Source organism: Pelophylax lessonae (genome assembly GCF_965119305.1).
Source record: "Pelophylax lessonae genome assembly, chromosome: 8".
Taxonomy (NCBI): Eukaryota; Metazoa; Chordata; class Amphibia; order Anura; family Ranidae; genus Pelophylax; species Pelophylax lessonae.
This window is the reverse complement of record NC_138775.1, coordinates 35455460-35527548: the sequence shown is the minus strand read 5'-3', so window position 1 is coordinate 35527548 and position 72089 is coordinate 35455460. Positions and strand designations below refer to the sequence as shown.

The 72089-nt window shown below is 42.6% G+C and overlaps 1 protein-coding gene across 1 annotated transcript; it reads left to right on the top strand.

Annotated features, from left to right (window-relative positions):
• The first annotated feature begins 32149 nt into the window (after positions 1 to 32149).
• LOC309561764 (coiled-coil domain-containing protein 3-like) lies at positions 32150 to 67559 on the top strand. Its single transcript, XM_082265776.1, has 3 exons — positions 32150 to 33157; positions 63330 to 63504; positions 66803 to 67559. The coding sequence occupies exons 1-3, from the start codon at positions 32805 to 32807 to the stop codon at positions 67088 to 67090; spliced, it is 816 nt and encodes a 271-aa protein (XP_082121902.1). The 5' UTR covers positions 32150 to 32804; the 3' UTR covers positions 67091 to 67559.
• Positions 67560 to 72089: the final 4530 nt, after the last annotated feature.

Genomic DNA, 72089 nt, shown 5'->3' with positions numbered 1-72089 from the left:
AACTAAACCCCTGTTCTTTATATCATGAGACAGGTCTACTTGGTTGGTGGCAGACTGGAGGGTGAGTACATCAGACTGGGGGCTGGCTGGCTTCCATTCACCTCTTTTAATCCTTCAACTTTCATTTTTTTCTGATACAGGGATGGAGACGCTGGGCATTACCTGCTGGGTCTCACTCAAAGTCCCACATAGCCCACATTTTTTAAGTATAGGTAAACTAGCCCTTTAATATTACCTCAATAAAACAGTCCTATTCTTCCATTAAAAAGTTCTTTTAAATTCTCTTTTAAATTCTCACCACATCTTGTGACCCTTAATGACTGAGGGTCAAATAAAGCTTTTTATCATAATCCAGGTGCCCGTGTTTTCTTCCTTTTATGCTGTGCTCTTCCCCAAACTGTTGCCCTAAGGTCCAGGACAAAATCCTGCATATCCCAACTCTCTCTCAAATCTTCCCTTTAGACTCCAGTTTTCATCGCTTCCATTTTTTCCACAGGTACCACACAAAAAATAACACTTTATACTGTAGTTTACTAAACCCAAACTATATAAATAAACAATTGTGCTCACATTTATTTGTGATCTTCAAGTACAACAATCCAACAAACACCATGTACAACATCCCCCATATCTTACCAAAAATATTCGCCCTCACTTGCTAGGGCTAGAAATCTCATGAATCCATTCTTCCCTTTTTTCAAATTCCCCCCAGTCTCCACGGTATGGTTTACAGCATCCCCGTATGCAAAAGATATATTAAAGCAAAGACCATAATGCAGCAGATTCAATAACTAATTTAATTTTTTAAGCTATATTATAAAGCAATGTAAAATTGCTAAAACCGGAATCTACGATGGCAGAATAGACACTTCCAATTACGGTCTGATATCACTGGCTGACGCATTTCGTCATGTGACCTTATCAAAGAATCTTATTTGTAATTGAGGCAAAAAGGCTGATCACTTTGCATGGGAAGTTGCAACTTACTTTTTTTTTCTTTAACGCACCTCATTGTTTTAAAAAGAGTAATTTCTATTGATACTATTCTTTTTATTATTTTTACTTAATACAATTTTTATTGAAAAATATGGCACTGGGACAGTAGTAATAACACCTGTTAATATTTTCATGGGTAAAAAATAAAACAAAAATAGATAGTGACAACATACAATCCTTCATCAATTATATAGGATACAATTAAAACGTCATTCATTGAAATAGTGTTTACTATCAAGGCCTTCTTTTCCAACAATTAGAGAAAATCAAAAACAGAGGAAAAGAAAGAGAAAAAAAAAGGAAAGTAACGGGAGGAAAGAAGACGAAAGGTAAAAATAGCACTTGACAGGGAGGGCCACCCTAAGATATCCATATCTGTTGTCCTGTGGCGTTTGACCACAGGGGCGCCAGTATCTATTTATCTCATAAAGAGCAATAACACAGAAGAAAATAATAATTTCCAACTATGGGGTCCATACCTTACTAAACTTGGTATCATTTTCATGGTATAAAACTACTATGGCCTCCTTACACATGGTATAAATAATTTCCGCTACCTGTAGCGGAATGTGGTGAAATTTCACTTTGAATACCCGCGTGCAAGGAAAATAAAAAAACAGTATTTGTGATTGAATTATGCAAATCAGTAGAGCTTTGCTGCATTCACTAAGTTGTGGGGAAATTTCCCTTACAAAATGAACAGTCTATTCGCCTTTAGGCTAATATTTCAAGGAGAACACTGCTATAAGAACTTGTGTTCACTAGCATTTTAATAGCAATAGTGTTTATATTGTTGTATAATAGTCTTCTTTATAAATGATTGTTCTGATGTTGTGTAGGTCACAGAACCTTTGACTGGCCCAGATGGGCAGACAGCCCTTCCCTGTATGCTGTAAAGGGGCTGATAGGATCTCTGCATTGTGGACAGGGTTGGGCCCAGTAAAATGAGATATCACTAACAGTACAGTCTGTGCTATAAGATCGGAGCAGCACTGATCGTACTGTATACACAAGGATGGAAGTTTGCACAAAACTTAAAGAAATACTTCTTTGTTCGCCATCATTAACCACTTTACCACTGGAGGATTTTGCTGTCTTACGTCTGGGCCACTTTTTGCGATTCGGCGCTGTGCGAATTTAACTGACAATTGCGCGGTTGTGCGACGCTGTACCCAAACAAAATTTACGTCCTTTTTTTCCCACAAACAGAGCTTTCTTTTGGTGGTATTTGATCACCTATGCGATTTTTTAATTTTTTGCGCTATAAACAAAAAAAGAGCGTTTATTTTGAAAAAATAACAATATTTTTAACATTTTTTTTATATGAAATTCCCCCCAAAAAAAATGTAAAATCAAAATTTTTTTAAATTTTTGGCCAATTTGTTTTCTGCTACCTATGTTTGGTAAAAAAAATCGCAATATTTTGATTGGTTTGCGCAAAAGTTATTGCGTTTACTAACAAAGGGAAAGATTTTTGTCATTTTTGGTGTTTTTTTTTTTTAACGAGTAATGGCGGCGATCTGCGATTTTTTTTTTGCGGGACTGCGACATTGCGGCGGACAGATCGGACCCTTGACTGACATTTTTGACACTTTTGGGGGTACCAGTGACATTACTACAGTAATCAGTGCTATAAATATGCACTGTTACTGTAAAAATGACACTGGCAGGGAAGGGGTTAATTTTATTGGAGAGGGAGGGGTTAATGTATGCCTGGTGCTTACTGACGTGTGTAGGGGGAGGTGACTGAGTGATTCAGGGACAGATCGCAGGTTCAGCTATGCTGAACCCGGCAATCTGTCACTGTCTGTCACTTAGGAGATACGCCCGCTCTGTTTACACAGGCGGGCGGATCTCCAAACTAGATTCCCCGATGATCGGGGAAGAGCAGCGGCACCCTCCCCTGGCCCGACTCCCACTGTGACTGAAAACAGCGGGAGCGCGCCTCCGGCGGAGCGCGAGCGCCGCCTACAGGGGGAGTACTAGTACTAGGGTCTAGTACTACGTCACTAGACGATAACGAGCCACATTGCTGCAGTAGCAGCAATGTGAGCAGACGGCAAGTGGTTAAGGTACACATAAAAAGAAACATGGTGCACTTGTAAAGGAGCAGATTTACAAATATTTACTTACAAAAACATTAGAGTAGTGATCGACCGATATCGGTTTTTCGTTGCTGATACCGATATTTTGGCCAATGCATAACGGTATCGGCCGATATTGGCTGATATTTTCGTACATTTAAAAATGTTTTATTTTTTTATTTTTAGCACTTGACAGGTACTCTAGTGGAGGTATCTGGGGGTCTAAAACGCCCCAAACCCCTCCTCTGCACTTAAAAGCATTCAAAACGCCAAGTTTGGCTGTTTTGAATGCTGTAATTTTTTTTAATCTGGCGCAGAGTACCCGGAAGTGATGTCATGACATCACTTTTTACATGGAGACCCGATAAGAGCCGAATGCGGCTTTGAATGGGTCTTCGGCTGCCATGCAGGCTGGTTGTCTGGAAGGCGACGGGAGGGGGGGGGCGTCCCCTCCCGCTCCTTGTAATGACAGCCGAGCGGCTTCTCAGCCGCATCAGTTGTCATTACAAGACAGCCGACCCTTGGCTATGGATGCCGGTACCGGGGTGATGCCTCTAGCTGCAGGCATCACTCCGGTACAAGCACTTTCCCTAAATATCGGCAATATCAGTAACCTCAGGGGCCGATTCCAATATATCGGGGAAAGTGCATACCGGCCTCCGATATATCAGCTTTGCCGATAATCGGTCGATCCCTACATTAGAGTGTAAGCTCCTGGGGACAAGGCTTTCTCACTCTGCGATTATTATTTTCTATTTCCACTGACTGGAACTATCTATGTAATATAATGATCTATGAATAGAAATATCTCGACATGTTTTGAAGTTCGCACATTACCTATTTGTTTCATGTTTTGTATACTGTTAATTTTGTTGATTTCAGACTGTGTAATTACTTATTTTTCAATAAAGTTTTTTATTGTGAAAAAAAAAAAAAGAAATATTGGATAGAGGAAGAATCGGCGCTAAAATTTCTCAATGGGCAGAGTGATAATATCAATAAAATAATATTAAATGTAAAATATTGACGCTAATATCTCAATAAGTGAAGACTCATTGTAATAAATAAATAATAAATATTCAATGTGTTGGAATAATGTAAATGCCAAAATGAATAATAAATGTGTGGAAAATATCCCAAAGTAAAGGAAGGGTGGCAAAAATGCAGCTGGTATATATGGAGTGGACAGATTCTTAAAACATCATCATATAACATAGAACAATATTCTTAATATTGTACAAAATTGCATCAAATAAATAAAAAACTTGATAGATGTGCAAATAACACAAAAGTGCTGATCATATACGGACATAAAAATAAATAAATGAATAAATAAATAATGGCATTCATGCATACATAATGCAAAAGGCAGTAAAGTGCTTAGGTGCGTGATAAAATGTAAATAAATAATGCACTAGGATAAAAGTGAGTAAAATAATTAATAAGATAATATGTCCATGTGCAAAAAAAAAGGCGCTGCAGGCAATGTGCTTCAAAGGATAAACTGTGACTTTTCTTCAATAATCAAGTGACTCTTGTGATTCTCCAATGTAGTTGGTGGAAACAATGTGTTATCAAAGTGAGCTAATCCTCAACCAAGTGTAATGGCCGCTCACCCCCATTAACACTCATATGAGCGTTTTAGTGATAAGTATCACCAGATTGGAGCACCAGGTCTTCCTCCACAGCTGGGGCTTTACTGGGATCGGTGGGGGGTCCCTCTCTCCTTTGGGATGCACTAACAGTAGTGTGGTACTGAGCCGCCTCTGGTGGTCATCACTGTCAAAAGTGTTTTAGACTTTCTTGTTTCTGTTAGCTGAGTAGTTAGTGGCAGCCACAGCAGCACAGACACAGAGGGGAGAGAGCACCATTCAGCTGGGCTGTAGGGCTGGAGAGGAGGGGGTCACATAAAGGTGACACATAAAAAAAAACACTAGTGCCTCCCCCAAACTGACCCCCACTTCTGCCGCCACTAGCTGGCCTGACCCACCCCGCATAGCCGGGCTCACACCGCCATCCCTGACTGGAGCCTTCCTGACAGCGGAACCCCTCCCGCTCCCTGCACACACCTGGGATCCGCCCACTGCGCAGTCCTCTTCTGCATCCTTGGATCTGATCTGACAGTGGGGCCTCACTGTGCTCTCCTACTCTCCCAGCAGCCTGCTAAGCAGCAGGCAAACTAAAACCTAAAACGTAAAGTCCAGATCACCAGCCACTTGCTAGGGATTTGATTGTTTAAAAGACCCATCCCCCCAGGTGGCAAACTAAAACTTCTATGCTGCGCCCAGTAAGAGGGATAGTACAGCAGGGAAGTTTTAGTATGGCTGCTTGGGGGACAGGTATTGTAAACATTCAAATCCCTAGCAAGTGGCTGGTGATTGGAATTGTACCGCTCTTCCCATCCCGCCACCCTAAGGCAGCTGCCTAGGCAGCCCTATGGTGGTGCCAGCACTATGTAAGGATAAAGCCTCTGAGAAATTCTATAAAACACATATTGTGTGAAACACATGTGCTTAAAGCAGGGTTCCACGGAGTTCCACCCTCAAAAAATGAAAAAGTCAGCAGCTACACATACTGTACCTGCTGACTTTTAATATTAGGACACTTACCTGTCCTGGAGTCCAGCGATGTCGGCACCACAGTCGATGTTTCCATCGGTTGTCGGGTGCTGCCGCCACCATTGCCGGTAAGGGAACCCGGCAGTGAAGCCTTGCGGCTTCACGGTCGGGTCCCTACTGTGCATGCGCAAAGCGCGCTGAGCATTCCTAGTTGCTCGGCGGCGGGGGATAAAGGAGGGGACCAAACATCCGAGGGACGGCGCCGTATCCCGGAAGTGGAGAAGGGTACCTGTTCCCCCCCCCCTCCCCCTGAAAGGTGCAAAATGTGGCACCGGAGCAGGGGAGGAAACAAATGAGCGGAAGTTCCCCTTTGAGAAACTGGTCCTGAATCACCTTACTGCGGGCCTACCACCTACACTGGACCCACACCAGTATGCCTATCGCCCGAATAGGTCAACTGAGGATGCAGTTTCCACAGCTCTTCATTCTGCTCTCACCCACCTGGATAAGAGCAATACATACATTAGAATGCTGTTCATTGATTTTAGCTCTGCTTTCAATACAGTCCTCCCCACTGTACTGATCACTAAGCTCAGGGAACTGGGTATCTGCACCTCCATTTGCAGATGGATTCTGGACTTTCTCACCAACAGACCCCAATCTGTCAGGTTGGGAAACCAGGTATCCTCAACCCTCATTCTGAACACTGGCATACCGCAGGGCTGTGTTCTGAGCCCACTGCTCTACTCCCTGTTCACCCACGATTGTGCTCCTCTGTATAAATCCAACATCTTTATCAAGTATGCGGATGACACCACCGTGGTCGGCCAGATTGAAAACAATGAGGAATCGGCCTACAGGGAAGAGATCTGTAATCTGGCAGTATGGTGTGCCACCAATAATCTGACTCTCAATGCCACAAAGACCAAAGAGCTCATTGTGGACTTCCGGAAATCCAACAGCAGGAGACATCTACCAGTCAACATCAATGGAACCGAGGTAGAGCGAGTCTCCAGCTTTAAGTTCCTGGGAGTTCACATCTCTGAGGATCTGTCCTGGCAGCTGAACACGTCAGCTCTGGTAAAAAAAGCACAACAACGTCTGTATTTCTTGAGAAGTCTCAAGAAATCTCATTTGTCCCCGGGGATTTTAACGAGCTTCTACCGCTGCATCATTGAGAGCATCCTGACCAACTCCATCACTGTATGGTACGGATGCTCCACTGTGAGTGAACGTAAAGCACTGCAAAGGGTGGTCAAAACTGCTCAACGCATCACTGGCACCCAATTACCTGCCATTGAGCACCTTCACCACAGCAGATGTTTGTGCAGAGCTCACAACATCATCAAGGATTCTTCGCATCCCAGTCATAAACTGTTTAACCTCCTTCCATCAGGAAGGAGATACAGAAACTTGCGCACTAGAACCAGCAGGTTCAGGGACAGCTTTTTTCCATCCACCATCATATTACTGAACTCAACATTACACCGCTAATCATTACAAAACAAACACAAACAAAAGACTGTATATAACCTCTGTACTATACATGTACATACTACATAGTATATCTTTTCACTCCTTAGTACATCTGCACTATTTATATCTGTATGTATCTTTATCATTACAGTACATTTTGCCCAATATTTCACATTCATTTGTGTATATATATTTTTTAATTATGCTAGATGGTTATCTGCACTGTAAATATGCTAGATATTATCTGCACTTTTGCACGATTGCTACATTTTGCACTTCTGGTAGATGCCAAACTGCATCTCGTTGCTGTGTACCTGTACTATGCAATGACAATAAAGTTGTATCTATCTATCTATCTATCTATGTGGAACTCCGCTTTAATCAAGCCAAGAGCGAGGCAGGGCCAGGCGACGCCAACAGAGATACACGGGAGCTGCGATGGCAAACAATAATTCTGCACCATAACCCAAACGCCAAAAACATAAGGTGACAGTGTTGCCAACCATCAGTATTTTTACTGGCAGCCAGTAAAAAATGGGCACATTGTTCCTTCCAGTAAATGCCAGTGAGAGAAAAAGGTTGCCAGTAAAAAAAATGGCTGTAACATTTGGGTATGGCAGTTCTGGTCCGGAGTCATTTGAGACCATCTGAGTGTCTACTACAGTTCGCGTGGCGCCGTTAGGGGGGTAGGTCTGGGGGGAGGTCTCAGGGCCCTGTTCACACATGAGCGTTTTTCATCTCGTAAAACGCTCATCTCTACAGTCTCAAAGCGCCCAACAAGCAAAATCCTATTCATTTCAATGGCCCCTGTTCTGATATGAGCGATTTGTCGCCTGAAGCAAAACGCCTGAAGCTCAAAAAAGTACTTTTTTGGCGAATTAGAACGTTTTTGTTAGATGCCAATGCCTTCCTCCAAACACCTGCAAAAAAACACCTGATAAAAGACTAAAAAAACACCTGAAATCAATACGCTCAGGTGTGAATGGAGCCTTACAAGATGGAGTTGAACTGTGCATGGACTGAGGCCTAAAATGTCATGTGCATCGGGGGTATTGCTACATCACTATACATCTCGTGTTTTGGCTGAGAAAAATGACAGTTATTTTTGAACATGTCAGTAAAATTTAGTAGCAAACAGCCAGCATGTGACTGAGTGACAGATGGCGGCTTTTGTTTCAGCTCAGGGTATAATGAACCCGCTTATTTAAATGTCAAGGTGTAATCATCAGGTTTACATAGCGTATCGGCCTGTGTGACATTCCGATTACGAATTGGTTACATGTAATTATGGAGGCTTTTGTTTATGTTTCAGCCAATGTCAACAAGTTTATCTTGTTACCTGCAGACTGTTACTGTATGACACCGAGGAGTGTTGATATGATGGAGGCGTCACCTAGGAGATGATAATCGTCTGATCCGTCTAGTCTGCTCTCCAAGACTGCTATTAGACCAAAGGTTTTTTTTTCAAGGCATAAATAAGGGATCATTTTATGGTGACCCAAATATAAAAGAAGCCATGAACTGATAGTGTAGAATGGGATGGGCGACTTTAGCAAATCGCATGCGATAGTTTGCAGTAGCGGATGCTAAACTTCTCTTGTGAGTCACAGAAGTGCACTTACTTTTTGTACTCCTGTGACCCAGAGTCAGCCAACTCCTGATCTCTTGATCTGGATGACTCAGCAAAATGTCATCCTTGTGGGGATACAAGCGTGTTAGACCTCATTTCCAGGGTCATTCACCCCCAAATATTATATATATATTTTGAGCAGAGACCCTAGAGAATAAAATGGAAGTCATTGCAATATTTTATATGTAAAAACTAATTATAAAAAAAAAAAAAATATGTATGTATTTTGCGCCTTTTTTTTGGCAGGCACACAGAGATCAGTGTTTTAGCTTAGCCGAGACACGCAATCTCATTGTGCCTGTCTAACAGGTTGTAAACAAGGCGGGTGGCTCTCCTGTCAGTTTCCCTGAAGATTGCGGGAGGCCGGCGGCAATCGCGCCCGCTCCTCCCACGGTCTGGCTGATTAGACACAGTGGGAGCGCGGCTCCGGTGGCGCACGCACGCCGCGGAGACCACATGCACTTAATCACATAGATCTACGTGATTATGTGCAGCCGAGCCGCCCTGCTGCAGTAAATCTGCATGGGGTGGTCAGCAAGTGGTTAAGGCACTGTCCCATATTTGGAACAAAGTCCCTCTTTTATCCTCACTTGTCCCCCATTTTGGTCTGTTTTATATAATTGTATATAAAATGCACTACTTATCTATCAAAAAGTGTTTCCCAGTGCTAAACGTTTCATCCAATTTCTAAATTGCTGAATGTATAAATTCCAATTCCAAAAGCCAATATAAAGGTAAGCAGTGGTAAAAAAGCACTTGTGGGTTTAAGTATTCATTTTTTTCCCCCAATTCTCCTTTAAGGGGGCGTGGCAGGGGGTGTCCTATGCCTACATATTTTTGTTAATAGGTGTCCCTCATTCCATAGTTGCCAACATTTGGAAAAAAATTCCAGGGACATAATTCTCCCATTCAGCTGCATTACTTCTGCCTAAAGTTTAAAATTCTCATCACAATTCCCTGCAATTCTAAAGTGTGAAATGTGCTCAGGTGTGACCATACAAAAAATGTAATATGTAAATATAAATGAAGTACAAGGTGCAAATAAGTACATTAAGTAAGTGCAAAGTGTAAATAAGTACATTGGCAAGACAATGTAAATTACCCGGGACAGGCTCCTATTTGCCAGGACTGTCCCGGCAAAAATGGGACATTTGGCAAGTATGTCATTCCCATCTCAGAAAGTTGGGAGGTATGGACACATGGAAGGCTTGCCCAGGGGCAATCAGGCCCCCCCTAAGCTTTGATCACTTCCTCAGGAACCCGACATTTCTGTTCCAGGTCTCAGACTATTTATACACCTTCCCAGCAACCAACTGTGCATTTCCACAGGGTTTGGCTGAGACAGTATAAATATTCATGCTGCCCAATTGGCTTACACTACACCTATGTTCCAGAACCACCCAGAAAGTTCTGGATTGTGGCACGCTGCCACACAGATTACAGTGAGCCCATAACTAAATTTACCTAATTTAGCATCTGTCTAGGAGGGTGCAACACATGAAAAACCTTCACTCAAGCATATGCAATTTTGCCCCATTTCTTTGGGAAATTCTAAAGACAGGAAGTTTAATGTTCACATAAAAAAAATAAATCCGATAGGAAATACATTAGTCATGGAACTAGGGATCGACCGATTATCGGCAATGCCGATATGCACTTTCCCTGATATATCGGAATCGGCCCCTGAGGTTACCGATATTGCCGATATTCCAGGAAAGTGCATGTACCTGTAAGTGATGCCTGCAGCTAGAGGCATCACCCCGATACCGGCGTCCATAGCTGATGGTCAGCTGTCTTGTAATGACAACCGATGCGGCTGAGAAGCCGCTCGACTGTCATTATAGGGAGCGGGAGGGCACGTCCCCCCCACCCCGCCGCCTTTCGCGGCTCGCCCGGGTCTCCCATCCCACTGGGAGACCCAGGTATCCTACCTCCACAGCTGCCGAAGAGAAGACCCGATCAAAGCCACATCCGGCTCTGATCGGGTCTCCATGTAAAAACCTGGAAGTGATGTCATGACATCACTTCCGGGTATTTGGCGCCAGATTCAAAAAAATGACAGCATTCAAAACAGCCAAACTTGGCTGTTTTTAATGCTTTTAAGTGCACATCCCTCCACAACTGTACCTGTGAAAAATAAAAAGAATTTTTTTTTTAAATGTCCGAAAATATCGGCCGATACCGATATCCGATGACCAAAATATTGGTATGGCACTAAAAAAACGGTATCGACCAATCACTACATGGAACTTTACATGAGGCAAATCACAAAACGTAACATGGTAGGTACATATGATTACAAGTTTTATTGCTCAATAGATTGACATGATGCCAGTCTTTATACACGTAGTTACAGGTTCCATTTTTTAATAAATAGACACAATAAAATTCCAACTAAAAAAGATAATAATGAGCTGATTAATGATATGTAGACATTGTAACACCATAAGTTCATAGCTGATCAGAGTGTTAATAAACAACGTTATTAGCAGATACAGGTGCATAATTATATGAAATATTTCGACCAGAAAATTCATTGCATCCCAGAACGCAACATGTTTCGTGAATCACTGTCCCTTTTCTCAGGAGTAGATGCAAAATAAATGTCTATAAAAATAAACACAATGATAATATCATGTAAAAAGGTAGATGGCTCCCAAAAAGAAAATGGTGGGTAGCCCTAATACCTACAAATCAGCTCAAAATAGGGCAGAGCAGCTTAAGGCAAAAGGCGCTAGAGGATGTCTAAACCCGGGGGTTGTGGCGGTTAACCCACATGGACCAAAGGGACAAATGGAGGGCAGACTGAGTTTTCATTAAAAAAAATTCCGTGAAGTGTATGAATTCATAATGGCACCAAAAACGAATGGCAACACTTATCTGTGAAAAGTATTAGAATATTTAGAATAGAAAAGTGCACTTTATCCATGTCCATAGGATGTTACACATGATACAAGTGTACATACAAGAATATTTCAACAAAAATGTATAAATAATTTAAAAGAGGATTAAAAAAGGAGAAAGAAAAAGCAATAAAGAACGAGGTGTGCATGAAAAGAGGACTAGATTGAAGGCAAAAATAGAAATCGGAAAAAGGGGCAAACGTGAGACTGACCCCAAGGAAAAACCACCAGATAAAATATTGATCTAATAAAAAGTCAATCAAAAAAGAAATAATTTTAAACATAAGAAGATACATACAGTATATATATATATATATATATATATATATATATATATATATATATATATATATATATATTTATTAAGGAAATATGCTGCCATAATGATCTTACACATAAAGACTAATCCAAAGGGTTGTCCACAATAGCCCACAAGCGAGAAAAAGCAAAAGAAAAGATCACTCTATCTGCTACTGCCATTTATCACAAATGGCCAAACGTGGGTCCCTCCCAACGCCATGTGGAAGCCGCCCGTGGGGGGTGAGGCATCCTCATTGGCCGGTGTGCAACGCCCGAACAGGAGACGCCACAATTACTCATCCCCAACGTGGCCGCATCAGATGAATGAACGCACATGGGTGCCAAACGATGATGTCACACGTGGCGCCGACACAAGGGGGTGCTGGTTTGCTCATTATTATCTTTTTTTGTTGGAATTTTATTGTGTCTATTTATTAAAAAAATGGAGCCTGTAAGTATGCATATAAAGACTTGCATCATGTCAATCTATTGAACAATAAAACTTGTAATAGTGTGTACCCACCATGTTACGTTTTGTGATTTGCCTCATGTAGGGTCCCATGACCATGTTTTTTGTATTGTACATATTTAGGGATGGAGGCATTTCACTTATGGTGCTCCAGACCACAACTTTAATTTATAAACCAAGAAATCCTTGTACACGACAGCAATGGAAGCTCTCTCTTCAATACATCCAGTATTGATCATTTTGTGACATGTTTGCTAATGTGCTAATCAAGGTAATTCAACACTCTGTTATGTTTGCTGATTTTTGCGATATTTGGTTTAAAAAGGTAACCAGATAACATTTAAATATCAACAACGCAATGTACAGGAAACAAGCTGCTTGGATAAATACAGTAATATCTCTCCAGGTACCTACTGCAAACAAGAGGTAAATTATTTAATCATCACTAGCTGACAATTAAGCCATGAGGCTGAAGTGATCTGTTTGTGTTCTCGGCAAGAAATTCTATACCCTTGGGCCAAGTTGATAATTTGTAGTAAGTAAATGGGACACTGAACTTCTTATTGTTTTTGGTCATGAAAGTGAGCTATTTTTAGAAGGACAGATTATTCACTTTGACAGCCATTGATTATTGCCTTTCAACTGTTTTCAAATACCAACCCACAGATTACAAAACGTAAGACTGCATTAGGTATATATAGCCAGCCTGAGTGGTGGAGCTTTCAGAGTTGTGAGCAGTCCTTTGTTGTTGAAAAGGTTAGCTTTCTGACCTAAGCCAAGTTACAACTTGTGGATATGGTGAATGAGAGACGGACTGAGCGGTTCGCCATGGCTGGAAAAAAAGCAACTGGCTTTGCTCCCAAGCAATCAGGCAGCCTCGTTGACCAGTTGGAGTTCAGAAAAATATCAAGCCAACTGAAGCAGACCGGTGGTGGAACAATTCAGCCTAGTGCAAAAATGTCCACCAAAGCACCAACCACAATGGCCAAGGATCACAAAAAAAACTCTTTAATGGGTGAAGCTACTTCACAAAACAAGACCCTGTTTCCATCAATACCAACCATGAGTTCATACACTCCAAGAAAGGCAAAGGTGTCGTTTCTACCGTCCAGCCAAGAAGTGATGCAACGGAGACGTCGGTCCGTCCCAGAAGATTCTTTAAACAGACTTCCCAAGTCTTCTATCATAAAGAAAAGACATTCAGTGTCCGTTGAATACAAGGCACCGACTCCTCAAAGTGACCAATTAGACATGTCGATTCTTTGGTCTCTACCGTGGGAGAGGGAGCTCTACTTACCACCGATATCATCCAATGGTACACTGGTCTACCTTGAGGAGGACGGATCTCTTTCTCCGATGCTCCGAAGGCTCAGCAATGCTGATACGTACAATTACAGCCAAGAATTTCTACATGTGCTTGATGACATGAAGAATCGACCTCCAACTTCCAAACGTCGGGACGATGATACAACGCACAGATAAAAGCTACAAAACGCATCAGGTCCAAAACAAAATTAGACATTTCTTTAACCTTGACGTTGAGAAACCCAAATTTGATCATTAACAGCTCTGGGACTCCCCTAAATGCCCCAAAGGGATCTTTTATTGTGCTGCCCCAATGAACACAGATCTTTTTTTACAACAAAAGTCATTTTTATATGTACATTCCATATGTTTTTTTTTTTTTTTAATCATGCAACAGAGTACCCCCATAATGTTACTACTTCAGGCTTCAACCTAAACACCCATTCTGCAGACCAAGTCTGATTATGTGATAAATCCTGGATAAAGACTTTTTTTAATTAATATTTCTATATTTTAGACTAATTGTTTTTCTGTCGTAATTTGTGCATGTCTGTGATTTCAGTTCTTGGAAAAGCTGGCTACACACATTGCAATATGATTGTGCAATCTTCCTAATATTTACTATCAACTTTGGGCATTGTGTTTGAAGATCTTTCAAAAATGCTTAAATAGCAACCAACCAGCTGATCCCTTTGTGCTGCCAGTGCTTGTAAAAAAATAAAATAAAGGGAGCCGCTGATTGGTTGGGTTTTGGCTTATTTTTCAGACATCTTTGGTGGCATAGTCATGATTACTTGGGGGTAGAGAAAACATGCATGTGTCTAATTTCTAATTCCTGTCTCGTCCTGTCTGCAAGACTTTTTTTTTAGCTTGCAGCACAAATTCTAGCAGATGTTTTTATAGCCATGTGTAAAACAGGAATGTTGTTGGTGATTTTTGTCTAGCGTTTAATCCACCTGTGAGTAACCGAAAACATAGTTGTTAATCGTCCTGATTTCTAGACTGTCCTCCGTTTTGCAGTTTCTGTGTCCTCCCACCCAAGTCCGAAGAAATATCCAACCAGGCACCACCATTTTCTCCAAAAAGCACTCTTTCAGTTTGTACCAGAATTTTATTTAATGAAAAGCTGCACTACTTACAAATCATTTTTGGAGCTTTGTAGATGATCCCGAAGCATATCTTGGTTTCCCGTGATGCTGGCATCTCTACAATATACTTGTCTACCTGGCAGCCATTTAGCCCAACTTTTAGTTCACAGGCAACTTGCTATGCATAAGGTTGCAAATCCTGGTGTTATGATTGGCTGAGTTCTCCGAATCACTGATCCATCCAACCTTTACAACAGCTATTTCCAATGTGTACAGCAAAAAGGTTCTACCTAAAAGACTAAGAATGTATCTTTCAAAATAAATATAGCTAAACATTAACTGCAATTTTATTTGATTTAATAGCAAGAAATCATTAAGGGACGTTATTGTCAGTTTGATTTTCAGGTTAGATGTTAACATTAAGCCCTGAAAATAGATGTTACAAGGTGTCACTTTCTCACAATGAATCGTATTTCATTTATATTATAAAAAATAGGGGGGGGGGGGGTGTATAGCGCTTATAGCACTTAAAATAGGCATAGCAGGAGCGGTGGAGCTGGAAACTTAGGTCCTGAGATCTTACAATTGATGTGATGAGTAACAAACCAGTAGACAAATTTAAATTGCCCCCATCCTCCTGCCCTCTGCATATTGACTTCTTGTTACCTATCTGAACCTATTGTTCAGAGATATTTATAATAATTTATTTCATGCAAAAATAATTAAAAAAATTAATCTCCAGTCTACCTCTGCCCTGACGTATATATCTCATATCATAAACATGCACTTGGGTTGAATTGGGTGGAAGGTCCACCATTTCAAAAACAAAAGCGTGTATTTATTTTAAACCAAACTTGTAAAAGTATAAGAAATATTTTAAGTTTTGTATTCTAAAGCAAAAGCTCTGTAACTTTCATTATAAATGATGTATAGTGTTACCATGTATCATATTTGTAACAGTTGTTTTCTGAGTTTTATAAATAAAATATATTACGCTTACGCTTTGTGGTGTTTATAGGTGTTGATTTAGTATTGCAGGACTGGTTGCCCTTGATTTAAAAGTAACATTTACAAAGATATCGCCAAAAAAAAAAAAAAAAAAAACAGCTTGTCAAAGTTTTTGCAGGTAAGGATGAGGTTGGGGAAATAGGTTGGATAAAGGGTGGGCTTTGCTTGCTGCATACTTGTTCCAGGTCATTAATAAAGCCTGAGATAGACCAAAATTCATTTTCAGAAAATTTCAGCGGCTGCAGATTGAAAAGGAAAGGTCATTTTTAATATTCAATTACAATATGACTTGTGTCGCAATTGTATACGCTATAATATTTTTTCTTTCTTTGTTATTTTTTCCCCACGAAAGTGGAGTTATCCTTTAAGCATAATCTAAGTCAATGTCAACAGGGCCAAGTCAACTACAGGGCTCTTCCAAGCAATCTTGACCGCAAAAAATATAAAGTAAATTAGGATTTGTGTGTGTCTCAGGATGTTATCTACTTGCATGTTCAACCGTGCAATCAGAGCATCCAAAGCAATATTAACAATTGTGACAGAATATATTAGAGTGGATAATAAGATTATAAGCGTGGATACATCTCCAGAACTGTTAAACCTTAGGGCATGTCCACCAAATATGAGGGAGTGTCCCCACCTGTCCACAACCCTGAAAGCATGAGGATGAAGAACCTGGAAACATTTTTTTTTAGGCATTTTGGTGCTAAATACCAAAGAGAGTAAACATTAAAGCTCGACCCCACAAGTGCAACTTTCATAATACACTTTTGAATAGTGTTCCAGGTTTGCCAATCTGCATCATCAGGGTTTAAGTTAAGATCCTTCTCCCATGCTGGTTGATAGGACAATTTGGAGGACGGGGCAACAAATAGCCTATACAGCATTGAAATGCACCCTTATTGCAATGTGGCTTGCAAACATCTATTCTCAAATACCGTTTGCATGGCAAGGTCAGCGCTCAGTGTGTAAATAATGTAGAATTTGTTGTAAACCAAAGCTTTCGGAGGGTGGCATCTCTAAATAAACAAAATATGAGGGGCGTATGCCCTTGCATTAAAAAAATTGGCCTAATCCCTTGTCCATCCACTTTTGGAACTGTTGACATTGTAGGTCTGGTGGAAACAAAGGGTTGTTAAACAGGGGAGCGGCCGGGATATGAGGGGAGCAAATGGGGCACCTTCTACAGGAAGAGTCCCATAAGCCTGTGGAATGAGAAAGGATTGGGCTCAAAAGAGCTTTGCGATGCCTGGAAGGGAGCCGAAGCACAAGGTATACAGGTAAAGGAAAGCAAGCTTCGGGCTCAAAAGACACCCAGTCCGACCTATATTAGGAACAGTGTAATTGACACATTTGGGTCAACTGTGCCTCCAAAGTCCTTGGCAGCATACAATGTAGTTTGCGCCAGCTGGCTACCCTAATGAAATTTAAAGATTTTTGCTTGAAATTTCCTGGATTGCTTCCGGCAGCACAGAATTTGAAAGAGTTTGAAAATAATACAACAATTTAGGTAGAACGGTAATTTTTACTGACGCAATTCTTCCCTTACAGGAAAGAGACATATCAGTCCATGTCTGTACATCCTCAAGTAGTTGATTAAAAAGTTCAGGGTAATTAGCCTTGTAAAGCATTGATAGGTGAGGGGTAACCTTAATACCTACGGTAAGTAAGATAATGATACCTGTTGCCAGGCGAAAGAATATTGTGAGTGCAATTTTTTTCACCACCAAGTTTGTTAAATTGATGTTCATGGCCTCAAATTTCTCCCAATTAACCGATAACCCCCGAGATCTTCTCAAAGTCCTTTAATAGTTGAAACAAATTTGGTATGGTCGTTGGAAGGGAAGTAGTAAAAAGCAATAAATCGTCTGCGAACAGAGCGCATTTGTGGGAGCGATCTCCGCTTAACACCCCAAGGATATCAGGATGGTTACGTATTGCTATAGCGCAATTGTAAATCGGTCTAATTTATGGCCTTTCAACATTATTTGAGTGGAAGGTGTGCTATATAAAGAATGAAGAGAAGCCAAAAATTTTGGCCCAAAATTTCATTTGGTTACAATGCAAAAATGGTGAGGCCAGGACAGGTCAAATGCTTTTCATATATCTAACGATAACAACATACCTTTTCTGTCTCCCTTCCCATCCCAAGAGGAATAAAAGAGAATGACCCAATCAATAGTGCGAACACCTGATCGGCCACCTGTCTATGTGGAAGAACACCAACCTGATCCGAATGAATGTAACAATTAAAGAAGGACAGCAAGCGATTAGTAAAAATTTTTGTGAATAACTTTAAGTCATTAATAATGAGCAATATTAGTCTAAAATTAGCTACATCACTAGAATGCTTATGAGGTTTCTCGGACCAAGGTGATATAAGATCTTTTAGAATCCAAGTCTATGGGATCCCCTTGCTGGATCGCCTTAAAATATAATGTCAAAGGGGGGCAAAGAGTTTGGAAAATTTCTTGTAATGATGGGCGGCCAGAGAGGTTTTTCATATTTATGTCGTTATTGGAAAGCAGAAATTATGGGGAAATATTTAACAGGAAGAATGTGAATATAAACAAAAGCATGGCTACATTTCAGCACCCATGTGTCCCAATCCTAAATAATCTGGTGCCAATAGTTAATGTCCTTTTATAATTGATTGAATTTACTTTTGAGATCTCTAGTCATCATTCTTGTTAAACCATTAGAATGTTACAGGTTTTCCGTGCTGAACTCCAATTGGATCATTCAATCATCCAAACAGGAGCCTGCAAACAAAGAGTCTATGTTGCATGGACTGCAAGTATTAATTGCTATAATTCATTCACATGACTCATATACATCTTGGCACTGTAATTTTTTTTTTTAATCCTCTAGGTACCTTAATTCTGCAGCACTGTTGTGTGGTCACATTACCTTTCTCTGTTCTTTGGCATTTGCAGGGAAAGATCTTTGGCAGGGTCTTCTAGTACTTCTAGTACTCTGCTGATGTATGTCCTCTACAGTGTGAGTCTGTGTCTGCACAGCATTGATTGGTGCTGTGCCAGTCACATGACTAGAAAAAAAAAAACAGAAGAGCAATTCAAATTAAATTATAGATATAAAAAACTGTTTTATAGCTCCCTAAAAATGTTTATTGAACCTTAAATGGTAATCTTTTGTGCATTAATATTGTGTAGGCAAAGTCAGAGATAATTGTTCAAGGAACATCTGCATCCAAGGCTTTTTTTACCTTAAAGGTAATAGCAATTACGTTTGATATATTTAATACTGATTTATATTAAAACTAAGATTTTTTTGTGGGTTTCTTAGTGAATGTAATCAATCAGCATACTATATTTTGGCTCCATAATGTTTAGCAATAGGAGGACATGGAGGAGGAGGGAGGCCTGGGAGTGTCATTTACCACTCTGTATACACCCATATGTGTTACTCTATAGTCACATGGGGTGCACAGATAAGGAAAAAGGAGGAAATTAGGAGCTTAGAAGGAAACTGAAACTGGAGCATCCTCAATAGATGGCAACAGCTGGTCTAAACAATGTCAAGCTGCAGTGGGGACACAGAGAAAATGGGAGAGACAGCTGAAGGCAGGATCAACCAGGTATATTTCACTCTACACAAAATAAATGCTTTAGTGGCTTTGTGAGTATGAACACTCTGTTATATAACATGTAATAAGAGTTTTTCATAGTCTGGGTTTAATGACACTTTAATCATCTTATCACCAGCTCTACTTAAAATATTTTCATTCTACTACTGAATCTGCCAAGTAAACTGATGGATATTTTGATTTGTTGTATCTAAAGAAGCCTGTGCAGTGTTTGGCAAAACCCTGTGAACAAAAAAAGTGAACCGTGACATCCCAGCATATATAAAAATGTACACGAGGATAAAGTATTTATCTGAGGAAGTCCTGAGCCTCCTGGGCTCCAGACAGAGGCAAGGTACTCTGGTCTACCTAAGCTGAAGCCAGGTGGACCCAACTCTTAGGAACCAGATGAAGCTGGTCTTTCAAATACTTGGTGAAGGCTCTCTCAAAGAGATACTCTCAACTGGGGAGAGAAAAAGACCTGAGAGCCACCGATCCTTTCCCCAACATCAGGGTAGGGCCTGAAAAACAAGAAACACAAAGAAAGGCGCATCGACCTAGCGCATTATCCTCAATATGGGCTTTATTGTTAAAACATAAAAATGGCTACTCACAAGCAAAGGTATAAATCAATCACATCAGACTCAAAATCTTGGGTATCAAGAGTAGTCCACACGAATATCCCTTGTCCTATTAGGATGACGGCTGACGCGTTTCAAGGCATACGCCTCTTCCTCAGAGCCATTTATACCTTTGCTTGTGAGTAGCCATTTTTATGTTTTAACAATAAAGCCCATATTGAGGATAATGCGCTAGGTCGATGCGCCTTTCTTTGTGTTTCTTGTTTGCAGTATTGTTGGACTGCCCCAGTCCTTTTAGGCAGCAGGATCCTAGCCATCCAAGACGCCATTTTGAAAGTCCCGTGGACAGAGCAGTCAAGGAGTTGGCTTTTCTGAGCGCAGGAGATAGGTGGTTTATCCACCTTGTTTTTGTTTAGGGCCTGAAAAACCTGCACCTTTTGTCTCTATGAGTAAAAAAAATAAAAAATAAACTACATGAGCAGTGTACGTGCATAAATAAATAAAAAGGGCTATATGCAATACACACAGTGGGCCTTCTGGCCAGTATAAAATTGCTCTGAGCTAGCAAGAAGACAGATCCAAGAAGCGTGTGCAAGTAAAGCAAGGTGACGTGATCTGGTGCTTGTGAACCTCAGTGAGGTCCCAAGCCCATAGTGCTTTCCTGCTACCCCCAGGGGGCACATCAACAGGAGCTCCTTGCACCTCCCAGCTTCTGACCAGACAAATGAAGCAGCCTTCTCTACCAGAAAGACATTAGAGCCTGCCTAAACCAGGGACAAGGCTTGCAAACCAGACCAAATTCAACCCGGGAGGAAAAGAATCCCTCCCCCAGTACCCACCTTATTACATCATAACTGGCGTCCCTCCAAGGCTAGGGACACCAGTGTTTTGTTCCCAAAAAGTGATAAGAACAGCTGTTACACTAAAAATTAGCCAAAAGGCAGAGAATCCAAGAAAAATGATGGATAGGAAATAAAAAAGAGAAGCAAAAACATGTTCTTATGCTGCCTTATTTACCCTGACAACATAGGCTTTAAGGATATATATATTTACCATTAAGAGATCTCTGTAAACTTTCTAAATGCTGCCTAAATTTCTCATGGACTTTGATGGTCCATTTATATTTGTTTGGTGCATTAATGCATGTAAATGAAATTGCGTTGTATTAGGCATTTCACTGAAAATACTGGGCTGCAAATGCATTAAAAATATAAGGTAATGGGACCCCGCGTTATGGTGTCTGTTTTTTAGCTACTTGCACTAAGATTGCCCTGGGAAGGTTTAATTTAATATCACTATTACCAATTGTCTGCGGCACTGATTTCAAAAGTGCTCAAAGTTATCCAATAAAGTCAATATATAGCTAAACAAATTCATGAATATTAATCACAAAATGAATTTGCAAGATAAAATATAGTGGTACGTGCTTTAAATACATATACAGTATCTCACAAAAGTGAGTACACCCTTCACATTTTTGTAAATATTTTATTATATCTTTTCTTTTGCAGCTCAGTTTCAGGGTCTTGGCAATCTTCTTATAGCCTAGGCCAGTGATGGCGAACCTTGGCACCCCAGATGTTTTGGAACTACATTTTCCATGATGCTCATGCACTCTGTAGTGTAGTTGAGCATCATGGGAAATTTGGTTCCAAAACATCTTGGGTGCCAAGGTTTGCTGTCACTGGCCTAGGCCATCTTTATGTAGAGCAAAACTTCTTTCTTTCAGATCCTCAGAGAGTTCTTTGCCATGAGGTGCCATGTTGAACTTCCAGTGACCAGTATGAGAGAGTGAGAGCGATAACACCAAATTTAACACTCCTGCTCCCCATTCACACCTGAGACCTTATAACACTAACGAGTCACACGACACCGGGGAGGGGAAGTGGCTAATTGGGCCCAATTTGGACATTTTCACTGAGGTGTGGTGCCAGTGGTTTAGACATTAATGGACGTGTGTTGAGTTTTTATGAGGGGTCAGCAAATTTACACTGTTATACAAGTGGTACACTCACTACTTTACATTGTAGCATAGTGTAATTTCTTCAGTGTTGTCACATGAAAAGATATAATAAAATATTTACAAAAATGTTAGGGGTGTACTCACTTTTGTGAGATACTGTATATGAATCCATTAAAGTTTGTGTTTCAAGCAAAAAAGTGCTCAGTGCTTCAAACAATATATATTCTGTGCTGCAGGTACAGACACTGACTCGTTTCGTCACTCTGATGTCATCAGGCGGCCGCTCCTGATGACTGCAGAGTGATGAAACACGTTTGGCCGGGCTTGTTGGCATCACTTCCGTCTGCTTGGTTCCGGGAAGTGGAATGCAAAACGTTTGATAGGAGTTGATGTGCGCATGTAGCTTGTGTGATGCAAGCCTCTTGATAATGTTAGTAGTATACTCCTTGTTGTTAAACATTTTTAATAAACTGAATTATGGTATGGGATATTATCTGGCTTATATTTCCCTTTACATGTACATGATGGAGTATTGATGGAGCACTGGTGATAAAAGAAGTGTCTGATTCACAGACTTGGTTTTGCATATACAAAGCGCTGCAAACTTGCCTTTCTGGTGAGTGGAGAGCAAAAGGAGGGGAGCACGGAGAGAATGCACCTGAAGTACAGAATTTATATTCAAAAATACTTTTTATAAGTTTGCGGGACTTAAAATGAGGCTGATTGATCTTTGATTATATGAAATAAACATTTTAATATTTTAATAAAAGGCCATTATTGGCCATCCATTGAAACAACAGTAGATTATATACCAGTAGAAAAGGTCATAATAAATAAATGTACAAAAGAATACAGAATAGAAAATAATAATGATTATACATTATAGGGAATACACCATAATTTAGGTAGGTTTAAATTACAGTTAAAACAAGTAGATATGTCGAGAAGAGCTGACATGTGAGGGAATTCGTTCCTGCATCGCACAAAAATATATATATATATATATTTATTTATTTTTTTTGATGGTACATAGTCCCTTACCGGTCAGCTGTTCTCGGAATATCTACCTGTTTTAACTGTAATTTGACCTACCTAAATTATGGTGCATCCCTTATAATGTATAATCATTATTATTTTCTATTCTGTATTCTTTTGTATATTTATTTATTATGAATTGAAGTAGACATTTTCTACTGATTTATAATCTCCTGTTGTAATGATGGATGGCCAACATTGGTCTTTTATTAAAATATTAAAATGTTTATTTCATATAATCAAGGATCAATTTGCCTCATTTAAAGGAGTAGTCTGAAGCCCCATTCCACAAAATGCCAGAATTTAGCCAATTGAAATACCTTTTCAATGTCGCCACTTTCAAGAAAATCGGCCCAGCGGTTATTCTTTTATTCCCTCCCGAAGTTTTCAGCACTTCCGGGTTTTCTTCTATGGCCGCCATGATAAAACTACCTCTCCCAGCATGCCCGCTCATCTCTTCCGGTAATCTCCTGCCCTCCCCCTGTGACTCCTCCCTAAATTATAATATTACACGCCCCCTCCTCTCGCACCTATTTCCCTATCCCCGCCTCGTAAAATACGTCCTCTTCTATTGGCTTGCCCAACTCCGATTTTGCTACGGTCGGACGTGTGCATGCGCGGTACGTAACCGCTGATTGGAGGACAGCGCTCCAATCGGCGTTTGCTGAGCTGAGCCAATGACAGCATAGCTCAGCGCATATATGCATAAATTAGGTCAGGGGGAGTATTCGACTCCGGGCGTGGAGGCCGGCGCAGCCCGCAGTGACTCCTGGGAATCGGTGAGTCACCGGGCGAAGATGGCGGCGGATGAAGAAGAAAGAAGTCGAGCGTCATCACAAGACCCAGCTTCCGGCCGGAGAGAAAAACGAGGAGAAGACCGGGAAAAAGACCATAAGGAAAACGGGAGTATATTTGAATGTGTTACAACTTTGTGTGATGCTCTATTTCCCCCAGAAACACTTTGCTTCAGACTACTCCTTTAAAGTCCCGCAAACCTATGAAAAGTATTTTTGTATACAAATGGGGATGGAGGCTTGTTTTTCCAATATGTAGGTGTGCTGCAGAACATAATATTCTCTATTTACAGAATTTATATTGTTTAAAGCACTGAGCACTTTTTTGCTTGAAACACATAGACTTTAATGGATGCATATATATGTAGTTAAAGCACATAGAACTTTATTTTATTTTTGCAATTCATTTTGTGATTTATATTCATTAATTTGTTTATTGATTTTATTATATACTGTACATATATTGTACAAGTTACCCAAGCGATTTATTATGTAAGTCATCAATACTAATTTGTCTACCGAACAGAAAGTTGTCAGCTCCTCTACAATTATGCAGGGAATACTTCCCTTCAATGAACAAAGCTGGCCAGGCTTATATAACTATCACCCTCTAGTGGAAAAATTGTAAAATGAGAAGCCACACTCCACATTGATAAAATTCCTGGCACTGCATTCCCTCTAGTTCCCCTCAGGTGAGTGAATTTAAATGTTGCTTTTGCAAGATGAGATCACTTTCTGTGCATTACAGTCTAGAAATCAGCAATGGGCGCTGGATAATTTATGTCTGTTCTGTTAGGAAGGACGGAAAAAAGGCTTTACGGTAGATGATGATTGGATGGTCTTTCAGGAGGTCTCGACGCCTTTTTAATCAATCAATCAATTGATCAATCAATTACACCTTTCCTTCTTTATGTTGTTTTGGGACACCTTTCCAGGTAGCTTTGCTTTTTTTTTTTTTTTTTTTTTTTTTTTTTTCGAGAAGTAAAAGAATTTGAGCATTTTTTTAAGATTTGGGAATGTTTCAGCATAAGATCATTTTGCAAAAAGGTTCTTACTTGCCGGTAAGTATGACCTGTTTTTCAGTTCATCATCTGTACTTCTGAATGCGTCTTAGTTATAAAAATGACATGTAATCCTATGTAATGTTAGGTTATGGAGCAGATGCTGTTTCTTTGGTGTTGGGCTCAGGCAGTGAAAGTTACAGATCAGATTTCTGCAGCTATGGGAAAGTTTCAAGTTCAGATTAAGGCTTTTTTTTGTCATTGGAAGGAGTCAAATATCTAGCATTGTGTGTTATGGCATCATTATGTAAGTGATGGTAAATTTCGTGGTAGGTATTGAACTGCCATGCACTATAATCCACGCTGAAACATAACATTTCTTATCCATTGAGGGAGATTAGAGCTGTATTAGAGTACTTGCAACAAATAACTGCTTCTTTGTGTGGCTATATGCAGTATCTTCCATCATGTTTGAAGGGATTGTATCTGTATTAGTGCACTCGCTTGGGCCTTGAAGCAGGGGCGTAACTACAGGGGTTGCAATTGCAACCGGGCCCCATGCTCCAGAGGGCCTGTGCGGCTCCCCTGTACACCTGGATAGGAGGGTGGAGGGGCAGCATGTAGAGAAATCACTGTCCTCCTTTTTCCTCCTGTAGCTGCAGGAGGAAAATGGAGGAGATTGGTTCCTCTGTATGCTGCCCCCGCCACTCCTCCTATCCAGTTCACTTGTGTTCTACTGTCTCTGGGCCCCTGTGTGCTCCCCTGGTCCCCCCCCCCCACTGTGCTCCCTCCCCTCTCCTGCCGGCTGCTGCAGGGGATGTGTCACAATAGAGAACCAGGAAAGGGTCGGTAAAAATATGTAATTTACCAGCTCCTTCCTTTTCTGAATGGACAGAGTCATAGTCAGTGACATTGTAAAAAAATAAAATAAAATGATAAAAAATAATACAACTAAAATGCCTATTAATAATAACTACTGACACCAGTGGGTGAACTTCCAGGATCGCAAAGGTCAAACTTGCAACCAAACCCTGACATTCCACCACCGTGGGGAGGCCCCAAGATGGCAGGGAGGGGGCCCACTGCAGAACTTGTGAAAGGTCCCGCTGCCGGACTGTAAAGGGCCCCAGGATCAGTGGGAGGAGCCCCAGGCTTGAAGGGAAGGGGCGCCCTTCATGTTTTTTTGCAAGCTTCTAGTTACGCCTCTGCCTTGAAGAATTAGGCAAACCCCAAAAATATGTCCTAAAACTTTAGATGTTAAAGCGGAGCTCCACCCAAAAGGGAAAGCTCCACTTGTTTGCACCCTCCACTCCTCTACTGCCACATTTGGCACTTTTTGGGGGAGAGGGTTCCTGGTTTTGACAGATACCCGCTCCCACTTCCTAGTAAGATCGCTGCACAGTGATCTAAGTCATGTCTGGCCCCTCCTCCTTCGCCCCACAGCCTCCTGGGATCTATGTGTGTCCCAGAAGACAGCGGGACCATTCAGAAAGCGCAGCGCGACTCGCGCATGCACAGTAGGAAACCAACTGTGAAGCCTAATGGCTTCACTGTCAGTTTCCCTTACTTGCAATGCTGGCACCTGCACCCAAAGCTGATGGACAAATCAACTTGGGGTGCCAACATTGCTGGATCCTTGAACAGGTAAGTGTCCTTATATTAAAAGTGACTTTTAATTTGTTTTTCCCCCAGGCAAATAAAAATGTATCACTGACAATACGCAATTGTTTTTGATTGATGTAGAAATTATGAAATTAGAGGAATCTCCCAGGGAGCTATAGGCTGGTTCATTTGTTGATTCTGTATGACAGCCGGGCTCTAAGTGGTAAGTTGGCAGCAATTGCAGAGGTTTATAGAGCTGTTCTCCCCCCAGATGTGTCCAGCAATGGCATGGGGAGCTATGGAAGAAAAAGGCCCACTGTAGAATGGAGAAAAACAAATGAATGCCAGGGATTATATGCATTAAACTGAGGATATTATGTAAGTGGGGGAATCTCCCAGGTTTTTTTACAAGTGTGCACTTTAGACATCTACTATTTAGAAAAGCAGTATGCATAGATGTATACTGGATCTTCACATTTCCAACCAGGTTCTCAAAAGGTCTTAACCATCATTGGGATAAGGATATGACTATTTAATGGGTCTCTCATTCAGTTTTGACAGTTTCACTTCACAAAAGCATTCTTCCAGAAGCGCATTTGTGAGGTTAGGCATTGACGTTGGATGAGAAGTGCACTGCTTTGTGCACTGGTCCAAATCATTTGGAGGAGGGGGGATTATGGTGTGGGGTTGTTTTTCAGGGGTTGGGTTTGGCCCCCTTAGTTCCAGTGAAGGGAACCCTTAAGGCATCAGAATACCAAGATATTTTGGACAATTTCATGCTCCCAACTTTTTGGGAACAGTTTGGGGATGGCCCCTTCCTGTTCCAACATGACTGCGCACCAGTGCACAAAGCAAGGTCCATAAGGACATGGATCAGCGCGTTTGGGGTGGAGGAACTCGAATGGCCTGCACAGAGTCCTGACTTCAACCCAATAGAATAGAACACCTTTGGGATGAATTAAAGCGGAGACTGCAAACCAGGCATACTTGTCCACATCAGTGCCTGACCTCACAAATGCGCTTCTGGAAGAATGATCAAACATTCCCATAGACACACTCCTAAACCTTGTGGACAGCCTTCCCAGAAGAGTTGAAGCTGTTATAGCTGCAAAGGGTGGGACAACTCAATATTGAACCCTACGGACTTAGACTGGGATGGCATTAAAGTTCATGTGCGTGTAAAGGCAGGCGTACCAATAAGTTTGTTAATATTGTGTGTGTGTGTGTATATATATATGCAGTATATATATTTATTTCAGGACTCTCAAATTTTTCTTACAGCTCTTAGTCGAGATATTAGTCCTCTATGCCAGAGGTTCCCAGCCTAAGTCCTCAACTATCCCCAACAGGTCATGTTTTCCGGATTTCTGTCAACTTTCCCTTAATCCACCATGGCGATGGCTTTGTATTTATAACAGATATTTTGTCTAAGGAAAATTCCCAGACCATGGACGGTTAGGTGTACTTGAGGGATGAAATTGAGAAGCACTGCCCTATACCATCTATATACATAGAGTCTGTCAGTATATACATATTGTGTAATGTGGTTATAAACTACTCTATATAAGCAATCCCCGACATCCAACTTATATACGACTCATACTTACAAACGGAGGGAGACAACAAAAAGTGAGAGGAAATCTGTCCCTAGGAATGGAAATTCACTCCTGTAAGAGTTATTATGGGAAAAAGGTGTCTCCACTGAAGCTTTATCACCAATCCTTGTTTCAACGACAACCCAAATTTTTTCAAATACAATTGTCATAGGAACAGAAAGTGAGGTGAAATCTTCTGAACAGGGGCACAGACCGCAAAACAAATGTTGCGGGGGTGTTAACCCTTCCCTACGCTATGCAAAAAATGTAAAAACTTTATTTTTTTTTCGGCTGAAGTTACACTTAAAAAAATAATAACAAACCAACAGACCCAATCTTGTTTCTATCCCGGGGCGACCGCCTGTATATGATTCCGGTTCCCAGGCACCGAAGTTTAGGTCCACCTTTTCCTATGCTCTTTCACTCATTGTAGAGGGTATATATTGGAGAAGATGGATCAAATCCCTTTGGCTTAGCCTTAGACTATGGTCAGGTTTTAAAGAAATTAGTTAACAGGAGACACCAGTTATATGCAAAAAAAGGTTTTTACTAGTGGATGGTGTGCTGGATTTTTCTGTACTGAAGTGTGCACTTTAGATTAATGGGTAAGGATTCTTTTCCCTTGGTGGTGTTTGGGTCGGCAGGGCATCCCAGACTTTTTTTGGCCAAACTTTTTGGAAGTAAACAAGAAACAGCCACTTTAGATAATTTCAGCTAATTGTCATTGAAAAAGGAATTTTTGGGAAATCTTCTCTTGGGGACACCTGTTCAGTGGCAGCTGTCTAAAGGGGATCTCCCTTTGCTTCCTGTTGTGTCTCTGAAACAGAAGGCAACGGAATACAGACATAAAAAAACAATTCTAACAATTTTCCTATTTTATCGAAAAAAAAATACAAAAATTTGGCTTTACATACTGTAGCTCTGCCCCCTTGAGGGTGACTGGATTTCTCACCTTTCTGGTCCCCCTGGGTTATCGATAGCAACTGCCTGCAGTATCTTAACACTTTACTTTCTGGCTCAGTCAATGAACAGTCTAGGGGTTGTTGTTTTATTTCATATGGGGATGGGAGAAGGGATGAGTGGGATACTCCAACACTTGAACTATTCACAATGCTGGGGACTTCTATCTGAGAATGCAGCAAGGCCGCAGCTTCATCCTGCAACTAGATGAATCTGAAGTAATGTTCTTTAGCACTTATCTTCACGGCACTCACCTATTACCCCCTTTCTATCCACCAGCTGACACCCCTCCTCTGACTACTCTACTCCGGAGTGGCCCCCTTCATGGTCAGGGCCTTAGACATGATCCTCTGTGCTCACGATACTGCTTTTCAGGTTCTCCAGTGTCTCAACTCCTCTAGTCAGCTCTCCTGGACCTCTGGGTTCAGCCCCACACTTCTGGCTCACCAGGCTGACTGCCTGTGACCATACACCAACCACTGCAGAAGAGGAGGCAGCCATCACCCTCCTTCCGGGACTCTGCTCACCAGCCAAAGACCCCAAGCACATGTGCTCCTGGCTTTTATACCACACCCCACAATGCATTGAGACAGCAGTCTATGCCAATCACTGGGGCTGTATCAAAGCCTGTGTGCCCATTGGTCAGGTTTCCTCCACTGTCCAATGTGCCTCCCCATTGGATCAGTGGGGACACTCCCTCAAACCACACTGAGCACATTGAGCAGACCTAACTCACAGATCCTGCTCCCTGTTAAGCAGAGAGAAATATAGAATTTACCTGCTGCTCCTCTGATAGGCAGACAGAGCAAAAAACTATACTCACTCTCTAGCACCTACCTAGGAGGGTGCTACAATACGCTTCAAAATAACTTCATTTTTAACATCCCCACCTTATTTGGGCAAGAATTCCAAAGATTTACCACCCTGTACAACAGCCCCTTAACCACTTAAGTCCCAGAGGATTTGGCTGCTCAAAGACCAGGGCCTATTTTGCGATTCGGCACTGCGTGAATTTAACGGACAATTGCACGGTCATGCGACGCTGTACCCAAATGAAATTGACGTCCTTTTTTTCCCACAAACAGAGCTTTCTTTTGGTGGTATTTGATCACCTGTGCAATTTTTTTTTTTTTTGCACTATAAACACAAAAAGAGAGTCAATTTAAAAAAATATATATTTTTCACATTTTTTATATGAAATTCTCCCCCAAAAAATGTAAAAATCTAAATTTTTTAACATTTTAGGCCAATTTGTTTTCTGCTACATATTTCTGTAAAAAATATCGCAATAAACGTATTTTGATTATTAAAAAAGAATAGCGCACACATGCAAAAGAAATGACTATCAAATATGGAGACAATCCATAAATAAAAATGGCGATTTAGTCCCACCATATGGCCATATCATTCCCTAGCCCACCACTACGTCAAAGTACCCCATTGTCAGTGGGTCCTACACTATCCATAAAAAAGGGGTGAATCCAGCCTCTCTAACCCTTGGAGATAATACTCCTTGCTGAGAAAGATGTGCTAATGCACCACAAGGGACTCCTCCTATATCTACTTGATAATGGACACTGATAGAGTACAGGTGTGTGTGGGGGGTGGGGTGCTCAACCTCAGAAGTCTGGTCAGACCGAATACATAATAAACAAGCAAAAAATTGGGGGAGCAAACCCTGAACATGTATATCTAAAGCCGGTGCAGCAATGGACCAAGTAACATGTATATTAAAAAAGAATAGCGCACACATGCAAAAGAAATGACTATCAAAGCGTATTTTGATTGGTTTGCGCAAAAGTTATTGCTTTTACTAACTAAGGGAAAGAGTTATGTCATTTTTATTGTTTTTTTTTTTTAACTAGTAATGGCGGCGATCTGCATTTTTTTTGCGGGACTACGACATTGCTGCGGACAGATCGGACCCCTGACTAACATTTTTGACACTTTTGGAGTTACCAGTGACATTACTACAGTAATCAGTGCTATACATATGCACTGTTACTGTAAAAATGACACTGGCAGGGAAGGGAAGGGGTTAACTTTATTAGTGATCAAGGGGTTAAGTGTGTCCGTAGGGGCGTGATTCTAACTGTCAAGGGGCGTGGCTTGTGATGTAACCACAGAAACATACGATCCTACATAGCAGGATCGTATGATCTCTGCAGTTACACCAGGGAGAATGACAGACGGCTGTGTTTACATCAGCCGCCTGCCTTTCTCCCTCTCCAGCGGGAGATCGCGAGTGGCCTGCGGACATCGGAGCCGCCGGTCACTCGCGCAGGGATGGCTGTGAATGAGCGGGGGCGGGAGCGTGCCTCCGGCGGCGCGTGCTCGCCCCCCTACAGGCTCCTGGGCGAGCGACGTAGTACTACGTCGCTTTGCCCAGGAGGGGCTGACTGCCGCAGTAAATGTACTGTGGGCGGTCGGCAAGTGGCTAAATACTGTATATTTCAAATACATTGATAGAAATGTGAATTTAAACCCGTTCCTACCCCTTCCCACCCTCACCCAACCAATAAATACCAGGAAAAAATTAAAATGATTCTGTTATTTTTGCAAATGACAGCAAAACAGACTAGTATATGCTTCCAGGGTTTAATAAAGTAAATATGATTACAATGTTATATTGCCTGTCCAAGCTGTATGCTGCTAGAAGCAAGCTCAGCATATTGTATTTCAAACTGCTCTAATTTTTGAAGAACGCAAAGAAGGAGGGGGGGGGGGGGGGAGAGGAAAATATGCAGTTTGCCCATATTCCGAATCCTAATCTTGCTGTGCCAAGGAAAAAAGAGATTTCCTACAGCTAGTACCTTGCAAAGTTATGTTTTACATTAAGAATCCCATGTACATTTGCTTCTCACATTGTTAAACTGCTTACAGTCAAAAGTCCTGAAACGGCTTCTCGAGACCCTACTAAACCAGTTTTATGTTACCTTTTAATCAGAAAAATATGCAAGTTTTATAGATGAATGGGTGGTGGGGGGGAGAGGGCTAAATTCTGGCTTTTGTTTCACTTCCATTCCAAATAGATTAGACGCATGACAGGTACTTTTTAAGGCAAACAAATAAAGTAGAGTTTATGAAATTTAGATTTTTAAGGAATGTATTTTTTTTTTTTTACAGGATCCTAAACAAAGCCTAAATTACTTATAAATTGATTTTTGTTTTTGCTTCCCTTTAGGGAGATTTGAAAAAAAAAAAAGGAAAGTAGGATTTTCTTTGCGAACATACGCTGTGAAGCTGTACAGACAGAGTCTGAAAGTTGATCTGCAGTGTTTTGTCAGGAATTTCAAGTCAATTCAGTGCTCAGTAATGAGCGACAGGCTTTGCCCGTAGAGATAGCAGACCATACAAAGAGTTTGAGAGTTAACCACAAGTGTCTCATCTATTGCAGTTTGCATGTTCCTTGGGCTTTGTCTTCAGAGGGATGGAGAAGCAAGCCAGGGAAAGAAGCCAAAGTGAGTGACCTGGAGCAAAGAAAAAGAACTTGGCATCCTTATTTTTTCAACCAAAGGCGGATTGAAGATTATTAATAAAGGAGTTTTTTTAACTATTATGAGTTCATGTTTGGAACTTTGACAAAGCCAGAAGTTTTCTCCTGAAACAAAGGAGCTGTCTACATTTGTCTTCCAAGACCATCAGCTGAAGAAGTTGAGAGATTGGTGACGTTCCTTTTGTTTGTGTTTTGTATTCATTGGCATGCATTTTGACATCTGAAGCCATTCCTTAAAATTCAGAGGCTTGGCAGGTCCTTATCTTCTTTAAGACATCCTTGGATCAGTTAGAAGAGTCAAAAGCCTGCCAGCCTTGATCCCGAGGAGGTCCAGGATATCATTGCGCTTGGCTTGGTTTGGTAGACTGGATACAATGCTGGTCTTCAGTTTTATCCTGGTAGGCATGTTTGGAGTTCTGAGGGGATGCCAGATGCCACATGATTGGAGACCACAAACTGAAGCATGCAGAGCAGAGCTGGTGGAAACGGTGGTGTTTGCCAAGGTGCTGGCTCTTCATAAGGATAGCTACAGCGTCTACAATTACCTGCCTTGGCAGTACAACTCTGACCTGTTTTACTCTGCTGAGATTGAGCTGTTGTGCGATCAGGGCTGGGGAAGCATGCTGGAGGTGCCGGCAGGGTCCCGCCTTAACGTCACAGGACTGGGATATTTTAACTGTCACTCATATACTGTCATGGAGAACAATTCTTACTACTTCTTTCTAAGGTAAGTGATCTTCTCCAAAATATGCCAGTTTAAGTCTTGGACTAGGGAAATAGTAGGTTTAAAATGTTAGGTGATCTTAGGGATGGTTCAGACCAGATGCAGTCCAGTGCGTTTTTATTCTGTATCAAAAACACATGGGTAGTATTTAACATGGACTCCAATGACCCTAGTGCAACATGTTGCATTTTTTTTCTGTATGGAATGCATACCAAAAACACACCAGAATGCACATGTCCTCAATTGAGAAGAAAAAAAGAGGGAAAAATACACATTAAAAATGCACCTGAATGCAGAAATTGTGATGTGAACCAGCCCTTAACCATATTTTCAATGTCCAGGTAACTCATGTGGGTGTTGTCATGGTGGATACCAGGAACAAAAATTCCAATAAATCTACTAATACCTAAGTACCTTAAAGGAGGATTCCCTGGAAAAATTATTTCCAATGCATTTCCTTGTTCATTGGAGAAATGGACGCTGTGTTCCTTGGAGAAATATATGTTTTTTGACCCTGCAGGGTCGAGTTATTAAGGTGAGAGGCAGATAATGCTTGGTGGTGGGAAGTTGTGAGCACAGAAGTCACACCAGTTGTTGCTATTCACCAGATCACAAGTGGACTTTATCTCTCTTTGCTCTTTGTTCCACATCACCTTAAGCTATGGACTGTCTCCTGTTTTAAATAAATTGGTTTTAAATGAATTGGTTTTAATTGATTTTAATGCTGATTTTACCATTCAGATTACTTATACATCTTAATTGGGGTTCATAAGACCGCGCTGCACTATATTTTATCATTTTCTGTTATTAACAAAGAAATTACATGATTCCTCAAATGTATTTGCTGGCCCTTAGGTAATACTGAAAAGTCTCAGGGATAATACATTCATTAGGTTCATGCTTACTTATACAGCGTGTAATAGACTGGTCTATGAGAATATTTAGTAGTTGGAGGGTTGCATTGGGAATGCAATGTTTAGTATGAATGTATAGGCTATATCAGAATTGAATATTGATTGAATTTAGTGCATAGCTAATGTTATGAAGAATCTTCATTGAAAGGGCCATAAATGATTATGTCCAGCGTTCAGGTCTTGTTGAGAATGTAATGAGTGGTGTCTGTACACGGTGTAAGATTTGGGATCTGGTGGTGAGGTCACATTGGCCGGTAGAGGCTCTGCATTGGGATCTGGTTGTGAGGTCACATTGACCAATAGAGGCTCTGCTTCATCAAGCTCTTGTGGCACTTACAGATTGCTACAGCCTGCTTATAGCAGGCTAAAATGATGTGCAAAATTAGTGACTGTAAGACCACTTTTGAATACTTTCAGCGCACTTTAGGTGGCCTTCAGTGTAAACACATATAATTAGTGATAAATGAGTACTACAACATTCTGTCCAGGGGTCAAGTCATGTTTTGTGGTGTATGTCTAGCTGCACCTTGTGTAATTGGATTGCATGATGATCTTGCACACTGGTCTAGTTATATTGGCGCTCTAGTGTTCTAAGTCTGTATATAGCGTGTAGTAGAATGCCACCAATGTAAGGAGCGTTCTTCCCACTGCCCACCAATGTAAGGAGCATTCTTCCCACTAACCCCCCATTTGTAAGAAGCATTCTTCCCACTGACCACCAATGTAAGAAGCATTCTTCCCACTGGCCACCAATGTAAGGGGCATTCTTCCCACTGACCACCAATGTAAGAAGCATTCTTCCCACTGGCCACCAATGTAAGGAGCATTCTTCCCACTGGCCACCAATGTAAGAAGCATTCTTACCACTGGCCACCAATGTAAGGAGCATTCTTTCCACTGGCCACCAATGTAAAGAGCATTCTTCCCACTGCCCACCAATGTAAGGAGCATTCTTCCTTCTACCCACCAATGTAAAGAGCATTCTTTCCACTGGACACCAATGTAAGGAGCATTCTTCACACTGACCCCCAATGTAAGAAGCATTCTTCCTACTGGCCACCAATGTAAGAAGCATTCTTCCCACTGGCCACCAATGTAAGGAGCATTCTTCCTTCTACCCACCAATGTAAGGAGCATTCTTCCTTCTACCCACCAATGTAAAGAGCATTCTTTCCACTGGCCACCAAATGTAAGGGGCAATCTTTCCACCGACCACTAGTGCAAGGGGGCTCTTCTCCACCATCCACCAATCTAAGGATGCCTTTCTCCACTGACAACTGATGTAAGGGGGCACTATACTAAATACTAGTGTAAATGGGGACTTCACTGACTACCAGTGTAAAGTAACATTACAATTTTTATGGTCCGGGTTTCTTTTTTGGCCATTATTTATTTATTTTATTTTTTTCATTTTATTGTCCTGTGTGTCCAATACCTTAACCCCTTAACACCTCTTCAAGTGGGCTTTATTGCCCAGTGATGGAGTGGCTTCTGTATGTTGTGACTGGCGTGATTGGGGTGGGCTTCTGATCAGAAGCCCTGACTGAGAGCTGTCGGTGACAGCCTGGTCAGTTGTGCTAGGAATGCGCTGTAAGCACGCTCTCAGCACACAACCTCCTGTCACAATGAATGCATGAATGCATGTGTGTGGTGGCTGGGCAATAAAGCCCACTATTCTTGTTGATATATAATATATATGTGTGTGTATGTGTGTGTGTGTGTTATGTGGTTGGCAAGAGTTTGATTATGCAAAATTCTTTATTCCTTTATTTTTGTATCCACAACTTGCTGAAATCACATTGGATCGCTACAAAAGTAGTGCACTGGCCATCCAATGCAGGCAAACACACTGCATTTGGGATGCATTAGGATTATATGCAACAGATTGCACACCCAGAGTTTGAAATCGGTTTCCCACACCTTGTTCTGATGTGAACAAGCCCTATGAGTTTTACTCTTCTAAGTCTGTGTAGACTTTAGTAGAATTATTTTATAATGCCCAGCGGTTGGTTCATGTTGGCTGATGGTGTTATTCTATGTCTGTGCAGAGTTCTAGAATTGTATTATGATCTTGTGTACTTCACTGGTTACATTAGAGTTTTAGTCTTCTAAGCCAGCCTGTAGGGAGTGTAGTAAAACAATGGTCAGGTCATGTTTGGAGGTGTGCCATTGTCTTTATACAGTGAGTGTAATAACATTGTATCATGGTCCTATGCCGTAGTGCAGCGTGCATGTTCGTGGACGTAGAGGCTTGAATGATAAGTTAAAATAGTTTGCCTGCAGGAAAGGTGCAATGGTCACCATCTGTTCGAGTTCTGCACACAATCGCAAACTGTTAGTCTTGAAATTGATTTCAAATGTTGGCCAACATGTACCATTCATTGAATCAGAAAAATGTTAAATCCTGCTGACAGCTGTGCTGTAGAGAAAAGCTTTGCAATGTAATTTTACACTCTTCTTGTCTACATTTGATCCTCCTGTTTTTTGTTAACATATGCCAAATTTGTGCTATTCATATGACACTGGTAGTTTAAAATTGGATTGTGCTCTAAACCACTAAGCTATTTTAAATTTTTTAAAAGTGCAACTCCAATAAACAGTAGAATACATAGCCAAGCTTGGTGTACAACAACAAAATAAGCAATTTTATTGCTGCAATACTTACCTTGTCTCTGGTGAAACCCCCCCTCCAGAAACTCTGCTCAGTTCTCTTTTTGGTTGAATGATGGCCAACTTTATGCAACCACTTTCTGTAAGCCCAGGCTGTCATAGACACACCCTTTGAGGGTTTGTCAACATATTGGACTGGGCTACAGCACTGCAGAGATCAGCTCTGACTTAAAAAATGTAAGTGCTACTTGCAGGCAGGTTGAAATGTATTGATACTAGTAAGTTAGCAGCTGGCCCAGGCTTGGGAAAGGGTTAACCTGCTGCAAACTCAGTTGCTGGGGTTTTGGTCCAAGCCAGCTCACCTGTGCTATTAAAAGGGGGGAGGCTGAGGTCCAGGGCACTTCTTCTTAGTGAATTAGTTGGTTTTGTTCATGGCACTGGGACTACTGCACCTTGCAGTCCGTTGTAGACACCGGGACTTTCAGAGGCATCCAAGCCATGGACAATGTTATATTGGACTCTCACCTCACTGAAGTATGCCTGGGCAGCCACACTACGATAGTTAGTGTTAGAGGAAGGATGCTGGTTATATTGAACTGTTATGCCGTAGTTATTAGGTAAAGTAATCTTTACTGTTCTAAGCCTGGTCTGAAGTTACTCAAATAGGGATGTATGTTGGGTTTGGCATATCTAAAGAACCAGGGTCTGTAAAGCACAACGGGGTACGAAGTAACATGGTTAAAGAAGGGTTAACTCAGCAAGACAAGAAGAGTCGCTATGGATAACCAAGCGAAGGAACATGCTACAAGCAACCAGTCGTTAGGCATGGTACCTGATAACAAGGTTTAAAAACTGGCGCAAAGGGGAGGAAAATAGAGACCTCCCAGGTTCCACACTAGGGACCTAAAAGACAGGGGACAGATGTAAGGTACAGACAATAGACAGTCAATAATACATAGTCCATTAACTGATAGTCCATATATCAAGTCCATATATGATCCATATGTAAAATCCCAAAAACGCACTCTGTAGGCTGCACTGGTGACAAGTAGAAGGAACTTGGGAACAGCTGTAGGGAGAACACAGGCGCCACTCTAAGTGCAGTATTAGAATTTATTAATAGAAAATCAGAAGAAAAGAATATGTAAAGGAGGCATAAGAATGTCCATGTATATGGAATAGATCAATCAATCCAGTGTCATGGTCAGGATGGCTGCGCGGTCTCGATCCTCAGAATGTAAACCGGTGGATATCGGTACTACCTGACAGTTGGAACGCACTGCGGCCCTCCCGCCGTCACTTCCGGGTATGACGTGATGACGTAAGGTCGCCGGCGCCATTACGTCATCACGTCATACACCATGGTAAAAGCTATCACACTAAACCAGCCATTTTCAACCAGGGGTTCTTCTGAAGGTTGCTAGGGTTTCCTTGAGCTGTGGTTGATTGTCCTCTCACCTGATGGTACCTACATAATTCCAGTTCCAAAGCCGCTTGTTAGAGTCAGCTGGCACATGATGATCTTTTTAGCTGTCTTCAAGGGTAATATATTGATCACCGCTGTAAGGGGAACATTCTTCCTACTGACCACCAATGTACAGGACGTTCTTCCTTGAGACCCCATTATTTAACTTTAGATGGGGTTCTCTGGGACCAGAAAATTGTTTCAAGGGTTCCTCAGGGGTAAAAAGATTTAAAAAATGTTTCACTAAACTGCGACCAGTCAGAGGCCATCAAGGTTCTTGGTGGATGCTGGCAATACCAGATTTACCCACCCAATGTGGTGGGTAAATTACGTAAGGTGGAGTTGACTGTTTTGGTAGAAAGTGTGTTAGGAGGTGACATCCAATCTACTATATTTTATAAATGGGTCACATGAACAGAACTTGGTTATAGTATTTCTAGGAATTCCCTTTAATTATTTAAAGGGCCAGTCTACCCCAAATTATTTTCCGGTTTTGGGAAGATAATTTAAAACAGAATCACCTAATTTTGGTTAATGCATGAAAATGCGTGTGTTGACACATGCAAATTAACATGCACAAAAGTATGATTTCCCCTTCAGCCTGATACTCATTCGAAACATATACTATTTACCAGAGCTAGCAAAACTCTATAGTAATTTGGTAAGTGATTGTACAAAATGTCAGTCATTACTGACTCTAAGCATCCAGTCTGCAGCAGAACCAATATCCCATTCCCTTCCAGGTGATTTGGGACTAAAAAAAGTCCCTATAAAGACAACATGCGCCCAAGTGTGGTGACAGTTTACAAATAGACATCTGGTAATTCTCTGAAGACCTTCATCCACCGAGAACATTTGGCTTCCAGATTAGAAAGAGATGGCCCTGTGAGAGATGAATGCAGACAGTTTAACCTGCTAGGTGGTGATAATCTAATAAAACCGGAGAGCGAACATTTAATGAGGTGTGACCCCCACATGCTGCTGCACAGAGACATAGCCATCAATCAGCAGAACACGCTGGAGAATTCGAGTCATGCAACATTTTATTTAGACTATTGCTCTGTCCACTCAAAAATGTACTGTTTGTTGATTAGACTATGTTTGCACTATACACCACTGGTTCTGGATGTTGGGGCATAAAGCTATGATTTGCATTGCTCCACACAATGTCCTGAAATCTTGTCCTCTAAATTTTGGGATATGTGATAGGATGAGACATGTGAAAACTTTCTGTTCTAAGAAGGCTTTACTGTACTAATTCCATTGGAGGGGTTTTCATTGTTTTTGCACCTTCTCACCATCTCGTATGGTTGCACTGTTGGGTTTCAAGCTCTATTCCATGATTTCCATGCAATGCAGTGATGACGGCTAAAAGCAAGGTCAATCCATAGCAGCACATTGGAACAATTTTAGGTATCTTTTTTCACACATTGGTTGGTAGGATGTGAGTCTGCAGGCCTGCCCTGAAGTGTAGGCGATGGATGTGTAGCCCTTAGGTTCCTTCCTCCCTTGCCTGGGAATCTCTTTTTTTGGAGAGTCCCTAACAGTGGCAGCTGGTGCTCCATCAGTCAGGAGGGGTGGCAGACGGACCTGCCCCCCCCCCCATATCACTCCAGCCTGCACCACATCTCTCCCTCCCTCCCCCACCCGTCTGCCGCACTCCAGCCTGCACTCCAGCCTGCACCACATCTCGTTAGTTAGTCAGTCAACTTACCTGGTTCCTCCGACTTCCCCTTCAGGCTCCTTCAAGTCCCTTCTCGGCGGCCGTCTCCTCCCCCCTTCTACGCCAATAGCATGCCTTCTCCTTTCAGCCAATCGGGAAACAGGTCTCTGCTTCCTGTTTGGCCCGGGAGGAGAATCAGTGTGGCAATAGCGAATATTCATTCGCTATTGTCACACAACTGGGTGGGCTCAGGGTGCAGTGCTCTGTGCCCCAAGCCCACCCTTTTTTGAAGCCTATAAGAGCCTCTTCAAAAAAAAAAACCCCCATTGGAATCCATGCGTCCAGTGCCCTGCATGTAGATTAGGAGGCTGGACACATGGATGGGGGGGCGGCACCCCTGTGCCCCCAATTTACGGGCCGCCACTGGTCCCTAACCTAGCACTTGGTGGTCAGCTTTAGTTTAGCCACAAGGTGAGGGGCCTGCCAGGCCTTTTGGCTAGTTGTATCAGAGTGCCTCACTCCTGTCACGAGTCTTGTGCCCCGGGGGATCAGGGAGGCCAATCTTTCTCGGGAGGGGACCAGTGACACACCCAGTGCACTTTTTTGTATGTGTTTTACATGCACTTCTTTGGTTCACATAGTTCTGCCACACAGCGCAGCCCTGTTTCTGATGCCTTGAAGTAGCACGTGCTGGTCTTTTCTGGGTCTTTTCCCATGCCCGGTCTGTGATTGGACAGTGAAGGGGAAATGGCAGACTGATAAGCTCACCTGCCTATCACTCTGCTCTCTCCTATCAGCATGCTCCTTGTTAACAAGCAATCTCATCTCTGTTGCTCTTCTCTCTCCTTCTATCTGCATGCTTCCCATTAGTGCATCACTATTTTGTTCCTTGTGCTGCTTCTCCCTCCCCCAATTTAAACTCTGCTGTACAGGGATTTGCAGGATACAAAGTCAAAACCAAGTACCTCTTGAAAAAAATAATATAATTGCAAACTTTTACTTTTCCTCCTATTGCTGACTATTCTTCAGTGGAATTGACATAGTTCAGTTGAAAAATTGTTTTTGTACAATTGTAGCCACCATCTTAAAGAAGACCATTAGTTGAACATTCAATAATACAGAAATGCGGCAGCCATCTAAAAGGAGACAACCTAAAGGTATTTTGGTGGTGTCTGGTGCTATCTACAGGGAGAGGAAGGGGACCTGGATGGGGGAAAGGAGGGAGGACACACCCAGTGAGTGGTCGAAGGAGTGTGTGTGGGACTGAGCTACCTATATGCAAGGTACCCCACCTCTGTGAAGATCATCCCCCAGCACCCCCACCCAAGTGCGTTTGGAATTCCACTGCTGGAGACCGGGTGTTCCCAGGACCCTGTTGCAAGTGGAGTGGCTGTTGCCCAAGAACACCTCAGGAAGCCAAGGAACAAGCCGTTCTTTGGCGCTTTGACTTGGAAATCATGGGTCTACTCCTTGGGAGAGTGTGAGGCATTTGGTGAATACCTTGTGTAAATGGCTGATAGAGTCTCCCCTGCACCTGCTGGTGGCCAGAGTTTTACTGAACTGAGTCTAAATGAACGCATGAAGATTTTGGGGGTGAATGTGGTACTGGTAAGAGCTTAGACTTCAACAAGCTGACTTTCTTCTCTATTGAATTGTGTTTATTCTTAAAGGGCCCCAACACAGCCGGCCAATGTTCTTACCTCATCTACCGCTGGCCAGTGAGTAAGGGACTGTTTAGCCACCAGAAAAGAGCATTGTTAGTGCTTCACTATCATTCCCTCCATATAGGATATATTGTTTTTTTGCTTGCATGCTCTTTGACATAATAATTGTCTTTTCTCAGATTGTTGCTGTTTAAATGATTTAGTAAAATGCCCAAGGTGTGTTGGTAAGTGCTCAGTGAGCCAGGTGTGTCATCTCCAATTACACAAAGACATTATATCCAGTGGCTTCTCTGTGGTCGGAGCTACATATTAATGAATACAGAACTGCATTAATTTATGTTTGTTTTTTATATCTGTCTGGAAATCAGTGTGTGTTCTATCAGACTTGCTCAATTCAAAACAGAGTTCTGCTTTTATGTGGAGCTCTGCTTTGTAGACGTGCCTATCGTAGCTGTAATTAATTTCTTCCAGGCATTGGGTTCCTTTCCATTCCATCCCTTGGCATTGTTATATCTCTTGCAGGCAGAATACGTTTTTTCTTGCTTATTCTATAATCTGAAATACTAATCACATTTCTTCCACACATACTTCTATAGGGAGTGTTTGGAAACTAAAAGAAATATAAAGAATATATTTAGGTCCCCATCCTTCTCTAGAATTTGCTGCTACCTGTATAAAATGTTTTTTTTTTTCTACTGTTGGCTCCGTTTTCCTAGAAATATTTATTTGCCTTTAAGCCAGAAATGATGCACATAACCCTAACCAAACCGTCAAAAACAATATTTCCAATAGTCCTAGAGAGAGTTAAAGTTTGTGTGATCTTTGTTGAGATGTACTTTTGCTCTGTAATGATCTACCAGGTAGCATGAACAGAACCAGTAGACTCATAAACTCTATAGGCAAGCACAGTACCACCATAATGGTGCATTTCCTCCCTATATGCCTATACATCAGTGGCAGCCCTCCACCCCCCCCCCCCCATCTATGCGTCCGGCCCCCTAATCTACATGCAGGGCGCTGGGTGCATGGATTCCAATGGGGTTTTTTTTTTTTAAGCATGTGATTAGAGCCAGAGGCTCTAATAGGCTTCAAAAAAAGGGTGGGCTCGGGGCGCAGAGTACTGCGCCCTAAGCCCACCCAGTTGTGTGACAATAGCAAATGAATATTTGCTATTATCACACTGATTCTCCTCCCAGCCAATCAGGAAGCGGGTCCTGAGACCCATTTCCCGATTGGCCGAAAGGAGAGGCTATGCTATTGGCTGGGGAGGAGGAGGAGGGAGGAGACGCAGGGGACGAGGGGGGCTGGTATGGTCGGGGGGGTATGACGGGGTCCGTCTGACGCCCCCTCCCCCCCCCCCCGGCCAATGGAGTACCAGCAGCCACTGCTATACATGCTAACTGTCCCATACCTGTTGGGATAGTCATGTATCTTGAAACTGTCCTGCTGATGCTGCTGTATCTTAGGCCATGTTCTGGAATGACAGCATCAACCCTATTTGAGTGTACAGCCACAGCTCTCTTGTGAATCATAGGAGCGCAGTCCGGGCTGAAGCCCACTATAGCTAATGTCACAGAGACGCCACAGGCTGGGGAAAGTTTGTGACCATATGATCAGGATCCACCCAGGAGCTTGGATAGGCACCTGGCTCAGCCTCTAAGTGAGTCACTGAGAGCCTGAGCTGGCCTCTCCCACCCCCTTCCCAGCCCAGAAATCCAATGAGCACTGGAGGGCGGGGAGGGGGGTGCCAGAGTAGACAGCGATGACAGTCACCAGCTCTCTGCTCAAGGAACACTGAGCACTGAGTGATCAGTGGTGTTTGATCACTTGGCTTTTAGTCTTAGATCTTGCGGGGGACAGATGCAGCACTTGGACCCTCCATCTAGGAAGGTATGATTCCAAAAAAAGAAGAAAAACTGAAATTCTCTTTTAATTGCTGGATGTGATAGGTAGTGCCTTTATATGTAGAGGGGAGTTTGGATGGGACCAACTCTAAAGTGGGTGTAATGGGTGTTTCTGTATGTTTTGAAGGGGGTTACTGGATGGGACCAAGCCATAAGGTGGGTGTGATTGGGTCATGCCCACCCGAACGTCTGCTGATGATGTCCCAGATGTGACAAAATGCGTAGAGGCAGGAACTTCCAGTTTGCTCGCCACTCCTGCCTAGTGGAATGCACACTAGCTCCCATGCATATCGGAGTGGTGGTGATTTCAGCTCAGCTTTAGCAGATGATTCCAGGTGCCAGGTTGGACACCGTATATTGTCATTGTGATTCTTTTGTTTTAGCTATGGTTTTAATAAACAGAGATATGCTATGAGGAATGTTTCTTTTTGATTTCCTCTCCATTATGGGCAATGAGAATCTGTGAGCATCGGTCCCTGAGATATTGGCATACACGGAGGGGCTGTGACACATCGCATATTGATCTACCCTAATGTAATCTCAAATGGTCAATATCTTTTGGTGAGTTTGGTCGCAGGAGAGGACAGGGATGATTGAACACAGACTAGAGAGTTGGCATGGATTTGCACGGAGCACTGGTCGCTTGTATTTAAGATTTATGGCACATGCTTTGACACATGCTTTGGCACTTGGTACTTTATATTGGACCGTATTAGCACTTTCATTTTTAAAAATAAAAAATAATCGTTTTTTTTTTTTTTTGCAGAATATGGGATTATATTTGTCAGCACCTATTGGATTTATTTGTCATATTCAATTGTTATAACAAACCATTAATATTAGTTGGGTGAGCGCAGCAATTCTTACATATTTGCCACCTGGAAAGTGGGTGGTCCCGTAGAATAGACCTATACTATATTGTCAAAAGTATTGAGACACCTGCCTTTACACACACATGAACTTTAATGGCATCCCAGTCTTAGTCCGTAGGGTTCAATATTGAGTTGACCCACCCTTTGCAGCTATAACAGCTTCAACTCTTCTGGGAAGCTGTCCACAAGGTTTAGGAGTGTGTCTATGGGAATGTTTAACCATTCTTCCAGAAGTGAATTTGTGAGGTCAGGCACTGATGTCATGTCTCTGTCATGTCCTCCACCCCAAACTCCTTCCCCCCCGCCACCTTTTGGGACCTGTGTGTGCCCCAGAAGATGGCGGGACCATTCAGAAAGCGCAGGGTGACTCGCGCATGCACAGTAGGAAACCGGCTGTGAAGCCATAGGAAACCGCCTGTGAAACACTGTTGGTTTTCCTTTCCTATCCTTTTCCTTACTTGCAATGCCGACGCCTGCACCCAAAGCCGATGGACGAACATGGGGTGCCGACATTGCAATATCCCTTTTATTAAAAGTCAGCAGCTACAGTATTTGTAGCTGCTAACTTTTAATTTATGTTTTCCAGAGGCTGAAACTCCACTTTAAGTATTTATGCTGTTTAAGATTTTTGCTTGGCAATGATTCGATCATGTCTACTATAGCTGGTGCTGTGCAGCAACTATTGGAGGCAAAGTAACCCACCTTTTCCTCTAATTATATCGTTCAGGTGCACTCCAAAGGCACCAACATTTATATTACTATAAAATGAAGAGCATACCATGACTACATCAGCTCCAAAATTGAAATACGTTGAGCAATTGTTCAAATATTTGTAAAATTGTATAAATACAGATCCCAACATAGCTGGAATACAATCGCAATGGTGCAGTGACTTGGAGCTTCCAGCTTTAAGGTGGCCCATTCATTTCCCACATCTCTCTGATTTGTATATTTGCAGTATAAAAATGCTTATTTACACGTATAATTTGTTATTGTTAAAATAGACCAGGGCCTCCCATAGTGAGCATTGCTTGGCAGTCCTGTCCCAGGGGGTTTCTCTGGAATGGGTTAAAGTAGGGGAGGGGGGGATACCCAACTACCATAAGAAACAGCTGCAGGAACACAGCAAGCCGGCTGTAATTAGAGAGCATTGGTAAGGTTTAATGTACATTTACTGTCTTCCGCCCATTCAAGAAGACTATGAGGGTCAGAGCAGACTGGAGCCGTCTATCTCCCCCTTTCGTCTCCTTGGAATGATTTCCGGACATATGAAAACAATACACATGTGCTATATACACTGCTCAAAAAAATTAAAGGAACACTTTGAAAACATATCAGATCTCAATGGGGAAAAAATCTCATGCTAGATATCTATACTGATATGGACTGAGTAATGTGTTAGGAAGGAAAGAACGCCTCATTGTTTGATGGAAATGAAAATTATAAACCTACAGAGGGCTGAATTCAAAGATACCCGAAAATCAAGGTGAAAAATGATGAAGCAGGCGAGTCCATTTTGCTAAAATTTCATTGCAGTAACTCAAAATGGTACTTAGTATTTTGTATGGGCCCTATGTATACATGCCTGACAAAGTGGGGGCATGCTCCTAATTAGATGACATATGTTGTCCTGGGGTATTTCCTCCCAGATCCGTACCAGGGCATCACTGAGCTCTTGAACAGACTGAGGTGCAACTTGGCAGAAACATATTCCCCCAGAGATGTTCTATTGGATTTAGGTCAGGCGAGCAAGGGGGCCATTCAATGGTATCAATTATTCAAGTGGTATCAATACACTCTCCACATAAGGCTGGGCATTGTCATGCACCAGGAGGAACCCAAGACCCACTGCTCCAGCGTAGGGTCTAACAATGGGTCAGAGGAGTTTATCCCAATACCTAATGGCAGTTAGGGAACTATTTTCTAGTTTGTAGAGGTATGTGTGTCCCTCCATGAATATGCCTCTCCAGGCCATCACTGACCCACCACCAAACCAGTCATGCTGAACTACGTTACAGACAGCATAACAATATCCATGGCTTCTCCAGACCCTTTCACATTTGTCACATGTGCTCAGGGTGAACCTGCTCTCATCTGTGAAAAGCACAGAGCGCCACTGGCAGACCTGCCAATTCTGGTGTCCAATGGCAAATGCCAATTGAGCTACATGGTGCCGGGCAGTGAGCACAGGGCCCACTAGGGGACATTGGGCCCTCAGGCCACCATCATGAAGTCTTTTTCTGATTGTTTGGTCAGAGACATTCACACCAGTGGCATGCTGGTGGTAATTTTTTAGGCCTCTGGCAGCGATCATCCTGGTCCTCCTTGCACAAAGGATCAGATACCGGTCCTGCTGATGGGTTAAGTACCTTCTACAGCCCTGTCCAGCTCTCCTAGAGTAACTGTCTGTCTCCTTGAATCTCCTCCATTCTCTTAAAACTGTGCTGGGAGACACAGCAAACCTTTTGACAATGGCACGTATTGATGTGCCATCCTGGAGCAGTTGAACTGCCTGTGCAATGTCTATAGGGTCTAGGTGTCACCGCATGCTACCAGTAGTGACACCGACCCTAGCCAAATGCAAAATAAGTGAAAAACTGTCAGAAAAGATGAGTAGGGAAAAAAATGTCAGTTGCTTCTCCCTGTAAAACCATTCCTGTTTTGGAGGTTGTCTCGTTGTTGCCCATCTAGTGCACCTGTTGTTATTTTCATTAACACCAAAGCAGTTGAAACGGATTAACAACTCCCTCTGCTACTTAACTGACCAGATCAATATCCCAGGAGTTTAATTGACTTGATGCTATACTCTGATTAAAAAGTATTCCCTTAATTTCTTTCTCTGAGCAGTGTACTTTCCCATAGAGTAGTAGGAGCAGAGAAGGGATCTAGTACAGCTCTAGTTATAACTGCCATTGATGTCATTCAGAGAGACTTTGTCATCAGAAATCAGTAAAGATCCAGACCTACTTCATAATTGTGAAAACGATGGACTATGACTGTGCGATGGCGCAATGGTCTCCCTGGTTGAGACTATAAGGCTGGCCATACACTATACAATTTTCTTATTCAATTTCCTTTAGATTTACCTTAAACTATGTAGTGCAAGGGCCTGCCTGATTGCATACAAATTGAAAGTGTTTAGGTTTGACCCTACATTACATGGTTTTGGTAAATCTAAAGGAAAGTTGAACAAGAAAATTGTATAGTGTATGGCCAGCCTAAGTTGCACGGAGACAATGCAGGAGAGCAATTGGGAGACAGGAAGTACTTGCACAAGGACCTTTCATGGTAGATACACCAGGATTTTGTTAATGAAACTTGCAGATTTAAAAAAAATAAAATAATTAAATTCAAATTTTAAAATGATGTTCACATGTTGAAGTGTATATGAGAGTTTAGTGATTTGGTCTTTAAGATTTTATTGACTCCGTGTGCCATAGCCAGAAGCCATACAAATGCAGTATGATTTCAGATGTGTTGAGTTGTTTGGACTTGTTGCTTTTGCATTACTTTAATCTTCTGTGTTGCTCTGACCTGCTAATGAGTTGCATCAATTTGCTTTTCATTTCATATTGACTTGTAAGAGGAAGAACAGGTTCAAACAAATGTCCCTTTACACGAGCCCTTAAAGCGTAACTCCACTTTTGTTGAGAAAAAAACATTCCCCTCTGGGTGATCTCTGTACATTGCAAGAATTTTAACAAACTTTGTTGCCGATTCCTACCTTTTGTTATTCTGAAGAAATCATTGTCTGTTCCCCTGTGCTGAGTGGGTCAAATGGGAGTGGTTTCATAATTATCTATCCGCTGCGGTAGCTGCAGGGCACTAATGAGGAAATCTGTTGGGCCTGCATCCCTTTAGATGTGTTCCTATTGTGAGTATCTCACCAAAAATTAAATTTTTGTTGTAGGGGATGCCAGAAATCTGACTTGTATCTTAGGCAGACTTCTGGGAAAATTGGTAAGCCAATCACACAAGCAGGAAATTATGTTTCGGGGGTGTAGTCAGTATACATTCTGTGTACAGAAAAGCTCCAGGCAGGGGGGTAACTACAGGGGTTGCAGGCGGATCGGCATTGGATAGGAGGGGCGGCGGGGGCAGCATGTAGAGAAATCACTGTCCTCCTTTTCCCTCCTGTAGCTGCAGAAAGAAAATGGAGGAGATTGGATCTTCTGTGTGCTCCCCCGCCATTCCTATCCAGTTCACTTGTGTTCTGCTGTCTCTAGGTCCCTGTGAGCTCCCCTGGTCCCCCCCCCCCCCCACTGTGATCCCTCCCCTCTCCTGCCGGCTGCTGCAGGGGATGTGTCACAATAGAGAACCAGGAAGGGGTCATTAAATATGTAATTTACCAGCTCCTTGCTTCTCTAAATGGACAGAGTCATAGTCAGTGACATTTAAAAAAAATAAAATAAAATGATAAAAAATAATACAATTAAAATACCAAAAAATAAAAACTACTGACACCAGTGGGTGAACTTCCAGGATCACAAAGGTCACACTTGCAACCGGGCCCTGGCATACCACCACCGTGGGGTGGCCCCTAAATGGCAGGAAGGGGGCCAACTGCAAAACTTGTGAAAGGGACCCGCTGTGGGACCGTAATAAAGGGCCCCACAAGCGGAGTAAAGGATCAGCTGGATTGAAGGGAAGGGCCCCGGCCAGGGGTCCAGGGGGGCCCTTCATGGTTTCTTGCACCGGGGCCCTGAAGGTTCTAGTTACGCCTCTGGCTCCAGGTAGCCATATTGCATTGCATTTTCAGAAAATGAAAACAGCTTCGGATTTAAAAGGAAAGGTCATTTTTAATAACATTCAATTACAATATGATTTGTGTCGCAATTGTATACGCTATATTGTTTTTTCTTTATTTGCAGATTTTTTTCCCCCACAAAAGTGGTTACCCTTTAAATAACTTGCCCTGTATAAGTTTACAAGTGACCTAAACATCAAATATCCTGTTTTCTCTACACTTGAGCGACAATTTTCTACTTTTACAGTTGTAAATGTTAACAGGGACCCTTTCATAATAAAATCATGTTTTACAGGTCTCTTATATTGCAAGTTTTAGCATAAACTAATTGGCACATTCCATCATCCGCGTCATCACTTTCTCTTTAATCACTCACGCAGTGCCATCTATGGCCCAGATTGAGTTCCAGGAGAGATCAGAAACTAACGACGCAGGTTGTGCACGTTTTGAAGATCAGACATTAACATTATCTGACAGCGCCTGCCTTTATTTTTCCATCAATACATAAGATCAAAGTTAAAACAACTCTGCAAAGCCAGCGTTCCTTAAATCCTTTAGGAATGCGGCATAATCCGTGGGGCAGCGTTGGAGGGTCTGTCCAATGGGTGCCCTATTGATGTGGATGAGGTAGCGGTCTCGCGAAAACAGCTGGCGTTTAGGAGATTGGGAGCCTAGGCTCGGGGGGGGGGGGTGGTGGAAGGCGCTATGCCATTCCATTTGGGTTCATCCATTCCTTCTACCCTGCTGAGGACTGGAGAAGGGGCTTTTTTTAGATGTTAGAGACCAAAAAAAGTTTTTTGAGTGTATTTGAGTATCTAAATATGTCTGAACATTGAGGAAATCATTGAGCTGATGAGGTAACTACTGGACTTTTATGCCTCGTTTCCACGGAGCGGTACGATTCGGTACAGTTCAGTACGGTTCGGTACAGTTCGGTGCAGTTCAGTACGGTTCGGTACAGTTCAGTACGGTTCGGTTTGGTTTGGTGCAGTTCAGTACGGTTCGGTACAGTTCAGTACGGTTCGGTTTGGTTTGGTGCAGTTCAGAACGGTTCGGTACAGTTCAGTACGGTTCGGTTTGGTTTGGTGCAGTTCAGTACGGTTCAGTGCAGTTCAGTACGGTTCGGTACAGTTCAGTACAGTTCGGTGCAGTTCAGTACGGTTCGGTACAGTTCAGTACGGTTCGGTTTGGTTTGGTGCAGTTCAGTACGGTTCGGTTTGGTGCAGTTCAGTACGGTTCGGAACGGTACACCTTGATCAGGCTTGCGTTTCCACCGCCAACAGTACCCTTACATGATAGGCGTGGTGTAGCCAGAAACATTATAATTATTATATGCTTCCTTAAACATTATAAATGGTGCCCACAGAAGTGACGATTCTCTGTCAACCAATCAACGTTCTGCAGAGTGTAGCTCCACCCTGTTGGTACGGTACGATTGTGCTTTGTATCCCAACGAAAGGGTCCCAAAAAAGTGGTACGGTACGGTTCGGAATTAGGGTACCATTCACAACTTTTGACAATGGAAACGGCAAAAATTGCATAGCGTACCGTACCGAACCGAACCGTACCGATCAGTGGAAACGAGGCATAAGTCTCCTAAAATGTACCTGTATAACAGAGTGACAATGGCTGGTTCTATCATTAGACAGTTATAGCTTATTTAAAATTGAAAACCTATTGTAAATAATATTGCATCATAACAGTCCTTGGATGTGGTGGCTGCGTTAGTTTTCTTTTTTTTTTCCAGGCTTTTTTTTTACTTGAAAACAAAATGTAAATAATATTGCATCCTAACAGTCCTTGAATGTGGTGTCTGCCTTAGTGTTCTTCTTTTTTTTTTTTTTACTTGGTGATTCTGCCACTAATACACTTCCTATCCTAGGGTGACAACGCTTACTTCTCTGTATTGAATTAGGACCACAGAAACAAGATAGGACTATGGAACCCCGCCTTCTTCTATTGCTCATAACATGGACACGTGGTGCTGTGGTCCTCAGAAAACAATATAATTGATAACAGTCAGCACAGGCAGAAAGCACAGGAAGATAGCAGCTCACATGATTGGTCAAAAGATATTTTTTGGAACTTATCAAACACATATAATAAAAATATTTCAATATTTAACAGTTAGGGTTACACTACATTCTGAAGACCAGTCCACCAAAATGTGATATTATTGTAGCCCTCCCCCCTAAAGAGCTACCAGAATTTTTTTGGTCTTATTTCACCCCTCAGAGCACACACAGCCAGGCACACAGCATTCCCTGCATTCTTTCACTGCCTCTAAAGAACAGTCTAGGTCTAGGGGTTTCTTTTTGGATTTTTATTGAGAACGATCAACTGGGATAGAGTGAGGGAGCATGAGATACCTGGAAAACTGTAGCACTGACTGCACTTGACAAACCGCTGACTGCACTGCACAACTGCTTAATGTCTCTATGCTAATATCTCTATGCTGACTGTGACCTGTACTCCTTCCAGGGTTTAAAACAGGGGTGGGGAACCTTTTTTCTGCCAAGGGCCATTTGGATTTTTGTAACATCATTCGGGGGCCGTACAAAATGTATGCATAAATGTAATAGGCATTGCTTTGCGGCAAAAAACGCTGTAAAAAATTGCGTGACTTTGAGGTCACAAAAGTGTGAAAGGGGCCTTCAGTAATCAAGGTATAGTGTGCCCCTTCAATGCAGACTGACCACAGCATGCCCCCTTTCAATGCAGACTGACCACAGCGTGCCCCCTTTCAATGCAGACTGACCACTGCGTGCCCCCTTTCAATGCAGAGTGACCACAGTGTGCCCCCTTTCAATGCAGAGTGACCACAGCATGCCCCCATCAATGCAGACTGACCACAGCATGCCCCCTTTCAATGCAGAGTGACCACAGCGTGCCCCCTTTCAATGCAGACTGACCACAGCGAGCCCCCTTTCAATGCAGACTGACCACAGCGTGCCCCCTTTCAATGCAGACTGACCACAGCGTGCCCCCTTTTAATGCAGACTGACCACAGCATGCCCAATTTTAATGCAGACTTACCACAGCGTGCCCCCTTTTAATGCAGACTGACCACAGCGTGCCCAATTTTAATGCAGACTGACCACAGCGTGCCCCCTTTCAATGCGGAGAGACCACAGCGTGCCCCCTTTCAATGCAGATTGACCACAGTGTGCCCCCTTTCAATGCAGAGTGACCACAGCGTGCCCCCTTTCAATGCAGACTGACCACAGCGTGCCCCCTTTCAAAGCAGACTGACCACAGTGTGCCCCCTTTCAATACAGACTGACCACAGCGTGCCCCCTTTTAATTCAGACTGACCACAGCGTGCCCAATTTTAATGCAGACTGATTGACCACAATGCAGAGTGAACAGCGTGCCAAGCCCCAGTGCACTTGACTTGACCTGTTGTAGCGGCAGCTTCCTCTCTTCAGTCCCCGCGTCTCTTCGAGTCCTCTTGCGTCCCGCCTCTCTTTGGCCAATGACATTGGCCAAGGAGGAGGAGGATCCGTGAGACAGTAGCGAATTTTCATTCGCTATTGTCACACAAATGGGCGGGCTCGAGGCGCACTGCTCTGCGCCTCGGGTCCACCCTTTTCGGAGATTCACAGTGTCAGAACGGAGCCATCGGCTCCTTCTGACACAGCGGCACGGGGGGGCGGATCGCAACGATTGTGCGGGCCGGACAGAGGGATCGTGCGGGCCGCATGCGGCCCGCGGGCCAGAGGTTCCCCACCCCTGGTTTAAAAGCTACACACAGTCACTATCTCTTCAGCAATAGGGTTGCTTATTCACTTAGCCGCAGGCTCATTGGTTGCTTCCTGCCAATAACCACCAAGCTCTTTCTAGTGAGAGAGATGTAGACTCACACTACCATACGGCAGCTGGACTCTTTCCCACCAACATTTTTCTGGCTCTCTCCAGTTAGCTTCTCCAGACCCCACATAATCCTTGGTTTATAGCTTGTGATTAGGCCCCCCCAGCTAAGCCTAGCTGGGACCTCGGTGTCTTCCTCACAGATCCTTCCAGAAAGCTACCCCAGGGGTAGACCCACTGCACAAGGGTCTCCTCCAGCAGGACTTGACCCAGAAACTCTGAACCTGCGGCTTGGGCCTCAGTGGAGCTCTTCCTCCACCCTCTAAGCACACTTTCCCAGGGATTGGCTGGAGTTACATAAATTTTCAGGCTGCATGTAATGTTCTTCCTCCCACTAAGGTTCTGTAATTTTCTAGGAGACAGGGGGAAGTGAAAGAGCAGCAGCTCATGAGACTGAGCAGACCTAAACAATCAACCCCTGCTCCACTGAATACAGAGGAGCTAAACTAAATTTCCCTAGCATCCTGCTCTACACTAGGAGGGTTCTCTATCATGAATGGAGTATGGTGGGCTAAGTCAGCCCCTGACATCAAATGTTTTTGATACTCGAGCAGAGAAATTTCTCCATAATTGCCAGCTGCTGCCCTTAGGCGAGTTTGAGGTGTCCAGGCCTAACTTTGTGTGTTCAAAATCCACCTGTTACATTCTGAAAAATGTAAAATAAATTAACGGTCAAGCAGGGATAGTGGCAAACCCTGATAATGAGCACAGCAGGCTTAACACCTGGGAACTCAACACAAGAATCTCACCTATAGAGTGCCCTGGATTTAGGCTGCAGCAGGTATGTGTTTTTTTTTTTTTTTCTGTGATCAAACTTGCACTTTCTGGATCTCTTTATACGTATCAGTCCTGTGTATGTATCCTATCTGTAGAAGAATGCAGCGCATCCAGAAAGTATTCACAGCGTTTCACTTTTTCCACATTTTGGTATGTTACAGCCTTATTCAAAAATGTATTAAATTCATTATTTTCCTAAAATTTCTACAAAAAATACCCCATAATGACAATGTTAAAGAAGTTTGTTTAAAATCTTTGCAAATTTATAAAAAAAAAAAAAAAAAAAAAAAAATGACATGTACATAAATATTCACAGCCTTTGCTCGATACTTTGTTGAAGCACATTTGGCACCAATTACAGCCCCAAGTCTTTTTGAGTATGATGCCATAAGCTTGGTACACCTATTTTTGGGCAGTTTCTCCCATTCTTCTTTGCAGGTCCTATCAAGATCCATCAGGTTGGATGGGGAGCGTCGGTGCATAGCCTTTTTCAAATCACTCCAGAGATGTTCAATCGAGTTCAAGTCTGGGCTCTGGCTGGGCCATTGAAGGACATTCACAGAGTTGTCCTATAGCCACTCCTTTGTTATCTTGGCTGTGTGCTTAGGGTTGTTGTCCTGTTGGAAGATGAACCTTCGCCCCAGTCTGAGGTCCAGAGCAGTCTGGAGCAGGTTTTCATGAAGGATGTCTGTGTACATTGCTACATTTATTTTTACCTCAATCCTGAACAGTCTCCCGGTTTCTGCCGCTGAAAAACATCCCCACAGCATGATGCTGCCACCACCATGCTTCACTGTAGGGGTTGTATTGGCCAGGTGATAAGCGGTGCCTGGATTTCTCCAGACATGACGCTTGCCATTCAGGCCAAAGAGTTCAATCTTTGTTTTATCAGACCAGAGAATTTTGTTTTTCATGGTCTTAGAGTCCTTCAGGTGCCTTTTGGCAAACTCCAGACAGGCTGTCATGTGCCTTTTACTGAGGAGTGGCTTCCGTCTGGCCACTCTACCATACAGGCCTGATTTGTGAAGTGCTGCAGAGATGGTTGTTCTTCTGGAAGTTTCTCCTCTCTCCACAGAGAAACACTGGAGCTCTGTCAGTGACCATCAGGTTCTTGGCCAACCTCCTTGACTAAGGACATTCTCCCTCGATCGCTCAGTTTGGCTGGGCAGCCCGCTCTAGGAAGAGTCCTGGTGGTTCCAAACTTCTTCCATTTACGGATGATGGCGGCCACTATGCTCATTGGGACCTTCAATGCTGCAGACAGTTTTCTGTATCCTTCTCCAGATCTGTGCCTTAATACAATCCTGTCTCGGAGGTCTAGAGACAAATCCTTGGCCTTCATGGCTTGGTTTGTGCTCTGACATGCACTGTTAACTGTGGGACCTTATATAGACAGGTGTGTGCCTTTCCAAATCATGTCCAAATTTAACTGAATTTACCACAGGTGGACTCCAATGAAGTTGTAGAAACAACTCAAGGGTGATCAGTGAAAACAGGATGCACCCACCTAAGGCTCAATTTTGAGTATCATTGCAAAGACTGTGAATACTTATGTACATGTGATTTTTTTTTTTTTAATTTTATTAAAAAAAAGAAAAAAAAAAAAAAAGAAAAGCTTTCGTACAAATGTCTTTCATGTTGCCATTATGGGGTATTTTTTTGAATTTTAAGGAAAATACTGAATTTATTCCATTTTGGAGCAAGACTGTAACATAATAAAATGTGGAAAAATTGAAGCCCTGTGAATACTTTCCAGGTGAACTGTATGCCAAGCCCTGATAAAGGAGGCCCCATGAACACCCCCAAAACGTTGGATTAATTTAATGTGACTTTTATTAAAATACAACGTCTGGTGTTTAAAAGAAGCTTTTGGCACTTGTCTTCCTGCACACAAGATGGTCTAAGGTACCGGTGGCCTCGGAGAGCATATAAAATGTATTTTTTTTTTCCTATAACAGATTGTGGTTGGAATAATTGTTAAAGCAAACAATCCAGTGCCCCTTATTTCCTCTGTACTGCCTAGAATTTGTACTGCTGTCTGTATCCCCACTGGGGAGATTTCCCCTCACTTCCTGTTGTGGTGACATCAGTGAATACATTGTAACATATTTATAAAGGATATAGATGGTGAAAAAAGAGAAGAGAAGACCAAGACATGACTTGCAGGTTCAGGTTCCCAGGTCCCCATGTGGAAAGATTACACATTACAGTCTGATTTATGAAATCTCCTTTACGTTTAGGGAAAATGTGAATGTGACATATTGTTCTTTAACCACTTAAGCCCAGGAAGATTTTACCCCCTTCCTGACCAGGCCCTATTTTGCAATTCAGCACGGCGTGACTTTACCGGACAATTGCGCGGTCGTGCGACGCTGTACCCAAATGAAATTGACGTCCTTTTTTTCCCACAAACAGAGCTTTCTTTTGGTGGTATTTGATCACCTGTGCGATTTTTTGATCATGCACTATAAACAAAAAAAGAGAGACAATTTTGCAAAAATAACAATATTTTTCAAATTTTTTATATTAAATTCCCCCCCAAAAAAATGTAAAAATCTAATTTTTTTAAAATTTTTGGCCAATTTGTTTTCTGCTACATATGTTTGGTAAAAAAAAATCACAATAAGCGTATCTGATTGGTTTGCGCAAGTTATTGCGTTTACTAACTAAGGGAAAGATTTTTGTAATTTTTGTTGTTTTTTCTTTTTAACGAGTAATGGCGGCGATCTGCGATTTTTTTTTGCGGGACTGCGACATTGCGGCGGACAGATCGGACCCTTGACTGACATTTTTGGCGGTACCAATGACATTACTACAGTAATCAGTGCTATACATATGCACTGTTACTGTAAAAATGACACTGGCAGGGAAGGGGTTAACTTTATTGGGGAAGGAGGGGTTAAGTGTGTCCCTAGGGGCGTGTTTCTAACTGTGATTGGATGTGGCTTTACATGTAACAGCACAGATCAACGGTCCTACATAGCAGGACCTTATGATCTGTGCTGTTACACAGGGAAGAATGACAGGCGGCTTTGTTTACATTAGCCGCCTGCTTTTCTCCCTTCAAAGCGGACGATCGCGAGTGACCGGCGGACATCGGGTCTGCCGGTCAAACGCACGGAGGTGTCCGTGAACGAGCCGGGGCGGGGGCGCGTCTCCGGGGGCGCGCGCTCGCCCCCTATTGGCTTACAGGCTAGTGATGTACCCATACGTCACTTTGCCTGGCCGGGGCTGACCGCCGCAGTATATGTACTTGCGGCGGTCAGCAACGGGTTAATTTTGAGTTAGAGAATTCAGTGATTCATCTTAAAAATGTTTTTTTTTTTTTTTAAAATCCAATGTATTCTAGGCATTTAGGTAAAAAAAAACCCACTACTTGCCTCAACCCACAAATCCCTAAATATCGGCGATATCGGTAACCTCTGGGCCGATTCCGATATCGGGAAAAGTGCATATCGTCCCTCGATATATCAGCTTTGCCAATAATCGGTAGATCCCTAGTTTCAATGGTGTCTCTTCTGCCCAATGTAGCCACCTTTATAGGTCCCTAAAGAAAGAGTTTACAGAATTATTATAACTAATTCAAAGGTCTGAGGGGTGTGTTAAAGGGATGTTGAAGTGTTTATGATGCTCAACACACCCTAATGCACGTTTCTATCTATATTGGTTTATTTCTAAATGACAAGGGTTTACAATCTCTGAATCAGCCTATAGTTAAATAGAATTAATCTACAATTTGATAGGCACCAAATATGATATTGATCTTTTGCATATTTTCCATAAGAAATGTAATCTCTCCCAACCTTCTGCACCTTGCACATAGGCTTTTTTGTTGTGTAAATGTTATTTTCTCAGTGCAACCATGTGTTACGTATGTACCTCCATCATAGCAGGAATTATGAAATCTGTACAATTTGTGGCTTTAGTAGTTCAATCTCAGGTCAAAAATCATACTTACAGGTTATTTACCACAGATTATTAATGAGAAGGTTGCATTTAAAGTCTCTGCTAAGTAATGTTTAGTTCATCAAACTTTCTGTGCTTTGTCTCAATGTGTCTTATACTGAGCTGTATTCTATAAGTGGGGGGATTAAATGGAATGCACTATTTTTCCACCACCAACATAACAATAAAATCTGACTCTTTTCAACGCTAACTTGCAAATTTATGGAAAAATGAGGGTGGCCCATGTTTGGTACGACCTCCCTATTCTCTACACTCAGTTTGGGGTTTGTTACCTCATCATGGTCACAGTAATAGTGTTGGTTAGATGCCGATTCAGGTAGTATCCAATGAGGAAATCACCTACACTGCACAATTGTTGGCAGAGCTAAATGGGATTCAACAATGGGATTGTAATGTCTGTGTGTCCAGCTCAGCATGCCTAACAGGGTTTGCAATGCAACGGAGACAAGTGGAAGTTTGTGTTTCCCCCATGCTTGCCGTACGGTCTGTTTCCCATCAGTGTAGGATTGCTGTATAAGCTCAATAACTGGGCATGAAGCCATGCTGTGCTCCCTCCGGGAGACCTTATGAATTACAGTTTGAGACAAAACACATTTTCTGCTTTGGGTTAAGCATAAAAGCCATTGTGTATGTGTGCATGTTTGTGTGCACGTGTGAAAGATCTTCACTCCTCTCTGCTTCGTTTCTGTGCCAGGCAAAATATAGAAGTTACAGTAACTGAAAATCTATAATAAGCAGAGAAGGAATATCCAAAACGAATTTGAGCTATAGTTCTGAATATGAAAAAGTACTTGCTGTAATCTGTGGAGCGGCATCCATGGACTGCAGAGAGAGGGCACCTGGGCAGACCAGCATGCTTAATGCTCATGCATTTGCTCTAACTTTGTGCCTCCCTTTCTGCAACAGATGCACCTGGCTTAAAGCGGAACTATCATCATATACAGTATATTTTCTTATTACAGTAAAAACTTGGATTGCGAGCATAATTTGTCCGGAAACATGCTTGTAATCCAAAGCACTCATATATCAAAGCGAATTTCCCCATAAGAAATAATAGAAACTCAGATGATTCGTTCCATAACCATCTATTCATAAGTCCTTCAGTCTATAGTCCATATGAAAAGATAATAGCAATGTGATGTGATAGGTTGTGTAACCATAAAATGTCCATCCACAAATTGCTCCTCGACAAGGGAATTAGAATCAAAATCCAGCAGGAGCTACAGAGTATAAAAGAGAAGAGAGACGCCTCTAAGTGTAGCAATATGGTTACATTTAATGATGCAGGGCTTAAGCAAGATCAAGATCAGGAACAGGATGCAGGACATCCAGTATCTGGCAGCAAACAAGGCAAATTAAAACACTGAAGTGAGGTGTATCAGCAGAGGGAGGTTTAAGTATCCATCCAGCAGCCAGCACCAGGTGGAGCTGATTACTGGGAGATACCCGCTGGTGGACACTGGAACTACAACCTTACTCAGTAGCTCCAGCAGATTCAGGTCCTGACAGAAAAATGTGCATCTCAGGGTCTTATCACTGTCAGTCTACAGTCGTGACCGGGAAGACTACCCTGCAGTAGAGCGATCTGAAAGCATGGAAGGGGTGGCGTTGAAAGTGGCAGCAATAAAAAAACACAGCTCCTTTATTGGGTCATTCCATTAAAGTCGAGCTCCACCCAAATGGGGAAGGTCCACTTTAAGGTCCCCCATCCCCCCTACTCTTCTAAAAATGGCACTGGGCAGGTGAGTGTGTGTTTAATAAAAGTCAGCAGCTACAGTTTTTGTAGTTTTTGACTTTTAATAAACCAAAACGACTGGAGCTCCGCTTTATTATGCAAAAAGCAAAAGATATACACACAATCCAAGGACTTGGATTGTGGGTATGTCTTTTGCATTTTAATGGAATGACCCAATAAAGGAGCTGTTTTTTTATCTTGAAGTGCCGCCATTTTCACTTTTTATCGGCTGCAAACTGGGCTGGCACCAAAGTATCTTCAGCTGTTGTGGATCTCCTTGCGGGTTGCCTCGGAATAGTGTGTACCCTGCGTGCTCTTTATAATTATAGTAAAACTGAATCTAGTCTAGGTTCACATTTGTATGTTACGGGAACGCAATATTGCGCACAAAAAAAACATGTAACCAACAGTCATGCTGCGGCACGTAAATAATGGAGCTGCGCTTACCCAATATGTGGTAAGTCTACTTCAGTAAGTTGCTACTTTGTTCTGTAAAGTGCTGGCCTGCAATATAAATTCATATGAAACTCAACGAATGATGCTGTATATACAGAGGGGTGTACTCACTCATAAGCAGTGTTGTTCATCTTAGTTTAAAAAAGTAATTAGTTACAGTTACAAATTACTTCTCCCAAAAAGTAATTGAGTTACTGACTCAGTTACCACATTGAAAAAGTAATTAGTTACTCAGGAAAGTAACTGTGACTTTTTTTTTAATATTCTATAATGCAATTACGTTCTATAACATCTTTAATAGCAAAGATGTTAATATTAACTGATTGAAGAATAAAAACACTATATACAGTATTTTACACTGGTGGTGGCGTGGCACACTGGTGGTGAGGTGGCACACTGGTGGTGACGTGGCACACTGGTGGTGACGTGGCAAACTGGTGGTGGGGGTCTGAGTCCTCCTGACCTTTTAACTTTAACTTTTTTTTTTTTGGTACCTGCTGGCTGCTGCTGTCTCTGGACTGGCTGGTGGTGGTGGTGTCTGTGGCACACTGGAGGTGGGTGGTGGCTGGTGGGGGTCCTGACTGTCTGTGACTTAAGTAACTTTTTTTTTTTTTTTGGTACCTGCTGTGCTGGGCTACTGGTGGTGGTGGTGTGGCCTGGCAGGCACTGGCACACTTTTGTCTGGGTCCCTCTGGCTCCGTCCTTCTCCAGGCCTCAGGCCTGCCTGCCTGTGCCTCTCTCCTCTTCTGGGCTGTGTGCGTTGGTGGAGTCGGTGGTGGTGGACTTCTTGCTGCCCTGTGAGTGGTGGTGGAGTCCTGGACTATGTTGTTTTATATATTTAACAGCCAGGCTGGCAAAAGTCACTGATTCTGAGTAAATTGGAAAGTCAACAATGGCTTGGCTGGGTCGGGTCGCCGATCTGCCGCCCGCCGGACTCTATGCCCTGCCCTCTATGGCGCGCTGTGCTGTTGCTGTCCGACGAGACGATCGTGACTCACTCGACTGAGTCTCCTCCTCTTCTCTCTCCAGTACCGTGGACAGCGGTCATAGAGGAGAGGGGGAATACAATTACATCTACTGCCATCTAGTGGCGGTAGATGTAATTGCAGTAACGCAGCCGAAAGTAGCGGCAACGGCATTACAGGGAGAGGACAAGTAATCAGATAGATTACTCGTTACCCTGAAAAGTAACTGCGTTAAGTAATTCCGTTTACTTAAATGCAGTTACTACCAACACTGGATATAAGGAGCAAACCTTAAACTTACCCCAGTGACAAATGTAAAAGGTGGAATTTCCATTCACTACCTGTTGTGTCATAATAGCTATAGTAGGTGGGCAGACCCAGGAGTCCCCAAAATAGAAGAAACTGTCAGTGGATGGAACTTTCCAACATCTACTAAAATTAAAATCTTGTTTTTTGTTGGACTGACCCTTTAATAATATGGTTGAGTTACATTTATAGGTTTCAAGTACCAGCGTGGGTTCATGCCCAGAATCGTGTACCTCTCTGGTCTTTATTCTCAGAGATGTACTTCTGAATACCTTTGATTTAAATGGATTAGTGTGTATGGGTAACAGGGGGATTGCGGTCATTTCTGCACTGAATTTACCTCCCAGGAGCAACGCTACGTCATTGTAAACATCACATCGTTTATGTTGTCTCTGTTCTGATAATATTTACCTCTTCCAATAGCTCATGCATGAAACTGCTACATAATACAATTTACTGCAATTTACTGGGATTACTAAGATTTCAGCTGTTCGCCAGTAGATGTCAAAGTCAGTTTTTCACCCTCATTAAGGACTCATGCCCATGGAGACTGTTCCTACAATGAAAAAATAGGTGTATTTTTTTTGGTGGCCACCAAAAAAAGAAAAAAAAAAAAAAAAAAAGAAAAAATAGGTATATATTATTTTTTGAGATTTTTGTATTAAAAAAGAGAAACCTGAGCTGAATGGAATACCCTGGCACAATCTAACTCCAAATCCATCCTCAACACCTCTTTAATAGAGGCCAACTACAAGGTGTTCCTTCGCTGGTACATGGTCCCGGTCAGATTGGCGGCGGCAGTTCGTACCGCGTCCCCCGACTGTTTTCGGGGATGCAGACAAGCGGGCACGGTATTCCACACTTGGTGGACTTGCCCGAAAGTAAGACGCTTCTGGATCCGCACATACAATTTGATCTACTCATTGACGCAAGTCAATCTAGTTAAATCCCCCCAACAAGCCTTATTGGGTGGGCGGATCAAGGGGGAGTCTAAACCCGCTAAGCGCCTTATAGCTTTTATATTTACAGCGGCTAAAATTGCGATAGCCCGCTCCTGGCGCTCGCCGGTTATACCGCTGGAGCTGCTCAAAGCCAAGCTGACGTGGATCATGATAAATGAACGGATGGTGGCGCTGCTTAACGATAAAATGCGCCAGTTTGATAAGACGTGGGACCCTTGGCTCAGATATTTGGCAGGCCCCCATTGAGGGGAAGTGCTATTGGCCCACACGGGAGCTGGGGTGAGCGAGGTGACCTGCTGGGGGTGGACGGACCTGGGCGCGGACGCCCCCCTACCCTCTTGACCCACCGCTACTAACTCCCCTTCCCTCTCTTTCATTGCTATTGCTTGGGCCCTAGTGGACCACTTACCCCCTTCTCTCTTCCCCTTCTTTCACCCTTTGCTTCCCTTCTCTTTGCTCACTTCTACCTTTTCTATTTTTGTTTTGTTCTCCCCTTTTTTTTTTTTTTTTTTTTTTCTTTCTTTCTTTTCCTTCTCTTCTCTCTCCCTGCTTCTTCGTTCTTACTCATTACAGTGCACTGCCGGAAAGCCGGTGCCCCCCCCTCAGTTTAGGGTGGGGGGCCAGGGCCGGGGGTCTGGGGCCTCCTCCCTCCTTGGGCGCAGTGTGTTCCCTTGTGGGGCGCCGGAGGGGGTGGCTCGGGCCCCTGGCCAACCTGGCGGCCGATTCAGGCTGCCATTCTTACCATTACTATGTTTCTGTTGCATTTTTTCTTTTTTATTTTACACCGGCTATATCTGTATCAGTTGTGCCTTGATTTATATTATGGGATGTTATGCTATCCTTGAGATATATGTTTGAGCCTTATGGGCGTAAATTGCACTGTTGTACACTTTGTTTACTTTTTGAAAAACTTTAATAAAAATATTGGAAATTAAAAAAGAGAAACCTTATCATATATAGAAATTGCTTATTTGTATTGGGGAAAGTATTAAGAACTGTGTTGTAGGTAGGACAATGCAATAGGATTATTTGGGGCGGGGGGTGGGGGTATGCATGGCGTATGTCATGCCCTGACCCTTTTGTAGGATAATTAAATATATTACCACCCAGCCAAGTTCCATGTCGCTGGCTGCATTCTAGTATATACAATGTATGTTAAAGGTAGATTGAATGGATATTCTGATGTAAGCACAGTTCTAATGTTTCAAATTAAAAGTTTTGTAGTTTACTTTTTTTTTCCTGAAGAACTTCCTAAAACTTTCCTAGTGCTTTTCATTTTTTTTTTTTTAATTGTTTCAGGATGGATGAAAATTACAATCTCCTTCCTCACGGAGTAAACTTTCAAGACCCCATTTTCCCCAACACACCGGAAAATAATCGCATCTTCGCCAGTATGTTTCAGTTCTCCAACTGTGTGGCTGGGACGGATCCTCAGGTTTTCTCTCCAGACTGGGAAGCTCAAGAGGACAGTAGGGTGAGCAGAAGACATCTGCTGCTTCACGTTATCCCGTCCTTATCTGTGTCCCCTACGCTGACTGTTTGTTAGTTTTTCCTTTGAGGATTTCAGGTTATTCCATAATTTCCTCATTGATAATTCTTGGCTCACTTTCTGTTTTGTAGCCTTGGTCTTCATCAACTTTTTCCATTTTTTTATTGTGATCTTCTTTATTCAAATGTTAGAAGATACAGATAGGGAAAAGTAGATTTGGTTTGTGTAGGCCATATTCTTAGACAGGCATTAAGTTAGTATAAACCTAAGACTTGGAAATATTTGATATGTGACTTATTAACCTATGACTAGGAGATATTTGGGAAATATAGACCTAAGGCAAGGGGATAATTGATACATTTTTTTGTAGACAACTAGGAATTAATAAATAAGGGAGATAAAACTAAAACTAGATGATAATTGTCAAATTAGATCTAGAACTAGGAGATGCTTGATCAGTTAGATGTAGACCTAAGAGGACAAAATGATGTTTTGGAAAATATATTTAATATTGTGCTATCTGGGTCTACATGTCTATGCACTAAGACCCCTTCTATCCTCCCCAAAGTCACCAGTTTGTTATAACTTTTTCTAAGGTTTACCATAAAGATTGAACATGAAAATGTAGCTCTATTGTATACCTATTCCCCTAAAAAGAAAAATGGCCAAGATATCCTACTACCTACATGGTCTAAATAGGTAAGACCTATAATAATTGTTGCAAGTTCCATACGGTTACATGTTGCTTATAGTTGGCTTTATAATGCTTGATGATTTCAGCCAATGCAGGGCAGCGAGTAGGCCAGGGAGGTGTGTGATGGAGGTGTGTGGAAGGGTAACTCTGGAACAACAATGAGCCCTTAATGTTTAAAAACTTTTTTTTTTTTTAACTAACACATACAGACTTTCCAGCATGTTGGGAGCCCTCTGTGATTACTCTAGCTGCCACAGAAGCCAGCCAGCGGGTGAACAAAAAAACTGGGCTGATTTCCCCATCCACACATTTGCTCCCCACTGTGTCTTTGTATTTTGACAGTGGAGAGACACAGATCAGCCCAGCAGGCTATAGCCTGCAGTACTGATCAGATGGAAATTTACCAACAGGGAGTCAAGCTCTAGATCGACTTCTGTTTAACCACAGTGCCCATACATGGATCGAAATTTGGCCGGTCCCTGCTTAGAGATTGTTTTCTTTTGTCTACAGTGAGAAAAAGTAAATAAAAGTAAATCAAGCAATAAGAGCACAGCAAAAAAGACAAAGGTTTTAACCCTTCTCATTAAAGTGGTTCTAAAGCCTACACATTTAAAGAGGAGTTCCGGCCTCAAAATCGACTTTACACGATCCGCTTGCTGTACTGTCGCTGAAAAAGAATTGGATAATTTCAATTTTTTTTTATTTACTTACCTTGTTATTAAACAAAATATACTTACTTTCCTTCCTCTTCCTCCCTCTTCGGCCGCTGCCCGCGCCGTCTCTTCCTGCTTGCATTGACTCCTGGAAGCCGAACGTCATCGCTCCCAAGAGTCAATGCGCCTGCACCAGCCCTGCTCGTCACTTCCGGTTGCCCAGAAGCTGTGCAGGGATGACGCGCCTGCACCTGAAGTGACGAGCAGGGCCCGTGCAGGGCATTCTGGGACTCCGATGTCACCGAAGAGGACACCGAAGTGGACGCCCTGGCTTCAGCTGCCCACACCTGAGATGACAGCGCTGAACAAGACATTTTCAAGGAAAGTATTTCTTCTAAAAGGTACGTGAACCCGGGGACAGTTCAGAGGCTATCATTGCTGAAATGCACTAGCCCTGACTGTCCTGGGGGATATTTTTATTGAAAAAAAATGTTTTGAGACCGGAACTCCACTTTAATGAAATCCTTGCATTAAGGTAAAAAATATTAAGGTATCAGTATCCCCCCTCACCCCTCCTTTTACTTACATGAGCCCTCATTCGATCCAGCGCTGTGCATATCTGTAGCTCTTCTCTCACCTCACTTTCAGATCTCGCTTGCTTTGCTGGGGCACCGGGAGCCACCGGCTCCCAGTTTTGTCAATCAAAGCCAGTGACGAAGGAGCAGGGGGGATGGGGCCGAGTCCCGTTGTCTGTGTCAATAGACGAAGCAGAGGAGCCCAGGTGGGAGTACACATGAGTACCCCCATGGGAATCGACTTCCCATGGGGGCACTGGAGAGAGTGGAGGGGCCAGAAACACTGACAAGGGAACCCAAGAAGAGGAGGTTTGTGGCTGTTCCGTTGCACAAAGCAGGTAAGTATAGACGGGTTAGTTATTTAAAAAATAAAAATAATAAATACCTTTACAATCACTTTTAGAGTCGGTTCACACTGGGGCGGCACGACTCTGTACTACTTCGGGGGCGACTTGTGCATTCCCATGCACCACGACTTCGGATGCATCTCGCTTGCTTTGCTGGGGCACCGGGAGCCACCGGCTCCCAGTTTTGTCAATCAAAGCCAGTGACGAAGGAGCAGGGGGGATGGGGCCGAGTCCCGTTGTCTGTGTCAATAGACGAAGCAGAGGAGCCCAGGTGGGAGTACACATGAGTACCCCCATGGAAATCGACTTCCCATGGGGGCACTGGAGAGAGTGGAGGGGCCAGAAACACTGACAAGGGAACCCAAGAAGAGGAGGTTTGTGGCTGTTCCGTTGCACAAAGCAGGTAAGTATAGACGGGTTAGTTATTTAAAAAATAAAAATAATAAATACCTTTACAATCACTTTTAGAGTCGGTTCACACTGGGGCGGCACGACTCTGTACTACTTCGGGGGCGACTTGTGCATTCCCATGCACCACGACTTCGGAGCGACTTGCATGGACTTCACATAAAGGAAGTCTATGCAAGTCGCTCCGAGGTCGCCCCGAAGTAGTACAGGACCCTTTTTCTAAGTCGGAGCAACTTGCGTCGCTCCTATTAGAACGGGTCCTGTAGCAGTCGATGGACTTCGAGGGAGCGTGACTTGTCAGGCTGACTAGTCGCCTGACAAGTCGCGCTAGTGTGGACCGCGTCTAAGATCTAAATCTAAAAAATTGCTTGATTGGTGTTGTTCTTTAACAGCTACTGTTTTATGAATATTTCGTCTCCTTTGTCTTTCCCAACATCTTCCACTTTGAGAACATTAGGTTGATGTTAGACTGTATTTGTTGAGCTAGACAATCTTCTATGTCCAACAAAAACAGTTCTTCCTTTAAATACAGCCAATATTACACAATTTACAGAATGTTTGGTCCTTCTTGGTGACTCCAATGTATCTTATGTTCCTTTTTTGCAGTTGATGTGTGATTCAGTTCAAAGGGCTTTGTTGGAAGAAGAGGAACGTTCGAAGACCTTATCCCAGAAAGTCCGTTTCCTAGAAAAAGCCAATGCCCACCTGCGAGAGAAAGTCAAGAACCTAAAGAGGGCCCTACGTCAGGCCACTGTGGACAATAAAAAGGAGGTCCTCTCAAAACACCTCATGGACAAAGAGAAAGCCGTCAGTGAAGAGGAACCAAAACCTGACAGCCACAAGAAGGTTATAGCTAAGTCAACCAAGAAAACAACAGGCAACAAGCTGGATTAGTCTAGACTATGTAATATCTTCTGGAGCAATAACGCACTAAATGGCACCAGATATTAAGGCCAAAATGAACAGAACATTAAAAGAAAACCTTCATACATCTGGAGCTGCAAGGTTATTATATAGACAGTTATCATCAGTATTAATATATGTTACATTTCCTTTCTGAAATAGAAAACGACCACAATAATAGTTTTATCTTCCGTTCCTCATCTTCCTGCAATATGTTCTTCCATAACCAATTTCTGTATTTTTATCCAAGAAAAAGTGCATCAGCTGCCCTGTAACACCAAAGACTTGGCTTTCAATGGCACAAATTTATATCAACTACTAAACATAAATTGCAAGTTAACCCATGTAAAATATATATTTTTTAATTATTTGTTTGAATAAATGTGTAAAGGATCAAAAAACGAATTGAAACAAAATATCTATTAAAATGTGCTGGTATAGTGGTGAACAATAACTTCTGGCACTTGGTGGGAGAAAACAGTAGCAAAATATAGAGCATGCCCACTTTAAATATGGCTACCAAAATATCCTATAATCACTGTTATTGGTTGGCTATGGTAATGACGTTGGTGGGCTTCATTCTGAGCTTGCTTACCAACAAAACATTGGTCATTCTACATTCTTCCCAAGTATAGAAGGAATGAGAAGATAGAACAGCAAAAAGCAACTTTTGCCAGGATGCCAAGCAACTGGCAGCCATTAGAGACAGGTAATCATTCAGGTGAAGCACCTGGTAGAGATGACCCAGGGAAAAAACTGCAGCTGACTCCCTGTCCAGCTAGCCCATAGCAGAGTATCTGTGAATTTTAAAGAGAAACAGCCAGTCAGTTGTCTGTGTCTGTACTGTACATAGCCTGGGCAGAGAGCAGAGCTATGGGAGGGGCCCAGCAGGTTCCACCCACTACAGACTGCCAGCAGACAACTACAGGAGGGGGGCAGGGCCAAGACCAGTCACCCTACACAAGAAAAGAGCAGCAGTGACCGGTCTTTTTTACAGCCCCTGCACAAAGGTTCACACTAGATTACTGCACAGATTTAGAAAAAATACACATAGCAACCCAAGATTTAAAGTGTTACTAAACCCACAACAGTAACATCTGTCTATAGATGCAGAATATCATGCTTGTTATACTCACTGTGTAACTTAAAGCGGAGTTCCACCCTGGGACATTTTTTTTAAATAAAAATACCCCCGGGACAGTCAGGGCTAGTGCATTCCACAATGGCTAGCCTCTGATCTGTCCCGGGTCGCACTTACCTGCAAGAAGAAATACTTACCTTGAAAATGTATTGTCCAGCGCTGCCATCTCAGGTGTGGGCAGCTTGAAGCCAGCGCGATCCTCTTCTGTGTCCTCTTCCGTCTTCTTCGGTCCCACGATGCACTGCTTCGGCCCCGCCGTCACCTCCGGTGCCGGAGCGTCATCCCTGCACAGCTTCTAGGCATGCCCAGAATCTGTTTAACAAGGTATGACGGCGCCTGCACCGGAACTGACGTCGGGGCCGGTGCAGGCGCATTGATTCCTGGGAGCGATGACGTTCAGCTCCCAGGAATCATTGCAAAGCCAGGAAGTGACGAATCGCCGTGGCCGCCGAGGGGAGGAAGAGGAAGTAAGGTAAGTATATTTTCTTCTAAACCAGGTAAGTAAAAAAAAAAAAAAAATTGCGATTATCCATTTGTTTTTCAGGTGACCCGGAGCGAGAAGATGGAGGTAAGTTTAATTTTAGGGTGGAACTCCGCTTTAAGTAAAAAATCCTCTGCATTGTGTAAAAAGGCTGTGTGATCCTGTATTCACAGATCCTCCCCCTCCTGTATGTTCACTCTGGGCAAGTTTAGATACAGACACAGTAAGTGTAGTTCAGCTGCACATGCTCAGTTTGGTTTCTATTGCTGGAGAGAACACTTCCTGGTTTTAGCAGAGCTATTCAGGTCACATGGTATTAACATTACACATGTGGGCGTGTATACAGATCCTAAATGACAGTCCAGTCCCCCCCCTCCTCCTCCATTCCCAGTAACTAAAAAAGAACACAGTGGGTGGCATGTCACATCTTGATTGATGGATGATCCGCCTCCCAAAAAAGCGTGAGGACACAGGCTATACAGGATTTCAAGCGGCAGTGAAATATCCTCCTACATGAACACTCTGGATTCGGGCGGACCCTGCAGAGTATCATGTCACCGCTGTATACAGATCAGCTAACAAGGTATATAGCTGCAGTATTTTAATGTAAAAAGATTATTTATAAGCTGTGGACAGTGTGGGGGGGCGCTGATGAACATTTTATATATTACTGGGTTTAGTAACACTTAAAGTAAAAATACACATGCCTTGTTTGATGTTTTCTTACCATATCAGTTAGTCATGCACAGTATAGTATTGAGCAACCTCTGGGAAGTGGCTGGGCAACCAGGAGGACTATAGTGTTATGCTAAACCCTACCAGTGCTAGATGTAGATGTAATTGTATGATATATATTTAAATAAAATGCACAAAAAGCACATATGGTTAATTTTTGTTCTGGACTGGAAAGCCAGAGGTTAAATTTGGCCCTTAGTAACTTCTAGTCCTTTGAGGTCCAGATGCAGAAGGCTGTAGCACAAGCCTCAAAAAATGGACCCATGGTGGGTACTGAGCACTGGCAGCAGGGACTCTCACCCACAATATAAGTGCACATTGTCAGGTGCCTTGGGTGCAGCTGTGGACTTTGTATTGTAGTCAGTTGTACATATATATAGTATTTTATTGTGACACATGTTATTTTTTACAACTACACCTCCATTGTATTTGTCACATGTGTTTTTATAACTGTGCCATGAAATACCTATGTTATTGTAGATAACAAAAATAAAATGGCATGTAAGAAAAAGGGGATCATGTATTCATATATTACTAGTGTATTATATATTGGTCTCTTACCCCCTCTCACTCTCCCACCTTTCCAATGTCTTCTCTCGCCTTTCTCTTCTCTTTCCTCTCTCTCTTCTTATTACTCCTTTCCTCTCTTTCTTCTTATTACTCCTTTCCTCTCTCCTCTATACTCTTTGTAACCTTATCTCGCTATCTCCTCTATCAAATCTCTCCCCTTTCTAACCTTACCTCTCTCTCCAATGGCTTCCCTTTCTCCTTCCTCATCGCTCTCATTCCTCCCCTTACCCTATCCTCACTTTCTGTCCTTTCTCGTCCCCTTTCTATTTTTTCCTCTTTCTGGATCCCACCTTTCCTTTCTCTCCGCTCTGTTTCCTCTTTCAGATTTTCTTCTCATCCTCTTTTCCAGTATACCTCCTCTCCTACCTCCCTTTTCTCCTTTCTCTCCACTCTCTCTCTGTCTTCTTATCTTATCCTCTCTCTCTTTTCTGTCTCTTCTCACTTTCTAATATTTTGTCTCTCTATCTTCCCTTTCCATTCTCTCCTCTCTCTCTTTTTTCCAATCTCTTCTCTTTCCTTTTTTTTCTAAAAGCTCCTTTCCATTACCCTCTCCCCTTTCACATTCCTCTCCCCTCCCCTTACCCTAAGCTCTCTCTCTTTCCTTTATCTTCTTCCTTAATAATCTTTTGCCCCTCTCTCTCTCTCTCTCTCTCCCCCCCTCTCCATTCTCTCATCTGTCTCTCCTTTCCAATCCCTTCACTCTCCCTTTTCCAGTGTCTCCCCTCCCCACTCTACCCCTTCTACTTCCTCCTCGTGTTCTCTCCTCCCCTTTCTCCTCTCTCCTTTATTTCCACCATCTATTCTCCTTACCCTATCCTTTCTCTTTTCTTTTCTATCTTTCTAATATTTTGTGTCTCTCTCTGTCCCCTTTCCATTCTCTCTTCTCTGTCTCTCCTTTTCAATCTCTTTTCTTTCTTATGGTCTCTCTTCTCCCCTTCTCCTTCCTCTGCTCTCTCTCTCTCTTTCTCTCTCCTCCACTTTCCCCTCTCTCTCCCCTATTTTTACTTCCTTTTTCATCTTTTACCTCTCCCTTTTCCAATCTCTCCCCCCCCCTTTCCATTCTCTCCTCCTTGTCTCCACTTTCTAATCTCTTCTCCTTTTCCAGTGGTGTCCCTCTCTCTTCTTCCCCTTCTCTTTCCTCTCTGCTCTCTCTCCTTTCCCTTTCCCCTCTGTCCTATGACTTCTCCCTTTCTAATCTTTCACTTTCCACTTTCCATTCTCTCCTCTCTCTCCACTTTCTAATCTCTTGCCTTTTCCTTTAACAATGTCCCCCCTCTCCCCTTTACTCCTTCTCCTTCCTCTCCGCTTTCTCTTTCTTCTCCTTTCCCTTTCCCTTTCTCTCTCCTTTTTCTTCTCCATTTCTGATCTTTTGTCTATCTATCCGTTTGTCTGTCTATATCTCCTGCTCTTTCTCTCCTCTCCTCTTAATCTCCCCTTTCTAATCTCCTCTCTTTTCTAATGTCTCCCCTCTCCCCCTTCTCCGTTTTCTCCACTTGCTCTATCTCTTCCCCTCCTTTAGACTTATTCTTTCTATTCTCTCTCTCTCTCTATTTTTTAAAATGTACTTGTAATTTGCCATATCATTATTTAATATATGCTATAGCGCATTCTCAGTAAATTTATAGGTGCATCTTAAAAAATTAGAATATCATTAAAAAGTTAATTTATTTGAGTAATTCAACTAAAGCCATAACAACTTACATAACTTAAGCCATCATTTTGATGTTTATGGCTTACAGCTAGTGAAAACTCAAAATTCAGTATCTCAGAAAATGTCAATATTACATAAGACCAATAAAAAAAAGGATTTTTTATACAGAAGTGTTGGCTTACTGAAAAGTATGTCCATGTACAGTATAGTATGCACTCAATACTTGGTCGGGGCTCCTTTTGCATGAATTACTTCATCAATGCGGCATGGCATGGAGGCGATCAGCCTGTGGCACTGCTGAGGTGTTATGGAAGCCCATGTTTCTTTGATAGTGACCTTCAGCTCGTCTGCATTGTTGGGTCTGGTGTCTCTCCTCTTCCTCTTGACAATGCCCCACAGATTCTCTATGAAT

Bases quoted from the DNA above. Each gene is read 5' to 3' on its own strand.
- LOC309561764 (XM_082265776.1), top strand. From the start codon at position 32,805: ATGCTGGTCTTCAGTTTTATCCTGGTAGGCATGTTTGGAGTTCTGAGG. The intron at 33,158-63,329 runs GTAAGTGATCTT...TAATTGTTTCAG, and splicing joins TCTTACTACTTCTTTCTAAG to GATGGATGAAAATTACAATC. The intron at 63,505-66,802 runs GTGAGCAGAAGA...CCTTTTTTGCAG, and splicing joins AAGCTCAAGAGGACAGTAGG to TTGATGTGTGATTCAGTTCA.